General features: G+C 45.1%; 2 protein-coding genes across 2 annotated transcripts; both read left to right on the top strand.

Moving 5' to 3' along the window:
- The first annotated feature begins 22,257 nt into the window (after positions 1–22,257).
- LOC135375565 (uncharacterized) lies at positions 22,258–23,334 on the top strand. Its single transcript, XM_064608242.1, has one exon. It carries the CDS (start codon positions 22,258–22,260, stop codon positions 23,332–23,334), a length of 1,077 nt encoding a protein of 358 aa, XP_064464312.1.
- Positions 23,335–24,875: 1,541 nt separating this feature from the next.
- Positions 24,876–27,533, top strand: LOC135375566 (uncharacterized). The gene has a single exon (XM_064608243.1). The coding sequence runs from the start codon at positions 24,876–24,878 to the stop codon at positions 27,531–27,533; it is 2,658 nt and encodes an 885-aa protein (XP_064464313.1).
- The last annotated feature ends 44,556 nt before the right edge of the window (positions 27,534–72,089 follow it).

Below are 72,089 nucleotides of genomic sequence, written 5' to 3' on the forward strand. Positions count from 1 at the left end.
TCCTATACGATCCTTATACGAGAGGCGTTCAAGTCAAACCGGGACTTTTCATTTTTCGGAAAAGTAAAACGAACTTACAGGCGAGAAATTTGTTTTATTTTTCGACGTAACCTCCAGCTGCACTAATGCACTTGTCCCAGCGTTTCACGAGGGCTTGGATGCCAGAAGCGTAGAAATCCTTACCGGCGCGTAGCAGCCACGATCGGACCGCAGTCTTGACCTCGTCGTCGCAGCTGAAGTGGCGGCCCCCAAGGAACGCCTTCAGTGGACCGAAGCGATGGAAATGGCTGGGGGCGAGGTCTGGACTGTAAGGGGGATGTGGCAGCAACTCCCAGTCAAGTTGCAATGCGGGCGTGCATTGTCCTGTAGAAGGAGGGCTGCTTTGGTGATGAGGCCCGGCTTTCCGAAACTGGAGGTGCTCATGAATGATAGTGTTCAACGTTCCCACAGAAAGGTATGTCTTTCGAGCTAGTTCGAGACATGTTATCCGTCGGTCCTTGAGGATCAGGCGCTCAACAAGTTGGATGTTCTCAGGAACTCTGACACTGGGCTCTGAGCCGCCCCGGCCGGGACAGTCCTGCACTGATGTACGGCCGTCTCGGAACCGTTTGCACCTCGCAAACGCTTCGCTGCGGCTAAGTGTATCGTGGCCATACTGAGCCTGAAGTCTTCTGTGAATTTCAGATGACTTTACTCCTTCATTCACAAGAGCTTCATGACAATTCGCTGTTCCACGTGCGCGCTCACCTCGTTGTCGGCCATCTTGTTCAGCACGTGTCTTCTGTTTTGCACAAACTTTGGACCACCACCTGGTGAACGCGGAGGCCTGTCGCGTGTGAAAATGTCGAAAAAGAAGTAGCGCGAGCCCTTTGTACACTCAGGAGACAGAAAGTCCCGGTTTGACTTGAACATCAACAATAATTGGGCTAGTTGGTTATACTGATGCATCTTAAGGCGCATCACACACGGACAAGAGGGAGACACACACTCGCGGCGCGAGTGTGTGTCTCCCTCTTGTCCGTGTGTGTTGCGCCTTAAGATGCATTGACTTGAACATCCCTCGCAGGTTATGTAGGAACCTATATAACTTCTGTGTAAGTCATTATGTAGTCCTATACGAGCCCATGGAGGAGTCATCTAGGAGCCGTAAGGCCCAATATAACTTCTGTGTAGGTCATTATGCGATCGCATACGAGCCCATGGAGGTGTCATGTAGGGGACATAAGGTCCTATATAACTTCTGTGTAGGTCATTATGGAATTCTATACGAGCCTATGCAATGGTAATGTAAGGCCATGTAGGAGCCATAAGCTCCTATATTGAGGATGTAGGAGTTACATGGGGTCCTATATGTAGATCATGTAGGAGTCATATAGGGTCCTTTAAAAGCGATAAAAACCCCCGTGCCGGGGAAGAAGTCAAAAGACGACACAACACACAGGCACAGAATCGCTTTTAAAGTATGAATAAATCGCTTTATCGCTTTTAAAGTATGCTGCACCGAACAGCCCAATTTTTAACCATTTTCATATAGGGTCATGTTGGCCACATAGGAGTTATCCTGTGTCGACCAGCTATGAGTCCCTGAAAACGTGAAACAAGTATGAAAGCAGACTTATGCCCGTTACAAAAAAAAAAGGAACTAAATACGTTACTCGTTACCAACATACAAAAGTAACGAGTACTCGTTACTCACAGGTAACGAGTTACTTTTACGTTACCGCCGTATAGTTAAAGGAGCCAACAAACATGCCGTCACTTACCTTCAACTCTTTATTAATGAGTAATTGCACTTCAGAAAAACCTGATACTCGAAATTTACATCAGTGATCTTCGTTCTCTTTCGTGTAAACGGAAACAAAAGAAAAGACAGGGGCCTTAGTTTAAGACGATTCAGCACGTCAACAACATATCCAGTGATGGACTGCAATAATACTTTGAGTCCCACGTGGTCGTGGTCTGCACGCATGCCACACGGAGTGCCGAAATGTGCTCCCCCGCGCTGAAGAAAAGGAACGAGTAACGTCATTAACGAGTTACCAATTTTTGTAACTGATTCCGTTACTATTACGATTTTTTTAAAAAGTAACTGAATCGTTACTTCGTTACCTAAAAAAGTAACCGTTACCGTACCGTAACCGTTACCAGTTAGGCACAACTCTGTATGAAAGTGCAGCAACACATATCAGGCCTCCGAAAACACTGGTTGATGCCGGTGCTTGAGCCCATCGAGCGTCATCGCGGTGTCGCTCGATGGGTTTCCGCGTCTAATATCTCGGCCCGCTGCGGTCATATGGGGACGCGGTTTGTTGTGACGAATTCCACTTCCCTCCCCTTCGTCTGCATGCTCGCAGTTGCGAGAAATTTTGACGGTTGTCGAGATATATGGAAATTCTAGGCCTCCGTCGGTACTTCCGACATATTTAAAGTTCCGTAACTCCCACCCCGCTCGTCGGATTGAGACCACAATTTAGGTCCGAACGGACCTGGATAGCTCGTGGCGCTGAAAGACTGGACGGAGATACAACATACAGAAACGCGGTTTTATTTCTTCTGTACTTGCAGGCATAGCTGGGCGAACTCCCTCATGAGGGCCCTCATGAGTGCCCCTCACCCTCTCACCACACGCCTTTGAGGTGAGGGGGAGTGAGGGCAAGCCCGCGATCAGGCCACCCGTGAGTGCACTCATGAGATTCTTACCCTCATGAGGTCTCCTGTGAGTGCACTCATGAGGTCTAAGGGGGTCTGTGTGAGTGAAGTCACTGGTGAGGCCTGAGGGGTGAGGTCAGTATGAGTGCACTCAGAAATGAGGTCAAATGACGCTTACGAAACGTGGGCAAATTATGAAGGCACTAGTGATATGGTTCCGGCGACCCAACCGGCAGGTTGCACTTTAAAGGGCTGGTGTGCCCGTTTTTAGCAATTTCGTCTACGTCGCGCTGGGAACACAGCCAAGCGTCCTGAGCTGACGGATTAGTTGGTGATATGGTTCCAGCGACCCAACTACACGCAGTGTGCACTTTAAAGGGCTAGTGTGCCCATTTTTAGCACTTTCGTCTACGTCACGCTGGGAACACAGCCAAGCGTCCTGAGCTGACGGATTAGTTGGTGACATGGCTCCAGCGACCCATCTACCAGCAGGGTGCACTTTCAAGGACTGGTGTGCCCGTTTTTAGCAATTTCGTCTACGTCGCGCTGGGAACACAGCCAAGCGTCCTGAGCTGACGGATTAGTTGGTGGTTTACGTCACCGGTGTTCCGCAATGGCAAGCAATGCTGCGAGCCCGCTGTAGCTGGCGCCGTCCAGTCGCACATAGAAGGTCACAAGGTCTCTGGTCGCGACTGAGGGTTGAAGTTGAAGCATTACGTTTTCTTTGTTGGAGGCGTTCGGATAGCACGCTATAATGAACAGCTTTTTGCGTGTGAATCGTTTGCTACAGTTGAGCTGGCAAGTATGACATGTGAGCTGTACTTTTTCATCGGATGTATTCGTCCTCTGCCCTGTGGCCGTTCACAACAAGGAACTCAAGTACCTCCGTGGCTTTGAGAGTTTCGCTGACGAGTTACGTGGGCCTCTAGCGATTCACCGCAACGTGTATTGGTTGTATCGCCGTCACCAATGGAAAGTGTCTGGTGGTTGCTTGGCGTTGCAGTTATATTTACGTGTTGGCAATCTGACAACAAAGGAAGTGCGTTGTGAAGTGCGACTGTGATATTTGGAAGATGCTCCCTTTGTTGCTCGATTTGTTTGCACAAATTATCGTAAAAGACTGGGTGGTTTAATGTTCTGTTTTACTTTGTTTCAACTCGTGTTCTTCGTCATCATTACTGTTATTATTCAAAGCAGCTTCGCGCCTTCAGGCGATTTTGATTTACTCTGCATTTATTGTTCTACAGATGGCTGTATTTCCTTCCGTCGAAGGACTTCTTGTTTGCCTAAGATTGTTTCATGCAAGAATTTATTTATGAGCACGTCACGTATTCTGTATTCGATGTTGAGCATGTCGTAAATCTGAACATTTAGCATTGTCAACCACCATGCCTACAAAACGCAGCTGTAGCGCATTGTGTAAGAGTATTCTGCACATCGTCACTGCACATCTGATAAGTGTTTGTCGTTTAACAAATTTATTGTTCAACCAGGTTTCCGATACTGTGTAATACATCCCTAAGACTGGGGGACACAATATCACGACACCAGTTCGTCAGCTTCATGCCCTCTTATATTATTGTGTTACGTAAGCTTGAAGTCACCAGTTGAGGTAACTGGAAAGAAGCAAAAAACCCCAGTACTGACGTAGCATGCCCAATATTTTGCAATTAGAAAAACGACAAGTAATTGGTACAATTTCAAGTAAACTGCTTGTTGGTCTTCTGGCGGAAATCTGCTTCCTTTGTGAAATAACTGTTCCATTTGCCACTGGGACAGAGTCCTCGCTATGCAGGCTCCTCTGAGGGTGTGGGCACACTTTTATGTGCGTCAAGGACGAGGGCATCAGGCTCAAACAGCTGAAATGTCGACATTTAGCTCAAATAGCACAATAACTAAGACCTAACATCTACATATACACATTATATGCTATACATGCATAATTTTTATATTTAATAGAACACAGGATATGTTCTATTTTACATTGTCACACCTCATCTAGCAACTGTATTGACACCAGTGTTACGAGCAAATGAGGGCTGAAGTAGCTGCACGGCCTTGCAGGATGCCTAGAGCAAGTTGAACTGGTTGAACATAGCAGTACACCGGTATGATAATGGTTGGTAGGGTTATTTTTTGGTAATGTGAAACAAAGCACAGAGTTGTAGTAGGAACAAAATCTCATGAGGACATAGTGCATCAAAGGTAGGTTCCTTTAATTTAGAGGTGACCTGCAGAGCACTTGCTGGAGTTGTCCTGGCGTGTTACGCTGGTGAAAGACTTCAGCTGCCATACACATGGGCTGCCCTGATTTGAGACAAAAAAATAACACAGTATACAACTCCAGTTCCGGTGAATGCAAATGATGTAATCTAACTGAGCAATGATTATAAGATAAGAAGTGCAAGCAAGAAAATGTCCCCCTCAATATCATATTTGTGCACATGATAAAGCAAACTCTAAATCAAATGACAAAAAAGATTAAAAAAAACTTGTGAACAATATACAGTGCCTGAATGGTACGCAAGACACTGCATTAAAGAGGAATCTGGAAAGAGGGTGCACAGCATTTGTCTGCTCTGAATAGTGGGTTACAATGATCATGCTGACTCACCTAAGGGGTTTCAGGCTCCGCTGAGGAAATCACCTGTGAACATGAAAGCAGCTGAATTAAGAGAAAAGAACGGATACGTATGTTCAACATATTACATATTCTGTTGAAGTATGGCTTCTAAGGTTATGCTAAACGAAGTGTACTTTTATCAACAGTGCACCACCTGAGTTTAGGGACTAGATTCGGTAACTTCTATTTTCTTTTTTTTTACTCTCTTTGTGCTGTAAGCGGCGGCAAGGTTCAGAGTCACGCGGATGAGAATTCACCCATTCACGCAATCCTGAAATCGATGATAGCATTTGAACCACACGGAGTGAGAGACCTTTGTTAGCCCCAATAACGAAAAATACTCACACCTTTGCGCCGTTTAGGTGGATGTTCTTTCTCCGGTGTGGACAGGTTGCTACACCTTGATTCAGACGACACTGAGATCGTTATCCAGTACGTTGAAGAGATTCAGCGTACCCTTCGTAAGTTCGATCATGCAAATGTCCGCTAAAACACGAGCAGTCGATGGCACCACATCGTCTTTCCACTCCGGCGGTCCCATTGCTTCGTGGCATGAAAAGCTGTCCGTCTCGTCACTGGGAAGCATGAGACGTTGGATACCAGGCGAATATTGATGTAAATTGGGAAAACCACAGGATGCGACTGCGATAGACTGCGACCATCGCGCGGAAGCTGCCGTCATGGAGATTTCCACTCCCGATGAACGCATACGCGGGATCCTACGGCGCATGCTCCTGGCGGGCTCCGGCAGACTTTACAGATGAACGAATGTCGGTATAGTTCCCCTTGAAGTCAGCCCATGACACACACTAACCTCCCCACTCGGAGTTGCTGCTGTCCTCTGACCACAGCTGTATGATGTACACAGCCACAGTTGCTTCGCGTTGTTTACATGGAATCGTGCGTGTGCCACGTAGTTATGTGAAGGCATGCACCTTGGCCTAAACCATGAATCAAAAGTACTGGCTTATTATATGGCTCCTTCCGTGCAATCTCCTGGATATCAATGACGCTTCCAGTGGTTCCTCAATCAAGTCGACGTCAAAGTTGTCTTCGTTGGTCCCTTCCTGGTCATCCACTTCCTCATCCGATGGATCAGGAATATTGTATTTCTGGCAGATGTTACGCAAAATGCACATGCTGTTATGATGTTTGATGCCCGGTCTGGAGAGAAGTGCAGTGTTCTGTAGCGCTGGAGGCATCTGAACCTCATCTTCAGGACCCCAAAGCGTTGCTCCACACGGACCCTGGTCTTTCGGTGCACTTCATTGTACGCGTCTTCTTTCTGTGTTGCAGGGTTGTGGACAGGGGTCATCAGTCAAGGCTCGAACACTGGCTGTCCCCCTGCAACATCAAGAAAAGCCATCCATTCTTTCTTTGGTCCATATTCACTAACGTGTGCAGTGTCGCGTGCAACATTTTGTTTTATTGGCATCATGCTTGCCTGTTTAAGTGCCACCACAGACTATCTTCAGAATACTGCCAATTTTATGTCAATGCATGTGTTTCATACAGTATTATCCTAAAATAGTAGTTTCTAGCTTTCCGGTGTGAAGTGGAAGTAGCAGCAAATGATTTTCTATTTCTGAAGAGTACGATATCATGTGTTGGGCATATTACCCACGTTGCTCCTGGAAGGTCCGTTTCCATCGCCTGACGAGTTATTGGAAAAGCTCTAACACTCAGTAATAGTGGTTCAGACGCTTTGATAGATGTGGTTCACTATGTCACAGACGCGTTGTAATGCATGCAAGAACACACAGACAAAAAATGCTAAGTGTCATACTTTGCGAGATACAAGCCCTTTAACGCAGTCCCGAACAAAGGAACACTGCAGTTCTTTTTTTTTTCTCATTTATCTGGGATTACCTGGAGTGACATGTAACTCTAAGTAGCCCAAAGCTACAGAGAGCACTGTTGCTAAGAGAGGGGCGCTAGATGGTCGCCTGCTAACAGATAATTCCGGTCTGTGGAGCTTCTTTCAAAAATCAGTGCAAGTGCGTAATGCTCACTGACACCGTTTACATTTTGTGTATTGAGTCTGATAAAAGAAATATCATGGTGTAGTCTGTAGTGGTACTTTAAGTGTGGAGTCATTTATTCATTTAGTACGTTCTCATACTTTACTGTTTGTAATCCACATTCAGCTATGTTTTTCCTAATGCAGTGCCTTGTAAAGAATGTGGCAAAACAATAAGAGTTGTTTTGTTGTACCATGTCATACTTTATAGACATATACTGTGCACTTTCCTAGAAGCCATTCTCCATCACCAAACATCTGTGGAGCCTGACGGCGAGGATCACACTTCCCGGCAACTTCCCGGGTAACATGCATTCAGATAGAGGATTCGACGAGTTGCATCTGAAAAATAACTAAGGATTTCTGTATTCTACCCTACTCTTGCATGTACAGTTGTGGTAACTTATAAGGACAATATGTAGTAGTGCAAAGCAACAATGTATAGAGAGGTACATATTGCAAGCTGTCTCGGAACAAAAACGATTTCTTACCCCAAGCACATTGACGGCATGATACCCCTTGTGGCAGTAGTAATTCCCATCCACCAAACGGGGGTCCCTCGTGCTTGGAGCAATGATTGCGATTTTAGTTCCATCAATTGTACCTGAAATAAAAAAAATGTCCCCCTTAAGCATATCATTTTTGCATCGTGCCATTCAATCGTGTACCACCAATCTAAGCCTGCTTAACTTCTGACGTGGAAGGAATTTAGCTTTGCATTCACCGTTTTCACACTGTTTCTCTATCTTGCATCAACTGTTCACCTTTTGGGTGTGTTACGCATCTCTGCACACATATCATAGTCTGATGGAATCACGTAACACATCAGTACGATACTCATTCTAGTCATTGGTTGAAGTCGAGTGGAACCCCCTCTTTCAGTCATAAGCTGATATTACGAATTTCATAAAACTGTTTAAAATCATTATTGTTTGCATGTGCTTAGTGAATAACTTGTCGCGTATTCCAACAAAATCTATGTTTTATGTTCAGACCACATCATAAGATGCACCTATAAATTATGGACTGTGTCGAATATATGTGTTGTACATACATGCATAAAACATTCAACTCTGCTGATTACCCGTCTAATTACATTTATGGTTCCTTTCGTCCTGAATAACGAATACAGAAATTATTATGACATTGACGCACCAAGGCAGCCTGGCATTCCAGCAATTTCGTAGAAGTCCCGCTTGATCTTCAGTCTTTCTTCCGGTGACACAAGGAACGTGAGATATCGTGGTGCAAGATTCCGGATAATTGCGGTGCTCACAGAATGGATCGCCTCGGACACTGGGCGCTTGCTAGTGAGGAAATCATCTTCCTCCGCAATGTTGCCGAGAAATACACCAGTTCCATAAAACCTTAGTGCCATAAGCACCCTCTGCAGTACAGTGCAGCTGTAGCTTCCACAGTTTCGCCACCAAAACCATCGCCTCCTTGACCACGTGATCATCCGCAACGAATCAAGAAGAGCGAGCCGGAAAACGGCGCCAAAAAGCGCGCGCTGACTGATCGAACTGCGCATGTGCGCTGTGTGCCCTCTCCTATACCCTCTCACCCGGATTCTCCCCCCCCCCCCCTGTGTTCCCGGCGCTTCGCCAGGCCATCTGCTAATATTATCGGGAAGCAGAAAATGAAAATCCAGAAGACGAAGCAATTCACATGTACAAATTTATTGACACGGTAAACATATAAACAAGAAGCAACATTTGAATGTAAGTAAATCTGCACGATTATTACAGAATACTGCAGAATAAACAAAGAATAAATACTGCAAAACAACAGAAAGCGTAACCATCATATTATACAATATTATACAATCTTTAAGGAAACCTATTCGTTTTGGAGAAAGTAGATATTATGTACACATACATAGCACGTAATGAGGCGCAGGAGCTATTCGCTTCATCTTAGCACAACTGTAAAATTTTCAGGTGACATGGCCACATGCTCGGGGATCACAGGGCCACGAACCAGTTGTCGGTGTCTGAATGAAAAAAAAAAAAGAAGGAACCTGTTAATGATATGGTAAACCACAGCATAGGCAACGTTAATCGGCTAAATACGCTATGTAAGACATCCTATCGTTACGAGCCGACATGTTCACTAATGACAAAATTCGAGGAGCCCGGCGTACAGGATACATGCTGTTTTCCTTTTCATGCATGCATACCAGTGTATTACACATCAGACACATTCAAATAGCAGAACAAAACTCAACTAGTAAGGCCATACAGATTAGCACATGAACCATGTCATGACTGATAACCAGCAGAAAGTGACGTAATAGGGGACATGGCTTACTTCAGTTATGCACACTGTTAGGCGGCAGTATTAAGCATCTGATCACTGACATGCATCATGCGTTTGTCTCCTTACCTTTCATTCCGGCGTTCGTCAATGGCTCGAACATCTTCGAAACGAAATCACCGTCTGCCCGCGTAGACGGCAGCTGCACAACAGTCAGATGGGTCGGCGCCGGCGCCTCGGAGGAAACGAACGCGAGCGAATCCACCGGTTAAATGAGCCTCTGCCAATCATGATCGAGAAAGGTCACGTGGGGGACCGGAGCCAATTAAAAGTAAGTAGCAGGAATTTGGCGAGAAATGACAGCGGCGACACTGTTTTCGCGGCGGCGAAACCCGCTTACTGTGCCTCCCCTGCCCACTGTTCAACCGTGAGGGTAGCGCTACGCCATTGTTGTGCTGCAAATAGGCATAATATATAAATTTATGGTGATGTAGATTGACGTAGAAACTGAAATGCATGCAATGCAACCTCCTAACTTTAGCAACAATGAACCGCATTAGTCGTCAGATGTGTGCGGTTGCACCCGTTTAAAAAAATTGATTTTGTGCTCATGTTCAGGAAAGTAATCCACTTTTAATCACACGGTCGGTTGTACAACGAAGCTCTTACATATGCATGGGTAGTGCCTATAGCTATAGTGGCACCGAAGCAAGTGCATACATATAAGTGCGTATTTGTACAACGCACGAAACGCACTATACCGCTATCCTGCTGTCTAATACCTGCCTGTTACTGCCTCGGATGCTTGACACTAGCGACCACCTCTACAAGCTTCCGTGTAGCATACGTGCCATCTTCATTCGCACACTTCCATGACGCACTATTCAAACACCAGCCTGAGAACGGCCGTGTTTCGAAAATATGTCTCACGCGTAGGAAGCTCACGAGGAACATTCATTCTGCACATAGCTCGTTGAACCAAGCGGTACTTACGTTTCTGTAAATCTCTTGCAGCACCGCAGACTTCCCTCAGGGCGTCTTTGGAATGGAGGAACTTTGCACTTAATTGTTATTCGCTTAATGCACTGAAAGCATCACGATGGCGGTGAAACACACGAGACTTTCCTTCTCCGCATACCCCTTGATCAGCGAGGAACAAGTGTAAGTCAGCCATGTTTATGGCGACATCCGAGCTCCGTGACGAGAAATTGAATGCCGTCAAGCTGTCGCCGCTTCGTGATGACATCCTCTCCGCGCTGTGGCGGCGGCGGCGGCGTCAGTCCTCCTCAGGTACCCGTGGACGCGACTGTAGAGTATGTACCACTGCGCCCATACACGTGGTAGTGGTGGTGGTGATAGGGCTTGCCGTTGTCGGCCTCACGTATGTGGGCAACGTCACGACTCACGCCCTGGGGGAATGTGCGTCCTGGGCCGACTTCTAAGGGAACTGTGCCGACATATGTCTCAAAGCGTCTGAGGAAAACCCAGGAAAAACCCCAGACAGCACAGCCGGCACCGGGATTCGAACCCGGGTACCTCCCAGTCTCGACGTGACATGGCCAGCACGCTAACCACTGAGCCACGGGAGCTGGTGCGCCCATACACCATGTTGCAAGCCCATCGGCCGAGACTCTGCGCGCGCTCCCATTGGTCAAGAATATTTTGAAATCGCATCTTGTACGCCCTCATATGCGTGCAGCGTCTCGGCCGTCTCGGCCGTTTCAGCAGTTTCAGCATAGTTTCGCAATAGCACGCCGGCATGTCGTCCTCCTGTGTTCGGTGGTGTCAATCGACAGAACAGTTTTCAGAGATATGTTCGCGAGTTTATTCGTCCGTCATTGTGAGTCTACGCGTGTTGTGCTGTTTCTGAACATAACTATTATCCCACGAACAATCTACCAACTGCGGTACCGGAATGCTTCATGGGTTGGAGCGTGAAGAAGAAGTTCGGACGCCGTTGTAGTTCGAGCACTGTCAAGAAAGACAGGATTACGTGCCACACAAGCGCGTTTCACCTCGCTATAATGGATATCGTTTGACTTACAAACATATGCTACACGTGCAGCAAAACAGCTCCGGTTATTTTTTTCCTAGTATACTTCACTGGCTTTGCACTGGGGTTTCAGATGTGAGTTAGCTCACCCTGACGGGAGGGATTACGTGTTACGTGACCTTCTGACGCCATCCGCTCAAACGTTGTCTGCCTGTGTACTGCTCCCGATGGCCCAATAAAGCCGAAACAGCTGTCCAGTACTGGCATGGCGACGTTTGACTTACAAACATATGCTACACGTGCAGCAAAACAGCTCCGGTTATTTTTTCCTAGTATACTTCACTGGCTTTGCACTGGGGTTTCAGATGTGAGTTAGCTCACCCTGACGGGAGGGATTACGTGTTACGTGACCTTCTGACGCCATCCGCTCAAACGTTGTCTGCCTGTGTACTGCTCCCGATGGCCCAATAAGGCCGAAACAGCTGTCCAGTACTGGCATGGCGACGTTTGACTTACAAACATATGCTACACGTGCAGCAAAACAGCTCCGGTTATTTTTTTCCTAGTATACTTCACTGGCTTTGCACTGGGGTTTGAGGTGTGAGTTAGCTCACCCTGACGGGAGGGATTACGTGTTACGTGACCTTCTGACGCCATCCGCTCAAACGTTGTCTGCCTGTGTACTGCTCCCGATGGCCCAATAAAGCCGAAACAGCTGTCCAGTACTGGCATGGCGACGTTTGACTTACAAACATATGCTACACGTGCACCAAAACAGCTCCGGTTATTTTTTCCTAGTATACTTCACTGGCTTTGCACTGGGGTTTCAGATGTGAGTTAGCTCAACCTGACGGGAGGGATTACGTGTTACGTGACCTTCTCACGCCATCCGCTCAAACGTTGTCTGCCTGTGTACTGCTCCCGATGGCCCAATAAGGCCGAAACAGCTGTCCAGTACTGGCATGGCGACGTTTGACTTACAAACATATGCTACACGTGCAGCAAAACAGCTCCGGTTATTTTTTTCCTAGTATACTTCACTGGCTTTGCACTGGGGTTTCAGATGTGAGTTAGCTCACCCTGACGGGAGGGATTACGTGTTACGTGACCTTCTGACGCCATCCGCTCAAACGTTGTCTGCCTGTGTACTGCTCCCGATGGCCCAATAAAGCCGAAACAGCTGTCCAGTACTGGCATGGCAACGTTTGACTTACAAACATATGCTACACGTGCAGCAAAACAGCTCCGGTTATTTTTTCCTAGTATACTTCACTGGCTTTGCACTGGGGTTTCAGATGTGAGTTAGCTCACCCTGACGGGAGGGATTACGTGTTACGTGACCTTCTGACGCCATCCGCTCAAACGTTGTCTGCCTGTGTACTGCTCCCGATGGCCCAATAAGGCCGAAACAGCTGTCCAGTACTGGCATGGCGACGTTTGACTTACAAACATATGCTACACGTGCAGCAAAACAGCTCCGGTTATTTTTTTCCTAGTATACTTCACTGGCTTTGCACTGGGGTTTGAGGTGTGAGTTAGCTCACCCTGACGGGAGGGATTACGTGTTACGTGACCTTCTGACGCCATCCGCTCAAACGTTGTCTGCCTGTGTACTGCTCCCGATGGCCCAATAAAGCCGAAACAGCTGTCCAGTACTGGCATGGCGACGTTTGACTTACAAACATATGCTACACGTGCAGCAAAACAGCTCCGGTTATTTTTTTCCTAGTATACTTCACTGGCTTTGCACTGGGGTTTCAGATGTGAGTTAGCTCACCCTGACGGGAGGGATTACGTGTTACGTGACCTTCTGACGCCATCCGCTCAAACGTTGTCTGCCTGTGTACTGCTCCCGATGGCCCAATAAGGCCGAAACAGCTGTCCAGTACTGGCCTGGCAACGTTTGACTTACAAACATATGCTACACGTGCAGCAAAACAGCTCCGGTTATTTTTTTCCTAGTATACTTCACTGGCTTTGCACTGGGGTTTCAGTTGTGAGTTAGCTCACCCTGACGGGAGGGATTACGTGTTACGTGACCTTCTGACGCCATCTGCTCAAACGTTGTCTGCCTGTGTACTGCTCCCGATGGCCCAATAAGGCCGAAACAGCTGTCCAGTACTGGCATGGCGACGTTTGACTTACAAACATATGCTACACGTGCAGCAAAACAGCTCCGGTTATTTTTTTCCTAGTATACTTCACTGGCTTTGCACTGGGGTTTCAGTTGTGAGTTAGCTCACCCTGACGGGAGGGATTACGTGTTACGTGACCTTCTGACGCCATCCGCTCAAACGTTGTCTGCCTGTGTACTGCTCCCGATGGCCCAATAAGGCCGAAACAGCTGTCCAGTACTGGCATGGCGACGTTTGACTTACAAACATATGCTACACGTGCAGCAAAACAGCTCCGGTTATTTTTTTCCTAGTATACTTCACTGGCTTTGCACTGGGGTTTCAGTTGTGAGTTAGCTCACCCTGACGGGAGGGATTACGTGTTACGTGACCTTCTGACGCCATCCGCTCAAACGTTGTCTGCGTGTGTACTGCTCCCGATGGCCCAATAAGGCCGAAACAGCTGTCCAGTACTGCCATGGCGACGTTTGAGTTACAAACATATGCTATACGTGCAGCAAAACAGCTCCGGTTATTTTTTTCCTAGTATACTTCACTGGCTTTGCACTGGGGTTTCAGTTGTGAGTTAGCTCACCCTGACGGGAGGGATTACGTGTTACGTGACCTTCTGACGCCATCCGCTCAAACGTTGTCTGCCTGTGTACTGCTCCCGATGGCCCAATAAGGCCGAAACAGCTGTCCAGTACTGCCATGGCGACGTTTGAGTTACAAACATATGCTATACGTGCAGCAAAACAGCTCCGGCTATTTTTTTCCTAGTATACTTCACTGGCTTTGCACTGGGGTTTCAGTTGTGAGTTAGCTCACCCTGACGGCAGGGATTACGTGTTACGTGACCTTCTGACGCCATCCGCTCAAACGTTGTCTGCCTGTGTACTGCTCCCGATGGCCCAATAAGGCCGAAACAGCTGTCCAGTACTGCCATGGCGACGTTTGACTTACAAACATATGCTATACGTGCAGCCAAAGAGCTCCGGTTATTTTTTTCGTAGTATACTTCACTGGCTTTGCACTGGGGTTTCAGATGTGAGTTAGCTCACCCTGACGGGAGGGATTACGTGTTACGTGACCTTCTGACGCCATCCGCTCAAACGTTGTCTGCCTGTGTACTGCTCCCGATGGCCCAATAAGGCCGAAACAGCTGTCCAGTACTGCCATGGCGACGTTTGACTTACAAACATATGCTACACGTGCAGGAAAACAGCTCCGGTTATTTTTTTCCTAGTATACTTCACTGGCTTTGCACTGGGGTTTCAATTGTGAGTTAGCTCACCCTGGCGGGAGGGATTACGTGTTACGTGACCTTCTGACGCCATCCGCTCAAACGTTGTCTGCGTGTGTACTGCTGCCGATGGCCCAATAAGGCCGAAACAGCTGTCCAGTACTGCCATGGCGACGTTTGACTTACAAACATATGCTATACGTGCAGCAAAACAGCTCCGGTTATTTTTTTCCTAGTATACTTCACTGGCTTTGCACTGGGGTTTCAGTTGTGAGTTAGCTCACCCTGACGGGAGGGATTACGTGTTACGTGACCTTCTGACGCCATCCGCTCAAACGTTGTCTGCCTGTGTACTGCTCCCAATGGCCCAATAAGGCCGAAACAGCTGTCCAGTACTGCCATGGCGACGTTTGACTTACAAACATATGCTATACGTGCAGCAAAACAGCTCCGGTTATTTTTTTCCTAGTATACTTCACTGGCTTTGCACTGGGGTTTCAGTTGTGAGTTAGCTCACCCTGACGGGAGGGATTACGTGTTACGTGACCTTCTGACGCCATCCGCTCAAACGTTGTCTGCCTGTGTACTGCTCCCGATGGCCCAATAAGGCCGAAACAGCTGTCCAGTACTGCCATGGCGACGTTTGACTTACAAACATATGCTATACGTGCAGCCAAAGAGCTCCGGTTATTTTTTTCGTAGTATACTTCACTGGCTTTGCACTGGGGTTTCAGATGTGAGTTAGCTCACCCTGACGGGAGGGATTACGTGTTACGTGACCTTCTGACGCCATCCGCTCAAACGTTGTCTGCCTGTGTACTGCTCCCGATGGCCCAATAAGGCCGAAACAGCTGTCCAGTACTGCCATGGCGACGTTTGACTTACAAACATATGCTACACGTGCAGGAAAACAGCTCCGGTTATTTTTTTCCTAGTATACTTCACTGGCTTTGCACTGGGGTTTCAGTTGTGAGTTAGCTCACCCTGACGGGAGGGATTACGTGTTACGTGACCTTCTGACGCCATCCGCTCAAACGTTGTCTGCGTGTGTACTGCTGCCGATGGCCCAATAAGGCCGAAACAGCTGTCCAGTACTGCCATGGCGACGTTTGACTTACAAACATATGCTATACGTGCAGCCAAAGAGCTCCGGTTATTTTGTTCCTAGTATACTTCACTGGCTTTGCACTGGGGTTTCAGATGTGAGTTAGCTCACCCTGACGGGAGGGATTACGTGTTACGTGACCTTCTGATGCCATCCGCTCAAACGTTGTCTGCCTGTGTACTGCTCCCGATGGCCCAATAAGGCCGAAACAGCTGTCCAGTACTGCCATGGCGACGTTTGACTTACAAACATATGCTCCACGTGCAGGAAAACAGCTCCGGTTATTTTTTTCCTAGTATACTTCACTGGCTTTGCACTGGTGTTTCAGTTGTGAGTTAGCTCACCCTGACGGGAGGGATTACGTGTTACGTGACCTTCTGACGCCATCCGCTCAAACGTTGTCTGCGTGTGTACTGCTGCCGATGGCCCAATAAGGCCGAAACAGCTGTCCAGTACTGCCATGGCGACGTTTGACTTACAAACATATGCTATACGTGCAGCAAAACAGCTCCGGATATTTTTTTCCTAGTATACTTCACTGGCTTTGCACTGGGGTCTCAGTTGTGAGTTAGCTCACCCTGACGGGAGGGATTACGTGTTACGTGACCTTCTGACGCCATCCGCTCAAACGTTGTCTGCCTGTGTACTGCTCCCGATGGCCCAATAAGGCCGAAACAGCTGTCCAGTACTGGCATGGCGACGTTTGACTTACAAACATATGCTACACGTGCAGCAAAACAGCTCCGGTTATTTTTTTCCTAGTATACTTCACTGGCTTTGCACTGGGGTTTCAGTTGTGAGTTAGCTCACCCTGACGGGAGGGATTACGTGTTACGTGACCTTCTGACGCCATCCGCTCAAACGTTGTCTGCCTGTGTACTGCTCCCGATGGCCCAATAAGGCCGAAACAGCTGTCCAGTACTGCCATGGCGACGTTTGACTTACAAACATATGCTACACGTGCAGGAAAACAGCTCCGGTTATTTTTTTCCTAGTATACTTCACTGGCTTTGCACTGGGGTTTCAGTTGTGAGTTAGCTCACCCTGACGGGAGGGATTACGTGTTACGTGACCTTCTGACGCCATCCGCTCAAACGTTGTCTGCGTGTGGACTGCTCCCGATGGCCCAATAAGGCCGAAACAGCTGTCCAGTACTGCCATGGCGACGTTTGACTTACAAACATATGCTATACGTGCAGCCAAAGAGCTCCGGTTATTTTGTTCCTAGTATACTTCACTGGCTTTGCACTGGGGTTTCAGATGTGAGTTAGCTCACCCTGACGGGAGGGATTACGTGTTACGTGACCTTCTGACGCCATCCGCTCAAACGTTGTCTGCCTGTGTACTGCTCCCGATGGCCCAATAAGGCCGAAACAGCTGTCCAGTACTGCCATGGCGACGTTTGACTTACAAACATATGCTCCACGTGCAGGAAAACAGCTCCGGTTATTTTTTTCCTAGTATACTTCACTGGCTTTGCACTGGGGTTTCAGTTGTGAGTTAGCTCACCCTGACGGGAGGGATTACGTGTTACGTGACCTTCTGACGCCATCCGCTCAAACGTTGTCTGCGTGTGTACTGCTGCCGATGGCCCAATAAGGCCGAAACAGCTGTCCAGTACTGCCATGGCGACGTTTGACTTACAAACATATGCTATACGTGCAGCAAAACAGCTCCGGTTATTTTTTTCCTAGTATACTTCACTGGCTTTGCACTGGGGTTTCAGTTGTGAGTTAGCTCACCCTGACGGGAGGGATTACGTGTTACGTGACCTTCTGACGCCATCCGCTCAAACGTTGTCTGCCTGTGTACTGCTCCCGATGGCCCAATAAGGCCGAAACAGCTATCCAGTACTGCCATGGCGACGTTTGACTTACAAACATATGCTATACGTGCAGCCAAAGAGCCCCGGTTATTTTTTTCCTAGTATACTTCACTGGCTTTGCACTGGGGTTTCAGTTGTGAGTTAGCTCACCCTGACGGGAGGGATTACGTGTTACGTGACCTTCTGACGCCATCCGCTCAAACGTTGTCTGCCTGTGTACTGCTCCCGATGGCCCAATAAGGCCGAAACAGCTGTCCAGTACTGCCATGGCGACGTTTGACTTACAAACATATGCTATACGTGCAGCCAAAGAGCTCCGGTTATTTTTTTCCTAGTATACTTCACTGGCTTTGCACTGGGGTTTCAGATGTGAGTTAGCTCACCCTGACGGGAGGGATTACGTGTTACGTGACCTTCGGACGCCATCCGCTCAAACGTTGTCTGCCTGTGTACTGCTCCCGATGGCCCAATAAGGCCGAAACAGGTGTCCAGTACTGCCATGGCGACGTTTGACTTACAAACATATGCTACACGTGCAGGAAAACAGCTCCGGTTATTTTTTCCTAGTATACTTCACTGGCTTTGCACTGGGGTTTCAGTTGTGAGTTAGCTCACCCTGACGGGAGGGATTACGTGTTACGTGACCTTCTGATGCCATCCGCTCAAACGTTGTCTGCGTGTGTACTGCTGCCGATGGCCCAATAAGGCCGAAACAGCTGTCCAGTACTGCCATGGCGACGTTTGACTTACAAACATATGCTATACGTGCAGCAAAACAGCTCCGGTTATTTTTTTCCTAGTATACTTCACTGGCTTTGCACTGGGGTTTCAGTTGTGAGTTAGCTCACCCTGACGGGAGGGATTACGTGTTACGTGACCTTCTGACGCCATCCGCTCAAACGTTGTCTGCCTGTGTACTGCTCCCGATGGCCCAATAAGGCCGAAACAGCTGTCCAGTACTGCCATGGCGACGTTTGACTTACAAACATATGCTATACGTGCAGCCAAAGAGCTCCGGTTATTTTTTCCTAGTATACTTCACTGGCTTTGCACTGGGGTTTCAGATGTGAGTTAGCTCACCCTGACGGGAGGGATTACGTGTTACGTGACCTTCTGACGCCATCCGCTCGAACGTTGTCTGCCTGTGTACTGCTCCCGATGGCCCAATAAGGCCGAAACAGCTGTCCAGTACTGCCATGGCGACGTTTGACTTACAAACATATGCTATACGTGCAGCAAAACAGCTCCGGTTATTTTTTCCTAGTATACTTCACTGGCTTTGCACTGGGGTTTCAGTTGTGAGTTAGCTCACCCTGACGGGAGGAATTACGTGTTACGTGACCTTCTGACGCCATCCGCTCAAACGTTGTCTGCGTGTGTACTGCTCCCGATGGCACAATAAGGCCGAAACAGCTGTCCAGTACTGCCATGGCGACGTTTGAGTTACAAACATATGCTATATGTGCAGCACAACAGCTCCGGTTATTTTTTTCCTAGTATACTTCACTGGCTTTGCACTGGGGTTTCAATTGTGAGTTAGCTCACCCTGGCGGGAGGGATTACGTGTTACGTGACCTTCTGACGCCATCCGCTCAAACGTTGTCTCCCTGTGTACTGCTCCCGATGGCCCAATAAGGCTGAAACAGCTGTCCAGTACTGCCATGGCGACGTTTGACTTACAAACATATGCTATACGTGCAGCAAAACAGCTCCGGTTATTTTTTTCCTAGTATACTTCACTGGCTTTGCACTGGGGTTTCAGTTGTGAGTTAGCTCACCCTGACGGGAGGGATTACGTGTTACGTGACCTTCTGACGCCATCCGCTCAAACGTTGTCTGCCTGTGTACTGCTCCCGATGGCCCAATAAGGCCGAAACAGCTGTCCAGTACTGCCATGGCGACGTTTGACTTACAAACATATGCTACACGTGCAGGAAAACAGCTCCGGTTATTTTTTTCCTAGTATACTTCACTGGCTTTGCACTGGGGTTTCAGTTGTGAGTTAGCTCACCCTGACGGGAGGGATTACGTGTTACGTGACCTTCTGACGCCATCCGCTCAAACGTTGTCTGCCTGTGTACTGCCCCTGATGGCCCAATAAGGCCGAAACAGCTGTCCAGTACTGCCATGGCGACGTTTGACTTACAAACATATGCTATACGTGCAGCAAAACAGCTCCGGTTATATTTTTCCTAGTATACTTCACTGGCTTTGCACTGGGGTTTCAGTTGTGAGTTAGCTCACCCTGACGGGAGGGATTACGTGTTACGTGACCTTCTGACGCCATCCGCTCAAACGTTGTCTGCGTGTGTACTGCTCCCGATGGCCGAATAAGGCCGAAACAGCTGTCCAGTACTGGCATGGCGACGTTTGACTTACAAACATATGCTACACGTTCAGCAAAACAGCTCCGGTTATTTTTTCCTAGTATACTTCACTGGCTTTGCACTGGGGTTTCAGTTGTGAGTTAGCTCACCCTGACGGGAGGGATTACGTGTTACGTGACCTTCTGACGCCATCCGCTCAAACGTTGTCTGCCTGTGTACTGCTCCCGATGGCCCAATAAGGCCGAAACAGCTGTCCAGTACTGCCATGGCGACGTTTGACTTACAAACATATGCTATACGTGCAGCAAAACAGCTCCGGTTATTTTTTTCCTAGTATACTTCACTGGCTTTGCACTGGGGTTTCAGTTGTGAGTTAGCTCACCCTGACGGGAGGGATTACGTGTTACGTGACCTTCTGACGCCATCCGCTCAAACGTTGTCTGCGTGTGTACTGCTCCCGATGGCCGAATAAGGCCGAAACAGCTGTCCAGTACTGGCATGGCGACGTTTGACTTACAAACATATGCTATACGTGCAGCCAAAAAGCTCCGGCTATTTTTTTCCTAGTATACTTCACTGGCTTTCATTTCATTCCATTTCATTTATTATTATACCAGAAGCGGTACAGGGGCGGCCAAAAAGCAGCAACATGTGCTTTTTGACGAGGGCACAGCCCCAGTGAACACTCGGGGCAGCAGAGGCACAGCATACAATCGAGAAAAAAAGAAAAAAAGAATTACACAACACTATAAAATCACTAATTACATACAACTATTAGATGTGACAAAGTATCAATTTAAACTAACAGGTGAACTAACAAAAAGGTCCCTCAGTGAGACCCGGGACAACTGCACTAAATCAATACCTTTTCCCAAATGCTCATTTAAAGTTACAGCAATGTTAAAAGGTAACGATTGGTCGCCGTATCGAGTTCGTGACCTAGGAAGAACCCAGTAGGCTGTAGCGCGTGTCTTCAAATTCAGCTGTGGCTGTAGACCAAATTGTAATAATGTAGTGTTATTATGTCTGACTGCAGAGATGTATGTCCTCGAAAGAATATAACGATAGAAACTATCTATCCTTATAATCTGGAGATCTCTGAAAATGCCTGTTGTGTGGGATAGGTGTGGTGCACCTGCAATTAGTCTGACTGCACGCTTTTGTAGAGTCAATAAGCTTTGAAGGTTATTTTTGGAAGTGGTACCCCACACCAAATGGCAGTAGCTAAAGTGAGATTCAATTAGCGTTCTGTATATTATGATTTTGACGAATTTTGGTAGCATGCGCCTATAGACGCTGATTATTCTAATGCCTTTAGAAATTTTAGTTTTGAGTTACGCGACATGATTATCCCATGTTCGTTTTTCAGAAAAGATCACACCTAACACTTTTACTTGATTCACTATCTCAACTTGCTGACCATCTAAGTTAATCCTCAAAGGATAATTTACAGATTTGTTTTTCTGCCTGTACAAAATTCCATGAGTCTTATTTACATTAATGCTTAAGCGATTCCTGGCTGCCCAAGTTTTGATACCCTCAAGAACAACGTTAGTGTAATTAGCAACAGTAGGTAATGCATCTCCAGAAATAAAAAAAGTATACTTTTTTATTTCTGGAGATGCATTACCTACTCACACAAGTCTGGCTTTGCACTGAGCTTTCAGTGGTGACTTAACTCACCCTGACGGGAGGAATCACGTGCTACGTGACAGTCGACGCCATCCGCTCAAACGCTCAAATGTTGCCTGCCTGCGTACTGCTGATGAGGCCCAAGAAGGCCGAAACAGCTGTCCAGTATTGGCATACTGTATATAACGTATATTTGTTGATGTTACCTGCCACTAACACAACGCCCCCTGAGGGCGTATAAGGTGTTAAGGAAGACGACAGGATTGCAGGGACACGGGATCTCGTGAGCTTCCGCCCTCGATCTTCTCTTCCGCCATTACTGTCATTAAATGGTTTGCCACCGATCCTTACGGACGTCTCCTGCTTCCTTATACACTGGTGCCGAAACCCGGGACCCGCTGGGTCAGCTTACGACTAGGAAGCATTAAGGAGGCTATAAGGACGCACCGACTTTCATCGCTGGTAAGGAAATGGAGGATCTTGATCGCATAAGGAAATTTCGAAGTCAGGCCAGGTCGTCGATAACCCGAACGGTGAACGATCTGAAGACGCTTTTGACTACGACCCCTCTTCCCAGAGAGCAACTGAAGCAAACCTTGACGGTTCTGGAAACGAAGTGGGCTACCTTGAAAGAAAAGGACCGGGAGGTTCAGGGTCTGATACCGGAGGAATTGATAGAGAGCGAGTGTAATTCCTGCGATCAATACCTCGAGTCAGTCACTGCGATCAAGTTCCAAGTGTGTTCCGCACTAGACTCCACGACCGCATCCCGATCTTTGGCTCCCGCAAGTGACGGCGTTAATGCTACGGGACCTCGACGATCCTCCTCAGGAGATCGGAGTCCGGCTACCGGAGTCACTCTGCCGAAGCTACGGATCGACACCTTTAACGGCGACCTATCTAGATGGCAGGGGTTCTGGGACCAGTTCCGTGCGAGTATTCATGAAAACGAACGTCTCACTGATGTCAACAAGCTGAAGTACCTGGTTTCTCTCGTTTCGGGGCCAGCAGCCCGTGCCATTGAAGGTCTCTCAATTAGCGATGAGAACTACACGACTGCCGTGGACATACTTCAGAAGCGATTTGGGAAGGACGACCTTCTTGTGACCGAAAACATGGGGCGCCTTTTCGAGCTCAGGACTGTTCGGTCCAGCACCGACGTAAATGGGTTGCGTGAGCTCCACGAGACTGTTACAGTGCGCATCAGGAAGCTGGAGAGCCTAAATGTTACGACAGCACAATACGCAATTCCGCTTCGGCAGGTCATCTTGAAGAAGATTCCTAGAGACCTCGAAATGGACTTCTACCGAACCAAGGACAAAGGCAAAGACACCAACGGCGACTCTTTATCATCCCTACTAGATTTCCTGGGGAATGAGATTGAATGTCGGGAACGAGCCCGAAGGGAGGCAGATGACGTTCCCAAGCGCAGGGAGCCGACCCCAGCCTCTGCATCTTCGCTGACAGCAACCGCGTCGTCTGTCTCAGATCCAGCACCTGCAATGGCTGCCCCAAGCACTCCTACGTGTGTGCTTTGCAAGTCCTGACAGCATCGATTGGAGGGATGCACTGCTGGTTTGAGCCCTAATCAAGTACGAGTGATCCTGCGCCGGGAGGGCAGGTGTTTCCTTTGCGGACGACGGTCGCACATATCGAAGGATTGCAGGGTAAGGCGGGTCTTGCAGTGTGATCGCTGCCATAGACGTCATCTTACTCAGCTGTGCCCCGGAGTCAACTCGTCCAGCACTGAGCAGTCTCCGCAGTCGTCTCAGTCTACAGCACAAGAGCCGTCGACGGTGCATGCGTCTACGGGAACTGTTGTGACATCTCTTTCTTCATCCTCTGCCGTTTTGCCAGGCGCGGCGGTCCTTCTGCAAACAGCCAACGTGTGGATTGAAGGAACTGATGGCCGGAGAAGTCTCGCACGCATACTTCTGGATGGCGGCAGCCAACGCAGTTTTATTCGACAGGATGTGTCGACGAAGCTCGGATGTACACTGCTTCGATCCGAAGATTTGCATGTTGGGGCCCTTGGAAACACTGCGTCAAGCTGCACGAAGTATCGATGCGTGCGGGTTGTCTTGCGCAGCCAATTTTCGGCATCATGTATGGCAATCGAGGCGGTTGAATACCCCGACATCTGCTCCGATGGATTGCCTGTTCTCGATTCGCATTCAGCGCAACACGTCAAGAATATGGGTCTACAGCTTGCTGACGAGCCCTCATCTCCCACCGATATTTCATTATTGATTGGAGCGGACTTTTATTGGGGAGTTGTGACTGGAGCAACCGCCCGTTTATCAGATTACCTGGTGGCAGTTGAAACTCTGTTTGGGTGGACGATTCAAGGCTCAGGCAGGAATGCCAGCGGTGGTCACTGTCACATCCCGTCGGTTCATGTTCTCCATGTTGAGGTGCACCAGGAAGATACCAACGTCATCGACCAGCAACTCTCCGCCTTTTGGGAGTTAGAGCATTTGGGCATAATTGATCGCCACCAGTCCGACTCCGACGGTGACACTGTCCTGCGCAAGTTCCGGTCCACAGCGCAGTTGTTAAACGGTCGTTACACCGTGCGCTTGCCTTGGAAGTCGGAAGCGCCTGAAGCATTGGGTGACAACAAGAAGCTGGCGGTCCAGAGGCTGGATAGTTCATCAAACGATTACGGAGAGACCAAACGTTGCTGGAAGAATACGATTCCACCATACGTCAGTATTTGCGTCTTCAACACGCTGAACGGGTCCTACAACCGGAGTTGGTGGCCGGGCCTCTCTATTATACGCCGCACCACGCAGTCATCCGAAGGGACCGCGAGACAACAAAGGTTCGAATTGTGTTTGATGCCTCGTCGAAGGCTCAAGGTTCTCTCTCTCTCAACGAAGCTCTTCACGCCGGCCCTAACCTTAACCCTGACGTTCTGCAATTGCTGTTGCGGTTTCGAGCTTATCATGTGGCTCTCACAGCGGATATAGAGAAGGCGTTTTTACAGATCGTGCTGGACAGTGCTGACCGAGATTGTTTGCGTTTTCTGTGGTATGCCACGACGCCACGAGCAGGCGAACCGTTGCCCCCAGTAGAAATTTGGCGCATGACACGAGTGCCTTTTGGAGCCAAGTCCAGTCCCTTTCTTCTCGCTGCCACTATACGTCACCACCTGAGAGCAGCAGAAGAGACATACCCACGCACGGCGTCCTTACTTTCCAGCCATTTCTATGTGGACGACCTCGTTGTTGGTATGCCATCGCCGGAAGAGGCACTTACTGTTTACCACGAGTCGCGGCAAATCTTCCGCGACGCGGGCATGAAACTGGTTAAGTGGACGAGCAATGATGCTCATCTCCGGGCTACCTTTGACGCCGATGGGACAGGAAGTTCGACCACGTCGCCACTAAGGAAGGTCCTAGGAATCGTTTGGGATATCGAGACAGATGAAATTCGGTATCCGTTGAAGTCAATATCGGAGTTCCTGGAGCAACGGTCGAATACCAAACGGTATGTACTGCAAGCAGTGGCTCGCATTTATGATCCCTTGGGCTATGTGGCGCCTTTCGTGTTGACAGCCAAGATTTTGCTACAACGGATTTGGCTCTCCAAGATGAGTTGGGACGAAGAACTACCAGAAGACCTGATGGGAGTGTGGTCGTCTTGGTGCCAGCAGGTGCCTTTATTGTCTCACGTCTCGTTACCACGGCGGCTCGGCGGGAAGATGTCGGAGGGCAGCATCGCGCTGCATATGTTTTGCGACGCGAGTCCGCGAGCATACGGTGCGGCCGCATACCTGGTGACGCTCGACAGGGACGGTCATTACAGTGCGGATCTTCTTTTGGCAAAGTCTCGGGTGGCCCCGGTCAAAACGGTCTCCTTACCAAGACTCGAGTTAATGGGTGCCGTCATCGCGACCAGGCTTATGAGATTCTTACAGACGACGTTATCTCTGTCCACCGTACCCACGGTGTTATGGACGGACTCTGAGATAGCACTCTACTGGATTTACGGATCGACGAACGACTGGAAACCTTTTGTACAGAACCGGGTGTCGGAGATACGGGCTGGTACGGAGCCTAGTCAGTGGCGTCACTTCCCCGGCAAAGAAAATCTCGCGGATCTTCTCACGAGAGGCACTTCATGCCTCCAATTGCTGAACAACAGTGTATGGTGGCAGGGGCCCTCGTGGCTTATGGATCAAAAGTCTTGGCCTCCAGCATGGCGTACTCCGGATGAACCCTGCGTCGAGGTACGAAACGAAACAAAGGCCCAGACGGCGTGCTGCGTACCCATCTTGGCTACTACTACCCTAATGGATGTTGCCAAATACAGTTCACTCCACCGTCTGCTGAGAGTTACCGCTTGGGTGTCAAGATTCCTGCACAACTGTAGGCATACCACAGCCGAAAGCAGGGGACCATTGGCGGCCGCCGAGGTAGTTGCAGCGGAAACATACTGGGTCACAGCGGCACAGCGTCAAAATTTCGGTTCTCATCCCGCGGTGCACAAGTCCTTACAAAATGTGTCTGTCTTCCATGATGACGATGGTGTTCTCCGTTTGACGGGCCGCCTTCAATACAGCGATTTTGAAGAAACCCAGAGGCATCCCATCGTCATTCCCGCTGACCACCCGTTCACCGCTCTTTTAGTTTTCCGGGCTCATGTCAGGCTTCTGCATGCTGGAGTTCAGGAGACACTCGCCGCGCTTCGGGAAGAGTACTGGGTTCTCCGTGGTCGTCAGGCTGTGAAGAGGATCCTAAATGGATGTCGCACTTGCCGACGAGTAAAGGTTCAGGCGTGCACAGAAGTTACCGCTCCGCTACCACGAGACCGCTTGTCACAGTCCGCACCATTTGAAGTGACAGGCACCGATTTTGCGGGTCCACTGTACTACAAGTGTTCAAAAGGCGGCGGAAGAAAGTGCTACATCCTGATTTTTACCTGTGCCGTCACTAGGGCTGTTCACCTAGAGCTGACGAAGTCTATGACTACCGAGGATTTCCTAATGGCTCTTAGAAGGTTCGTATCAAGACGGGGCGTACCCGCCACTATATATTCAGACAATTTTCGGACATTCAAGCGAGCCAGTCGCGAACTCACCCCTGCCTGGTTGTCACAAAGCGCTCAGGTAAACGTATTCCTGACTGCACGACGGATCACCTGGAAATTCATAGTGGAGCGAGGAGCATGGTGGGGTGGGTTTTGGGAACGCCTGATTCGCAGTACCAAAACCTGCCTGCGTACAGTCCTGGGTCGAAGCGCCCTCCGCTACGAAGAACTCTCTACCGTTCTCACAGAGGTGGAGGCGGTGATGAACTCTCGGCCTCTGACGTATCTGTCCGAAGATCCAGACGACCTTTCTGCCGTCACGCCGTCACACTTTCTGATTGGGCAAAGGCTCACCGCGCTTCCGTGTCGCGAACCCGAAGCAGGAACAACATCTACAGCGCAACAGTTGAGACGCCGGTGGATGTATAGGGAAGAATTGACTCATCAATGCTGGAAGAAGTGGGTTAAAACGTACATCCTCCTCCTGAGATCGGCCAACGTCTGCAAGCCCGTACCATCACACAGCGTCGCCGTCGGGGACCTAGTACTCATTGCTGCAGAGGCAAGGCCGCGAACATCGTGGCCTCTAGGACGTGTGAGTCACGTAACACAGAGCCCAGATGGAAGGGTTAGATCCTGTAGAATCAACTTGCCAGGAGGGAAAACCGTAAGCCGGCCAGTACAACTTCTCTACAAATTGGAAGCTGATTGACTTGTACTTCCGCGCCGGGGAGTGTTAAGGAAGACGACAGGATTGCAGGGACACGGGATCTCGTGAGCTTCCGCCCTCGATCTTCTCTTCCGCCATTACTGTCATTAAATGGTTTGCCACCGATCCTTACGGACGTCTCCTGCTTCCTTATACATAAGGTATTGACATTGTAGCGGCACCTGCTGACAACGACGAGCCCTGCCTCTGCCCTGCTCGTGGTGACTGTTCGTGCGATAATTCGTTAGTTGAGATCCGGCACTCGCACAGTAAAGTGGTTGTTGCCTTTGTCTCATCTATTGTCGTGCCTTGACTTCGCGACAATCTGGTGACCCGAACACTGAATGCCGATGCCTGACAACAACATAACAAATAAATAAATACAGCATCTCAATTACACATTGTAAATGCAACCTTTCCTCGATGTACCTTGTGTAGCATTGCTCTTGCAACAGAATCACATTGTTAGCCCTACGCAAACTTTGAAATACAGGTAGACACATTGGTGAGTTTTAGTGTACCGTACGCTATGGCCTTTGCGTAAGTAACGCATAGCGTTGGTTGTTCTGCACACTGCGCGAAACTCCCTTTCTGTTATGGACGTGCCCAGAAGCATCAACGCTATCCCTTACGTATGCAAAGGCGATAGCGTACGGTACACTAAAACTCTCTATTGACACATAGTGCTGCAACGTTAAGATTAGGTTGCCGATGCAGTTTTTTGTGAGCAATCTCGCTGTAGCATTGCACTAAAATTGCTTGTCAAACACCACATCAGCAATGTACCTGCGACATTTGGTTAGTGTAGCACACCCAACAATGCTTCGGCAACACAATCACACTACTAGCTCTGCGCATCTTTTGAAATACAGCAAAAATATTGAAATAAAGATATTGAACCAACGCTGTATCTACGTTGCTAACTAAGCGTTCTAGAAGGAATGCAATTGCAACATAGCGTTGCCATTGCTTGAAAAACATTGCATCAACAATGTAAACGCCACACTACCTGAGTGTAACATATTCAACATTGCTTCAGTAACATCATCGCAATGTTAGCTTTACGCCTTCTTTGAAACATAGCATGCGCATTGAAACAAATATATTGCCACGACGATGAATGTGGGCAGGAAACATCGCTGCCAAACTTCGACGTTCAGGTAACACCGACGCAACTCATTGTCAACATCTTGTGCTGTCTGGAACGTTATCAGAGATGCATCAGCTTGTGCGTGTCAGAAAGGATGGTAGCTCAAAGGCAAAGTAACTGGACTGATGATGATGATGATGAGCATTTTTATGGCGCAGCAGCGACAAAGGCTTTAACTGAACTAATGTACTGTACCTTCTGTATCAGACAGTGAAGCTTATGCCATCCCATCCATAGGAGCCGCTGTTTGGGCAACAAAAGTGCTTGAACTGGCAGATAGCAGTTAATCGGAATGGTGGCCTTTGTTTTCCATCCTGAAAGCAGAGGTTGTAATGTTGAGGGCAGATTTAAGAGTGGTGCCAAGATGTCTGCATGAGAGCGCCCAGGAAAAGTGGAATGTAGGTGAATACTCACATTATAACTTCACATTGTCACACCTGTTGGTGGCAGCAGAGGGGCGAGTAGGACTTTAGCACACGGACACCGCTACTGTTGTAAAAACTAATTAACGAATTTTAGGTAATTAGTCGCCCGCCTGACCGCGTAGCTCGCCCGCAAAAATGGCACCAGTTCCGCTCTCACACATTTATTTTTAAATGTGTAACGGATAAATGAACACCCTGTATGTGCTTTCTACAGGTGGCTTTCTTTTTTCAAACACAATAGTCGTACAAGTGGTTACAGGAATATGCTCACTACACACGAAGGCCACACATCCTACATAGGCAGCTAGGAAATGCACCAATCGGGATTTCACCTTTATTTCTCTTTTGGCAGATGCAAAAGTCGCTGCTGCTGTTGGTAGGGCAATCACACACCTCGTGAGAACCTGCTGGAAACGCGTCTACCACATGATCCAAAATCCGAACATTCCACTTGCGTTGGACGTAAGTACAGAATCGCCTAGCTATTCGAAGGATGCAGAAATGACTGTTGTTGTGTTTTCACTTATCCAAGAAACTTGAGTGCAACATCCTACACGACATGAACGATCAGTGATAATTGTCTCAACAATGCACATGAGGTGAGAAATGTGGAGTAAATTGCGCTCTGACTTTTCTTTGTTTTATGCCTACGTGGTGTACTTCGTCACTGTATTTGTCACTACGCAGTTGTGCAGACATAACGTATCATGGAAGAAATTATGAAAGATGGAAGTCACTGAAAAGGTTAGCCAGCTGTAGGACCAGCTGACTTCCATCTTTCATCATTATTTCCTAGGCACTTGAGACTTTGTATGTATTTGTCCTTTCTCTGTGTTCCAGCCTCAGAACATCAATTGTCTCCTGTGTAACGTATCATTCATCCCTCAAAAGATTTGATAATGTTTTTGGAGATATGATTTTGTGAAGGAGTACCATCCAGCTTGCCCATCCAAACAATACCGATTGTACTATACACCATTGTCTGTCAAGGTGATACGAAAAACAAAACTTTTTTTGCATTCACAGTTTGACGTGAAGGCAGCTGTCAGTTATGAAGAATACAGAAACATGAGCGTGCGGCTACCACGCCGAAGAGGTAGTCGTGCCTAAATAGAAAAGATGCACGCTGTGGCTAATTTCGCGCAACGTTACCCAATTGAGAAAGATACTCGGCTGCTACAAGGCATTTCAAACAGTACCCTGGGTCTGCTTCCTGGTCCTAAAGAGATCGTGTCCTAGAAGGAAAAATTATTGGGCAAGCTGTCATCATCAGCTTCACTCGCGTGACAACGCTGGTTGAAGAGAAGGTCATCTTAAACAGATCGGGGCTGTTACACTCAAAAGCAGAAAGGAACGAAACACATTACGTCGAGAAGACTTTTTCTCGAACGGCATCAACATGATGCCACCCCGGAAGCACCAGTTCAGAACAGTATATCTAGAGGGAAATGTGGTTGTGTAACATTGCAGTAAAATATAGCACAATGATTTGCAGCTTCACACAAAGCGACGTATTTTGTGTATGTTTTCAGTTCATCCAATTTGCCTGCCTGAATGAAGACGTATGCAAAGAAAAATTTAAGGATCGCTCGGAGGTAACCTACCATATGACCCAATAGAGTGTTGATACAGCTTATATCGACTACGAGTTAAACTGAAACTTAAGTTTTGTCTCGTTTTCCTGCAGTTCGGGGAATGCACTACGGAACTTTTCCACACTCGCTGGGTAAGCCATGTATGCGATAACTTTTGTATTGTTATGTTTTTTGGGGAAAGTAGTGAAACGTTGTCATGGGTGTATGCTTCACTTTACATTTTAACTGGCCGACCAAAATGTATTTGTCGATTTACCGCACGTAATTACCGCAGAAGGTATACGAACATAACCGGAGAAGACAGACGCCATTGTTAACGCTCCCGTGCCAACTAATAAGCGCCACCTAAGATATCTCTTAGGGCTTATAAACTATTACAGGAAGTTTGTTCCGCAACTTGCTACCATTTTGCATCCCTTGAACAGTTTGCTTCGTTAAGATGTGCGATGGAAGTGGGATGTGCTTGTTCGTTAGCGTTCCAGAAAAGAAAGAAATTGATGTCGGAAGCACCCATATTGGTCCATTACGACCCTGCTCTATCGTTAAGAGGCCATACCAGTCGGGGAACAACTCCGATCACGATTTTCCCGATTCTAGATGGCGCCACGCTCGCCGTCCTTATTACGCCGTTCGCCTCCGGCTCGGAAAGAATCCCCATTTTGCATGGTTGACGTCGCGAGTTTAAGGCGGCACGAACCCTCTGCGCTGTTTGTCGAGAGGTAAAGTGTAGTACTTTGACACGAAAGGTCCGCAGTTCGATTCGAGACATTGACGTCTTTTAGCTTCTCTCCTATTGCTTAAGACCGAAAAACCAAAAGGGCTGCCAGGCACACGTACACAGAGAGAAAAAAAGGGGGGAACTGGTGTACCGAAGAGGGGAACAAAGAAGTGGGGGGTGACGTTTCGAGCGAAGGCTCTTCTTCAGACTAGATGGACGGAATGTGGATGTGACGTGGAGCCTTCGCTCGAAACGTCACCCCCCATTTCTTTGCTCCCCACTTCGGTACACCAGTTCCCCCCTTTTTTTCTCTCCTATTGCTTATATGAGTACTTCGTTATTTTTATTGTGTTATATATTTATGCTAGAATTATTGTTTTCACAAGTCACCTGCGTCTGTACTGACTGATTATGGAATTTTTAGTTGCTCTTCGTATTGTTTCACTATAATGCATACTTACTGTATGCCGACGTACAAGTGTGATCGGATAGTGCGGATGGCAATATGGGCAGTACACACACAGATGGCATTATAAACGAATGTTGCCAGCAGTGAGTCTGAGCACAAGGCGATTGCCAATTAAGAAATCAGGAAATGGCCAAGGAAAGGTAACTTCATATGCTATCAAAGCTCGCCCGAGATGTCGGTATCTCGGAGGCTCTCAACTGGATGTACCAGCGGTTGTAAATTAGGCTATAAACATCGCCTACACACAGCGCCACAATGTCATTGATAATAACAGTACTATTTATGGAAAAATGACATTTTGGTATGTATATTTTGTGTATGTATGCATTATCAAATATCTGAATTCATTTACAAGGCGTTGGTGCGAAATACTTTTCAAAATTTCCGTCGCAGAATAGACTTCCTATTATTCCCCGGAAACTTCAGTAACATATATGAAAGACTCGCCTTCCCCCATGTTCTCCCTTTTTCTTTCACATTACACCGGCTCAGAAAAATGATGTCAGTCGACAACCCCCAGTGACACGGGACTCCTTTAAACTCAGACAATGTCAAACTCAGACATGGACCTCTGGGCCCTCCCCTGAGCCCTCAGCGTATTTTCCCTGCGCGGCGCCTGTGCGGAGGGGTGTCCGCGCGCTTATCGGCGAGGAGAGGGCTGCGTGCGCGTTTGCCCTCTCACATTTTTCAGCCTGGGCCAACTTCTTTCGTCATTTTTCAATCTGCGCCGAATTTTTTCGCGACTTTTTCCCGTGCGCGACAGGCGGCGCTCGGGTGGAGGGCTGCTGCGGTGGGCGGAGCGTGGCCGGAGGGTTGCGTGAGCGCTTACTCGCTCACATTTTTCAGCCTGGGCCGACTTCTTTCATCATTTTTCAATCTGTGTCGACTTCAATCGCAATTTTTTTCCCGCTACAGCAGGTGTGCAGTAGGCGATTTATATGCAAAGGACAGCCATACACAAAAGTACAAGTGAAAATATATTTATTAAAGTCATTAGTGTCAGGAATTATGTTATGACTCCGTGTGAAGGAGAAAAACTCAGCCAAAAAATCTGATGCAATAGCATTGAAGGGCTATTTTATTAGTGATAATCACGCAAGTTTTCAATTAAGCAGAAGGAGTAGCACATTTCAATAAAAAGATATTTTTAATCAATATGATTACAATCAAAATTAAAAGTTTTATTATAAAAAGTCTAACATTATTATACGGGACCACCATAGTGGAGCTTTAATTACAAGTGTCGATAGATGTATGAGAACAGCAGAGAACCTGGAAGACCATGGGACACGAACACAACAGGAAATAAAATCTATAACACCACATTGGTTAATCAAAACAACAGAGGAGGAGAATAATCTATCATTTTAACTATCATAAAATCATCCTCGTGACTTAATCTAGTCGAACCCCATACAATTTTTATTCTAAGAGACAGTACAAACCTTACTTTGTTTTATGAATCCAACACAAAAAATATATTAAAAATGAACTTCACCGCATAGCACGCTCCTAGCCAACAATCAGCTCTAATAATATCTGCCATGATTTGTTGAAGACGGGAGGCGTACACCCGTTCTGACGCAGCTATGAACATTTTCGAGTGCAATAGGGAAGATTATTCCCACATTACACAATTAATCAATTTGTTATTAAGTAAACAGCATAGACATACGGAAATAATGAGAAATACGATCAACAGCTAATAGCGAACCAAACCCAATCACATAAACAACAGACACATGCAGGAAAATAAATGAAAAAGAATCTATCAAAACGATAAACATGCACGGATGAATAGCAGAGAAACACTTTGAACAGCACATGATGAATAATTTAATACAGCACAGAGCTAATGCTGAATAGCAGAGAAACACTCTAAACGGCGCATCTGCCAACGTGTAAACAACAGACAGGAAAATATTATTGAAACATGATCAAGAGCTAATAGAGAGCCAAAAATCCAACACGTAAACAAGAGGTACACAAAGGATAAATAGTTGAAGAACAATCTATCAAAACGATAAACATGTACGGATGAATACCAGAGAAACGCTTTGTACGATGCATATGCCAACATGTAAACAACACACAGGAAAATAATAGCCAAACAAACTATCAAACATTAATAAATTGAAATTAAAATAAAATATCTTTTGAACTATCATAAAATCAACCTTGCGACCTAATAATATAGAATTTTCATCCTACTCGGGCATTATAAACATTACCTTGACAGAGGTATCCAAACACGCAGCACAGCTAAGCTTTCCTTAGTACAACCAGACTGGAGTCCGGCGGGGTCACTCTCTCCCTCTATACAGCCCAAAGGGAAGAATCTGTTGTCAATCTATGAAGTGGGGAAACCCTCTCTCTTTTTCACATTCTTTCCTCCGAAAGGAAATATTCTTAGGACCGGTGTACAGAGACGAAATTTTTTATTGATTGCAAATAGACATTGCAATTATTCGATTCTCAAGAACACAATAAGAATTTTATCAAAAAAAAAACAATAGCACGCAAAAAATCTAAGAATAGACTTTTATGTCAGTGCTAACTGGTTTTAGAGAAACATTATCTAAGCAAACGAGAAATATTATCGGCGCAAACGATACCAAACGAGAAACGATGCATTTTAATGTATTTCAAATCTGACACAACTGTTATGCATATATTGTTCTCAACTCATAAAACATCCATCGAGTGAATATCTGAAGCGAAAAGAGAAAGTCAAATTTATTCAATGATAGATACAATACTCATTCGAAAACGAGAATCAAATTTAATTACATCGTTTTATGACAACTTTGCAACAGTAATTCCTACATGCAGAAGCCACAAACAACTCATCTGAAATGCAAATTATTGTGTTTGCTATAACGGAAATCAACGCACACAACGCAATAAGCTTTCGAAAAATATTAGTGATCCTCTTTTGTAAACAAAGATTGATGTAACATGCCTCTAAATTTCTATTAGCGATTCTTCTACAATTCTTTCCTTCGGGTGTCGGTGTTGTATAAAGGTTGACTGTGTAAAATATCTTTGATTGCCACCGCTGATTCCATGCGAAGATCCTTGTACATAGTGTCTCCTTAGCAATCTTCAATCTAATCAAAAGCTGTTTTCGTTGCGATGTGTAGAATACATTACAATGATGACAAAGAATACAATTATTATTTCAATTATACACTTGTTTATTTCGATAAATTACAATTCTATTCCAAACTCTGAAGTTTCCGTTTGTTGTCTTGATTGATGAATTCCGAAGACATCAAGTAGTTTATTCTGATTACTGGGCGCTTGAATCCAGCGTTGATTAACGCGGGTGATATGTTTTCGCCGTGTTTGTATTGCTTCAACAACTTGCACTTTATTGCGAAGAACTTGCACAGTCTCTTATTGATGTTTCCCTTCTTTGTACGAAGATTCTTGAATGGCGAACAAGAGTGTATTAGATGAAAATCGTCCGGTGGCCCACCACAATTGATATGTTTGTTGAGTTTCAATAAGTGACGATACATCAGACCTTGCACGACAATATTGAACTTCTGTTCATTCGACATCCTTGACTGGTAGAATACAATAAATGTGTAGAGGTTCTAGGGTGGAATATACCACGTGATAAGATTTTTTTATGTACTTTCCATTTCAACCGTTAGGTGTAAATTCAACAAATCCGTAATGAATCGTGCGATATAGACTGCTTGTATATGATAATTTGATCTGATTGCTTTCTTGATTAATGCAATGCCCATTGCAATGATTACAATTACGTTTGGTCTAGTGTATTTCAATTCTTCGTTAGCAAACCTCAAAAACTCCACCATCAATCCCAGTGCTCCTTCCGATGTTGGCGTGCAAATATTTTTATAACTATTGTAGATTCGGCATACAAGTTCTCGCATCTTGAATTCCATAATTTACACCATATCTCCGAATACGACCATGTCTAGGACGTATTGAAATGTAGCGATAATTGAATCGTTTCGAGGTTCCTCCTTTTCGAAGCAGCTTTTCATCAGGTCCTCCCATGACCTATGGTAGCGAGTACAAAATCCGTCCATCTCTTCAATGTATAGCAATTGTCTGTTCTGTTTTGTAGTGTGCCCCGACACTTAATTACATCATATCGGTGCTAATTTTATTTATTAAAAATTTATTACCACGTTTAGAATGTTCCACCTGCCGTGAGAATTATGAAATTCAATTTACAAAAAGATGTGATGTGTAAGGAAAAAACGTTTGCTTTCAGTGATTCTACGTACAAGACAGCGCTAGAGACCCTCCTTACCTAACTTGACTTGCGGGAGTCGGTTTATAGCGTTCAACTATACATTGTACACCAAGACCATTGTTGGATTCCCCTACTCCCTGCGGGCGTAACCTTAACGAAAGTGTACGGGAACTCAGCTTCCCTCTCTCACTTCGTTTCCACTAGTGGGCCCTGAATGGAAAAGACATGTTTCTGTGATGTATATTTGCGCTGCGTGGTTGCGAAAAAATGTTTACCTAAATTAATTACTGCTTTTGACTTTGTTTCAGATTATCACTCGACTGATATTAATAAAAATATTCTACTAGTTGGGAATGTATTTTTAAGTTGTGTGCGTTGATTTCCGTTATAGCAAACACAATAATTTGCATTTCAGATGAGTTGTTTGTGGCTTCTGCATGTAGGAATTACTATTGCAAAGTTATCCTAAAAAGATGTAATTAAATTTGATTCTCGTTTTCGAATGAGTATTGTTTCTACCACTTAGTAAACTTAACTTTCTCTCTTTGCTTCAGATGTTCACTCGATTGATATTTTGGGAGTTGAGAATAATGTATGCATAATAGTTGTGTCAGATTTGAAATACATTAAAATGCATCGTTTCTCGTTTGGTATTGTTTGCGCCGATAATATTTCTCGTTTGCTTAGATAATGTTTCTCTAAAACCAGTTTGCACTGACATAAAAGTATATTCTTAAATTTTTTGCGTGCTATTGTTTTTTTGATAGAATTCTTATTGTGTTCTTGAGAATCGAATAATTCCAATGTCTATTTGCAATCAATTAAATTTCGCCTCTGTACACCGGTCCTAAGAATATTTCCTTTTGGAGGAAAGAATGTGAAAAAGAGAGAGGGTTTCCGCACTTCCTAGATTGACAACAGATTCTTCGCTTTGGGCTGTATAGAGGGAGGGAGTGACCCCGCCATTTCCCCCTCTCACTTCGAATCCACTAGTGGGTCCTGAATGAAAAAGACGTGTTTCTGTGTTGTATTTGCGCGCGTGGTTAGGAAAATGTTTGCCTAAATTAATTACTGCTTTGACTTTGTTTCAGGTGATCACTCGATTGATATTAATAAAAAAATATTCTACTAGATTGGAATGTATTTTTGAGCTGTGTGCGTTGATTTTCACTGTAGCAAACTTTCACATTAATTTGCATTTCAGATGAGTTGTTTGCGGCTTCTGTGTGTAGAAATTACTGTTGCAAAGTTGTCATAAAACGATGTAATTAAATTTGATTTTCGTTTTCGAATGAGTATTGTTTATATCACTTAGTAAACTTAACTTTCTCTCTTTGCTTCAGATGTTCACTCGATTGATATTTTGTGAGTTGAGAATAATGTATGCATAATAGTTGTGTCAGATTCTCAGATTTTTTGCGTGCTATTGTTTTTTTTATAGAATTCTTATTGTGTTCTTGAGAATCGAATAATTCCAATGTCTATTTGCAATCGATAAAAAACTTCGTCTCTGTACACCGGTCCTAAGAATATTTCCTTTCGGAGGAAAGAATGTGAAAAAGAGAGAGGGTTTCCCCACTTCATAGATTGACAGCAGATTCTTCCCTTTGGGCTGTATAGAGGGAGAGAGTGACCCCGCTGGACTCCAGTCTGGTTGTACTAAGGAAAGCTTAGCTGTGCTGCGTGTTTGGATACCTCTGTCAAGGTAATGTTTATAATGCCCTAGTAGGATGAAAATTCTAGATTGTTAGGTCGCAAGGTTGATTTTATGATAGTTCAAAAGATATTTTATTTTAATTTCAATTTATTAATGTTTGATAGTTTGTTTCGCTATTATTTTCCTGTGTGTTGTTCACATGTTGGCATATGCATCGTACAAAGCGTTTCTCTGGTATTCATCTGTACATGTTTATCGTGTTGATAGATTGTTCTTCAACTATTTATCCTTTGTGTACCTCTTGTTTACGTGTTGGATTTTTGGCTCTCTATTAGCTGTTGATCATGTTTCAATAGTATTTTCCTGTCTGTTGTTTACACGTTGGCAGATGCGCCGTTTAGAGTGTTTCTCTGCTATATTTATACGTTAGCTCTGTGCTGTATTAAATTATTCATCATGTGCTGTTCAAAGTGTTTCTCTGCTATTCATCCCTGCGTGTTTATCGTTTTGATAGCTGCTTTTTCATTTATTTTCCTGCATGTGTCTGTTGTTTATGTGATTGGGTTTGGTTCTCTATTAGCTGTTGATCGTATTTCTCATTATTTCCGTATGTCTATGCTGTTTACTTAATAAGAAATTGATTAATTGTGTAATGTTGGAATAATCTTCCCTATTGCACTCGAAAATGTTCATAACTGCGTCAGAACGGGTGTACGCCTCCCGTCTTCAACAAATCATGGCAGATATTATTAGAGCTGATTGTTGGCTAGGAGCGTGCTATGCAGTGAAGTCCATTTTTAATATATTTTTCGTGTTGGATTCATAAAACAAAGTAAGGTTTGTAGTGTCTCTTAGAATAAAAATTGTATGGGGTTTGACTAGATTAAGTCACGAGGATGATTTTATGATAGTTAAATGATAGATTATTCTCCTCCTCTGTTGTTTTGATTAACCAATGTAGTGTTATAGATTTTATTTCCTCTTGTGTTCGTGTCCCATGGTCTTCCAGGTTCTCTGCTGTTCTCATACATCCATCGACACTTGTAATTAAAGCTCCACTATGGTGGTCCCGTATAATAATGTTAGACTTTTTATAATAAAACTTTTAATTTTGATTGTAATCATATTGATTAAAAATATATTCTTTGATTAAATGTATCATAATGGAATATTAGCTGTTGCGCATGAAGTTACGTACATCTGTCAGAACTTTGTAATTAAAACTCCGCTATGGTGGTCATGTTAGACTTTTTATAATGAAACTTTTAATTTTGATTGTAATCATATTGGTTTAAAATATCTTTTTATTAAAATGTGCTACTCCTTCTGCTTAATTGAAAACTTGCGTGATTATCACTAATAAAATAGCCCTTCAATGCTATTGCATCAGATTTTTTGGCTGAGTTTTTCTCCATCACAGGGAGTCATAACAGAATTCCTGACACTAATGACTTTAATAAATATATTTTCACTTGTACTTTTGTGTATGGCTATCCTTTGCATGTAAATCGCCTACTGCACACCTTCTGTAGCGGGAAACAAATTGCGATTGAAGTCGACACAGATTGAAAAATTATGAAAGAAGTCGGCCCAGGCTGAAAAATGTTAGCGAGTAAGCGCTCACGCAACCCTCCGGCCACGCTCCGCCCACCGCAGCAGCCCTCCACCCGAGCGCCGCCTGTCGCGCACGGGAAAAAGTCGCGAAAAAATTCGGCGCAGATTGAAAAATGACGAAAGAAGTTGGCCCAGGCTGAAAAATGTGAGAGGGCCAACGCGCACGCAGCCCTCCCCTCGCCAATAAGCGCGCGGACACCCCTCCGCACAGGTGCCGCGCAGGGAAAATACGCTGAGGGCTCAGGGGCAGGGCCCAGAGGTCCATGTCTGAGTTTGATATAATCTGAGTTTAACACCGTCCCTATACTACTGAAGGGCGATAAAGGCTTCGGGGCGACACACAGGAAACCAACCAAGGAAGATATGGAAAGGTTGAGCGGCGAGGCCTCGCAGCGGGAGTCGCGATATTCCCAACACACATTTTTTTTCCCTGGAGGCCAAGAGGAACGATTCGACAAAACACAAAAGGACACATAGTAGAAGAATAATAACAATGGTCACCTGACAACATAACAGGTTCTTGTTTGAGTGTTGCAAAAAGTGCAGTTCGGCCTCCTTATCATGTGGGACAGGAAAATTTTTGGGACAGGCTTTCTTTTCTTTTTTTAGAAGAACTTCTGAAGCGTAAATTTTTACTCCAGATTTCGCTGTGTTGGATGCTGAGGTCTCAGTTAGTTCCATCCAAACTTGAAAACGTGGAATTCGGTCGTGGAAAAGCTGAAGAACTGGACACAATGTGAGCCAAATTTATGCGTATTTTAGGAAAATCACTAGTCTTATAGCGCAACACAGATACAATTACAAAATAGGGGTTTCCAGAGATGAATATGAGAGCGAGTTGCCAAATGAAGGAATGATCAAGGAGAAGCCGTTTCATATAATCAAAGCTCACCCGAGATGCCGGATTTTCCTCCCTGGAAAAAATGTCCCCAGGAGAAATCGTCTCCGCAAGAACGAAAGCCGTTTGATCGAACGCGGGACATATCGTCGAAAGCCATTTGATCGAACATCGTTTGATCGAAATGGCAGCGGTGCTTTGATTGATTTTTTGATTGGTACGTTTCGAGCTGATGCATACTCTAAACAAGATTGAACTAGAGTTTTATATGGCTGTTAATACAATATCTTTATTTTATACTATGACGAAATTTCCTTCTTAGCATTCAGACTTCGAGTGCCTTTCTTGCACATATCACTATCCCATTTCGGATCTTTCACTTTGAATTCGTCGCCAGCAATGGAGAGCGTGCCCAGAAGAAGCACAGACTATTGGCTGCTCCCAACTTGAAGACATTTTGTTCGGTATGTGTCCTACTGGTTCGCAGGATACTGGAACAGGAACAAACAAACAAATGAAGAAAAAGGAGAGGACAGTGATTGCCTGCTCCATATGTTCGAGTCAAAAGTTACAGAAAAAGAGATGCTAAGGACACGCTGCGAGCTTCGAACTCCCTTCGAAAAAACATCTTTCGAAGAAACGGCGTCGGTCAGCCGGCTTTCGATCAACCGGCTTTCGATCAAACGGCGTTCGATCAAATGGGCGGACAGCGCTGGCTCACGCTAAAACGCTAAATCATGGTTAGGCTTAGGAAGGTAATGTTCCGTATGAAAGTTCATAGGCGACACGATGTTCTTTTCGGCGGAACATGCTGTTATGATGTTTCTACTCTTGTTTGTACTGTTATCAATTACTTTTCTTCAAATAACAGCTTATGACTTCCGAATATCCAGTTATAATGTGGATGAGGACGATGCGATGGACTGTGGATGGTGAACTGTCAAAAACAAACTAAACTAACCTAACCTCTGACCTAACCTAACCTAACCTAACCTAACTCACATAGGTTCTAACCTAGGTTCTCACCGGGGATGATTTTTCCGTATCCCGGAAATTACAGGAGCTCCGTCGTGAACAGCTGAGGAAACGGATCATAGCCGATCAAGTGCTATCAGATTATTTGTTTAAATTGCGAGACGGGAGTTTTAAATTAATATGCGTGTTAATGAATAGTGAAACCATTGAATGAGGAACATAAATGCGGTTACACCAGCTGCGCCGCTTGCATTGTGCCGACTGCTTCTGTTCTTTCTGTTCCTCTCTCGCAAAGTTTGCTGAGTACAACAGACAACGCGGTAAGATTGGGAAGCGATTCTCCAAAACAAATAAATCTTGACTATGACACGAGATGATTCCTCACTGGCGATTTTCCAAGGTCCTGCTAGCTTCTACGTATTTCTGGCAGATATGTTGGAAAAATGGCAGCCGCGTTCTTTTATAAAGGGGAGCACTACAGAATACTGAGCGCAATGGACAGTACCTTCTCCATTCGTACCAATGAAATGAAACGCATATGCCCACTATCCTGAGGCTCTGACTTCGCGCTCGCTGAACGTGGGTATCGTCGGACGTAGTTCCCATCTCAACCGGAATAATAGTATTTTCAGATATTGTTCTTTTTTGTTGGTGGTGGTGGTCAGACAATGATGTTGTAGTTGTTCTCTAATACTTTCTATGTTGATGAACCGTATTTTCAGCAGAAGCGGAGTTGTAAGGGCAATGAAACAACTGAATAAGTGGGTATAGAACTTTTATAACCCATAAACATCGGCACAGAAGAATATGTGTGTCTCTTTGGCCTTTCCATTTTCAGCCTTGTGATTTTCGGCGTTATGATTTTTTTTGTCTTTTGGCTTTCGGCCTTCTGATAGTTCGGCGTTATGATTTTCGGCCTTTTGATAGGCTCAATACTTACACTCAGTCATCCTAAATAAATGCATTGCATTTAGCAACAGCTACTCAAAAAGAAAAAAAAGGAGAAGAAAGAAGCTCCTAAAACTCCTTGAACTCCGTCTTTGTGTATAAATGAACACGATAATATGAAAGGAACTTGACGCGCGAGGAGGTCTCGGAGCATAAATTCCGTCTCATAATGTGCTGATTATTACTATATTTTCAGTACAAAATTTGAGACACTCCTTGGTTTTCACAGCGTACTTCACATTACACAAGACCTTTCGTTCAGCGTAGAGTCACTAGTTCAGCGTAGAATCCCCAGTTACCCGGAGCTTTTTCTTATCGTCCTTACAAGGCCTCCCCTTGTTCGCGGTGCAAAGACAGACGGGTACAGGTTTTGGGTCATCTAACGCGCAACCAGCAAGGAGTGTCGAAAGAATGGAAACGCCTTTTTTATGGCATTTATGAACAGGATAAGTGTCACAAAAAAGGGTAGGTTCTTGTAAGCCAAATTTCCTGAAATCCTCGAGTGACGGGGAACTAAAAAGGATGTCACCCTAGACAACTATAACTGATGAACCAAGAAATTTTATTGCGCACATGTTCCGCTTATATTATCTTGATATCATGTTGAAGTCCCGCCTTCTCAAAGTTGCCACTCCCCAGCCTATCTTTTTTCCCCGTGTCTTATATCCCCGTATTGCATGGCTGGGTGTGGCAGAAGGTAGGTTGGGAAGTGAAAACTTTGTAAAGAAGGTGGACTTCAGCATTATATCAACAGGGTACAAGCGGAAGTTGTGCACAATAAAACTTCTTAGTTCGTCAGTCGCTGTTGTATTTTCTGTCGTCTGTTTTAGCTCCTCGACACTGTGGGACTTTAGCGATTTTAAGATAAGAACTACCGAACTGCCCAGTTTTGTACCCTTTTCTTGCAAGATCCCAGCACGGCAAGAACAATGGACACGGAGGTCCGCGGATGCATATTAATTGTTGCGAGACACTGGAGGGCAGCCTTAGATTCTGCGACTCAGATTCTTCGGACTTACTGCAGCAGAAGGCAACGACAGAGAGGGTTGGGTTGGGACTTGGGCTGCGTCGGTCCCTCCGTCGGGGCGTTGCGTGTTTGCTGTTGCTCCTTCGGCTTGCTGCATCTTGGTGCAAGCTGGCGCATCACGTTAGGGTCACCAGTGTGGGAATGAGGCAAACGAGTCTGGAATTCTGAAAAGGCAGGAGCAGGGGGCTGTTTCTTGCATCGGCCGTCGGGCCCGAAAACTGAGATCGGAATGATCGAAGAATCTCAAGCTCACGCAGTGCGATGCCGGAGACGCGACAACTTCGTCGCCCGCCGAGAGGCGCTACAAGATGTACGGCGTCGTTGTTGTCCAAACAGGAATCATGTACCCACATGTTCCCGCGGGGTTGTGTGCTCCCGGTAGTCCACAGTTATCTGATAGGACTGTACGTTGACGACGTAAGCCCGCTTCGAAGGGCAATCACATCCCACTATTTTTGCGTGGTAGCTGCACCCTCGGTACACTGAATACGGTTAAAAGTCGATGTGAGTATCAGAGTGAGTGATCATAAGAACCGTTTCCGACAGTGTACGCGGAATTCGCGAAAATCCCCTTATATAATGATGGTCCCCTTTATAATGATGTTGTGCTTTTCTTTTTCATTTATGAAGCGGCCTTATCGGCCTATACATACCCCACTGCAGCACACTGGAATCGTGTAGACTATGTCATATTTGTCACTGGATATAGGGGTTCCCATATTTTATGGGACGAACACAACAGAACATCGCAGTTTTCAATTTACCTAAGGTATATCACATCACCAACACATTCCTATTGCTGGATTACCCCAGAAGTTTGCAAAACAAAGGTAACAATAGCCACATAGTACGGATGACTACCGTGAGGGATCATTTACGGATGACGGTTGATCCGTCACGTTGCCCGCGTTTATGTGACGTTTTTCCTGCTATTGAGATTTGTAGTATTCTGGCATATTTGCTGACAAGGTGCATTACAATGAAACCTCGCAATCTTCTTCCCAAAACAACCCATATGTCAGTAACAGTGCAATAAAAATCGTGTGAACAGCGTTTCTAGCAACGAAGCGACCATACTCTATAGCGTTTCCATAACAGCTTTCAGATAAATGCCTTCTATTTATTTATTTATTCAGAGAGCTCTGCAGCGCCGTGAGGCATTACAGCAGAGGAGTGAGGAAGTACAATGGTGATGCTACTTGCATCATTCTCAGGAAAACACACCAATATTGTACACTGACTACACACATTATTACATGGTAGAAACGAAAAAAAAAAAAGAAGAGTAACAACAAAAACAAAGAATCAGTGCATAAGACACCTAATCTTAGCCATAAATAATGTATTATTGTCAGCATTAACGGCTTCTTGGGGCAGAGAATTCCACTCTGGGATGGTGGAACAAAAGAAAGATTGCTTTAAAACACTCTTTGAAAAACGCAGTGGATCAATTTTTTTAGAGTGATCCATCCTGGACGATACATACACAGGTGGTAGAAGAAATTCATCCTTATTTAGACCAGTGTTTCCGCTATGAATATCGTACAGCAATTTCAATCGATTATGTCGCCTTCTATTCTTTAAATTGTCCCACCCTAAATCGGCAATGAGTTCATGAGAGCGGATAAGAAAAGAATAATTACCCGACACGAACCTCGCTGCCATATCCTGAACTCCCTGAATCCTTTTCTGTGGGATCCTGCTGGGGATCCCACACCACCGAAGCATACTCTAATATGGGGAGAACGTATGATTTGAAAACAGTTTCCCTTACATTACGCGGCGCCCGCTTCAAGTTGCGTCTAAGAAAAAACAAAGTACGACTTGCCCTGGACACAACTTGATTGATGTGACTCTCCCAGTGTAAGTTAGACTGGAATAAAACACCCAAGTATTTGTATTCATTTGTCAGCGCGAGAGGGACAGATCCTATTACATACGAATGTATTCTTGTGCGACTAGTGCGGTTAAAATGAAGAACTTTACATTTACTAGTATTCAGGGTCATGCCCCATGTAGCACACCAGGCAGCAATAGCGTCAAGGTCTCTCTGAAGTAAGAGAACGTCATTCGCTCCTGATACCTTGCGATACACAACGCAGTCATCTGCGAATAATCGGATGTTCGACTGAATATTCGTTGTAATGTCGTTAACATACATTAAAAAGAGCAAGGGCCCCAGAACGGACCCCTGAGGGACACCCGAGGTCACGAAGGATCGACACGAATTAGCACCATTAACTACAACACGTTGTGACCTATTCATCATGTAATCTAATAACCACCTAAAGACAATTGAATCTAATGTTAGCATTTGCAGCTTATAACATAGCAAACCATGAGGCACAGAATCAAACGCCTTCCGAAAATCAAGAAAAACACAATCAGTTTGGATACCCTCATCCCACGCCAAGGCTATATCATGGTGAAAGGAAATCAACTGAGTAACGCATGAATAGCCTGGCCGAAAGCCGTGTTGAAAAGGTGACAGGAAGTTATTACAGTCGACCCGCGTTTATCCGGACTTCGTTTATCCGGATCCTGCGCTATCCGGACAAAATAGCATGGGGACGGATTTCTCGCCATGTATTTCGCCCTCGTTTATCCGGACTTCAGCTTCCGGACTCGGAGGAGAATTCCAGGGAACAGAAGTGACTAATACCCAATAATCGGCTTCAGTTATCCGGTTATTGTCCAGGAATGACACTTGGCTCACACCTAGCCAAGCGAGGTCGAGGACCCTGGTTGTGGCCTCCTTTTTACTGACACAAAAACGGTGTTGCTATGAAGAATTTTCTCCCTTTCCGACTTTGCACGTTAATCCACTCAGCTGACTGGTCATTTCAGACTGAGAAGGTCCGCAACGAGGACTCCTGCGCTGTAATCGCAGATGACGACATCGTCAGTGTCGTCGCTTCCGATAGTGTTCAAAAAGAATCCGATGATGAATGCGGGGATGCACCAGCTATGACGGTAGAATATCCGCGTGCGGCACTGATACAGCGCTAGTATTTTCCGAGCAACAAAAACAATATTTCGCAAGTTAACGCTGTTAGCAAAGGTTTGCAAGAACTGGATGCGTGTATTAGAATGAAACAGATGACAATGGATAGTTTTCTCTGTAATGCTCAATAAAGATGTCCTTTTAGGATAACTCTGGATTTTCGTGTTTCAGTTATCCTGTTCCCCCGCTATCCGGACATTTTCACAGGAAACGAGGCCGTCCGGGTAAACGCGGGTCGACTGTATTAGTTAAATGTTTAGCAACGTTGGAGTAAACAATGTGCTCAAGGATCTTTGAAACGATACACAGGAGAGACACAGGTCTATAATTTTCGACGCAACGTCGATCACCTGACTTAAATATTGGAGCCACGTTTGCATGTTTCCACTCATCAGGAAGCGATGATGTCTTTAACGACAGGTCAAATAACTGGAACAAATACTCGGAGACAGAAGAACTACAGCGTTGAAGAATAATAGCAGGTATCATGTCAGGGCCAGGACACTTTCTTACAGCCAGATTATTGCATAATTTCATAATGCCGTTAACTGAAAGAACAAGCGGGGCCATGGGCACTTCCACGTTAGCCACAAACTCAGGGTTGGCAACTTGGACTCGAGGAGTACTGAACACAGAACTGAAATAACAACTGAAAGCAGTCGCCATATCAACGTTGTCATTTAGATTTAGGTTATCATAGACTATGTTAGATATTCCGACTTGTGTTTTGCCATTACATCTAATGTGCTTCCACAGATCACGGCTACTGCTAACACGGTCATTAAGAGTTTGAAAATATCTAATTTTAGGTTGCTTTAGTTCGACTCTTAACTGACCTGATACCGCTGATAGTCTGGCTCTTGTTATTTCACTTCTGCTAGCTTTATACAGGCAGTACAAGCGACTTCTTTTACGTATGACCTTTCTAATGGTTGACGATACGTATGGTTTGTTGCATCTTTTCCTTGATCTAAGTATACTAAATGGTATATACTTGTCAATCAAGCGAGTTAAAAAACTTCGAAACACCACCCACTGACTAGAGACGTCCCCCGTATGACACGTCTCAGCAAAACGGGGCAAGTTCGCATGCAACTCTCTTGAAATACCAAGATAATCACCCCTGTCATACAAATACACTTTTAACGAGAAACGTTTGGATAAAGAAACCTGTAACAGAAGCTCGGGTAAAACAGCCATGTACTGCCATGTACTGCCATGTACCGAAATCCTGAGACCATGATTTGAGTACATTTCGATATACTGGTTGGTACCTGTGCAAAACATACTCGAGAACTTTCCTCTTACGCTTCATAAAAGCGCTACAACTGGTTCCGTGGTCCGGTCTTTACATTGTGGATATTGGTTCTAACGAAAAACAATTCGAGTCGTAGTTCCTCTCCATCATACAGTGTCGCATAATCTAAAAGGGGTGGGCAAAAATTTAATGTGCAAACTGTCTTCTCCAACGAATTGGACGGCTTCACACCTTTCAATGGGCAACAACCTAGTTGCAACAGTCAACGCCTTTCCTTACATGGCAAAAAAAAGAAAAAGAAAGAAAGAAAAATTATGATTTCTCATAGCATGCGGTTTCAGATACATACGACAAACTCCACCTTGCGCGAATGATAGGCTATCAATGTAAAAATGTCTGTTCCCCATACAGAAATTAAAAGGCACCTGCCCCCCCCCCCCTCCTCGAATGTAAGAATCACCCTTTTCTACAATGTAGGTCTTCAGCTTTCGATCTGAGGCTTATCACTCTAATTTCACCGTATTAACAGAGTAATAGGGTATCCTGTTCCGGTGAAACACTCCAATAATAGTAATAATGATAATAATAATAATAATAAAAGTGTGATATATGCCATAGAATTTTGAATATCATGGGCTACGCTTATGGAGCGATAGGGCTTAGTTCATGGCACTGCTGCACTTTTGGTGCTGCACTTTTTTCTTGGGTCTGGTTCTTGTGTCTCGTCAGGGATAAGATTGTTTTTTCCGTCAGCGATCTTGCCCTGTGATAACTGTATGGGGGTGACTCCTTTGTATTTAAATTGACACTCGAAATGAAGAATTCTTTTTGGGTTCTAGCACGGACGCTGTGTAGTCGAAGGAATTTCTCGGGTTGATCAAACATTGGCGTCAGAGGATGGGATAGCACCATGCCGAAGCTTCATGTATTCAGGCCCGAGGATGAAACTTTCGAGGTCCAGATTTACGTTAGCGTCAACGTTCTTAAGACAGGAAGCATAGCGGCAACCGTTCTGAACTGCACGTGTACAACAAAATAGAAACCACTGAAGAATTTGTTGGTGTCAAACCTTCCAACAAGTCAGACATTTGGCAATTAGCGACGGTTCTGAAGAAACATTGTTCACCGTCCATGCCTCTCATAGCTGAACGTACAATGTTCCACCGGAGGTACCATGAAGAATGTGAAACTTTGTGCGGAGTTCGCTGTCGCTTTGCTTGGCGCTGAAGCTTGCGATTACCTGCGATTTTCGGTTGTTTCTCGACGAGTCTCTTCGAGACACCTTTGTCGTCGGATGTCGACTTAATTATATTCAGCAGCCCTCGCTTGAACTCGATGGCAGTTGCAAGTTTGAAGACGTGCACAGGGTGGCCCTCCCGATGGAACTTTCTATCTAACAGTAAACTGCTTCATCGTCAGACTGACTCTGGTACAGACGGTGTGCATCGACTGTGCAGCTCTCGTCAGGACTTTCGTCAGACAGAAGACGTCGTCAGACAGCGAACACACGCGGTAGGACATTGTTCTCGTTGCGGTTCTTCTGCTCATGAACACCAGAAATGTCACTTTTTCTACGCTGTGTTTTAAATGCGGAAAAGCAGGTCACATAAAGAGTCAGTGCGCCACGGGGCGTGCGCGCTTTGGGTTCTGGCACGGATTCTGTGCTGTCGAAGGGATTTCTCGATGGATCAAACAGGTCTATCCATTTCTGCTTCTTGTTTACAATGATTTCAGCTGCACCCATCCAACGCTTGACCTGCAGCATCATCTTTCCTGTGCCACTTCTTTCTAGTGCGCGATACGTAATAAATGAATATTCGGCTTTCCGACGGCTTTCTCCTTCGTATTTTGTTGCTTGTGCGGTCTTATACGCTCTGTAAGCGCGCGGGGTCACCGCGCATAACGCGTCATGTACACAATGCTTCATGTGCACACTACTAATGTAATGTACTAATGCGTCATGTACACAATGCTTCAGCGACTGAGATATTCGGGACATTCACATCCCTCTTGGGAAGGTGTAGCGTACAGTGCCTAGTATGGTTTGGGGGCACGCAGGAGGCGATGTGAGGTCCTGAATGGTATGCGTGTAAACTACCCAGACCCTATCACAGGATAGAAGTTCGGCGCCGAAATGTGACTTCAAAGTATATAGAAAATAATTAGTTACTTTTAAAAGTCCTGAAGAGGGTGTCCTGGTACTGCGACGTCAAAGTAACGACTACAAACAACTCTGGTGTCTGTAGCTTGCCAGTAGCGTCTGTTGATTGCCTTCTCCCACCGCCGACGTTCCCGTTTGCCTTTTGGAACACGAAAGACAGGTACTCCATCCAAGTGTCCATAACACGTATTTAGCATAACACGTACTCCACAACACGTATTTACCATTTCGCCGCTTAAAAACGACGTAAAACACGGGAAACTCACAGCGTGAAAGCGACCGATCCAGCTTGTTTACCTTTTTCGCTGCTTGCACGTGGTGCACTGGGCTTCTCCACGAATAGGAGCACGCCACATCACCGCGCACGTCACTCCACTCTCTCCTCCTCCTTTTGTGCGCAGAAACTCACTTACAAAGCGTATACCACCACTCTTTTCTGTACTTGCAGCCAAGAAACAACGAACTGCCGGAACAAGACAAGAAGGCTTTCACCGACGCTGTAGTAAGCCTGACCTATTTCTTGAGTATGATACTTGAAATATATTTTTACTACTGCATGCTCGCCACGACGTTCCTGGTGTACAGCATGGTAAAACAATATCGCAGCAAAATGTTGGTAACGGACACATACTTGGCGTCTTTGTAACCTATGTCCACCCCCCAGCCTCCCGTCCTTAATCTGTGGCTATACGTAGATGTCCAACTTCCAAATGAATGCTGTAGGAACTCGTCTGGGTCATCCTTCCATAACCTCAAGATATGAAGGCGCGCATACAGGGCGCCTCACCTAACATGTTCAAGATTGCTTTTAAAAATCTATTTGTCCGAGGGTTATCAACGATGCGAACTTTTGCTACCTTGCTCAATTTTCAGTCGCCAAAATTTGAATTTTCGGAATTGAACTCCGGCTCTCTCTGAATTGCCTAGTGAAGCTTGTCGTGGCACCTTCGGCTTTCATTTGCTTCTGACTCGCCTTTGCCGCTCCTTCGGCAGTACGTACCTCAGGGTCTTGACGCTGAGTCCGCCTTGTATCTGGGCTTTCGCGTCTACGTTGTTTCGCCTCAGCTTTGGCACGTTGGGATCCTGACGTCGCACTCTCTTGTTTGTAGCCTCGACTGATCGACGAGCTGGGTCATTGGAGACGAAGACGAAGCAGTTTGATTATCTTCGTTTATGGTGCGCTGGAGCGTCCTACGGAATCGAAAAAAAAGTTACGTTAGCTTTGCAAAATTTGGAGTTCATTTCAGAAACTTTTATTTACTACGGCAAAAAATTGACCAAACTAGTCGTACGTCCTGGGAAAAGGTCGCCTCAGGTAGCTGCCGTTTACTATGTTCCCGAGAAGTGTATTTTTACAAAATTTTACCATGTTAGGTGAGGTTAGGTGACATGTATTGATGAAACTGAAATATGGGGCGTCCTACACTTGTACACGCTTTAGTAACCAGAGCCCTAGCATCAAATTACTTGACCCTCACATCCCTGATAGGGTCTGTTCACACTGCGCAAATTTTCCTGCAACTGTTCGTCAGCAAGGGTTTCGCGGTTGCAACTAGCAGAGCTGCTGCAGCGCTGTTGTGTGCAAATGAAGTTGCACCAAATGGGTTCCTTTCCGAACACACGCAAGTAAAGTGCGTGAGTGTATCACGTCAATGCTGCTACACCATTGTGTTTGTCGAAGAATGAAGAAATAACTCTTCTGTCAATGCGATTTTTCCACAAGAAAATCTTTCCGAAACACATCCACGCCACATCTTCCCGAAATATTGCTGATTATTTGATTTCTCTGAGTTTCTGTACGAATTGTGTACGCACCGACTACCTAGTGATGGCCATAGTAAGCAATGCACAGAAGTTCACTGCACCTGCCGTATCATTTCACTTGTCCAGCTGATCTGAAACAGTCAACAATTGCCATAAGGTGTGTACTGAGGGAATTGCTAAGTTCTCCGACTCCTTACATCGCATGCTCGCAAAAGTGGTGCTGGCCGGTAGCTGTGCAAGATTCCTATAGCATTTTACGTGGGCGATGAAAACAAGCCCTATGGCGGGCAATCTCCACGTAACGTGCTACGTATTTGAATTGATTGGGTGTTTCCGAGAGCACAGACGAATGATTGACAGGCTACGTCAGGTTGTTTGTGAGAAGAATGAACCTAGTTCTGACCGTCTATGCTGCCGTCCTGTACCTATGATCGTGATGGTGGCACAGAACATTCCTCTGCACTCAGCAAGTGGTGTTTGATAGAGTCATCCGGCCTTTCTCTGCGCGCCGCCTATATGGAAATAGGACGAGCAGGATCGCGCCAATCCCCAGCAGCTCCCTATAGAGTCCATAGTTTGAGATAATTCACAGAACACTGAGCACACGACCAATGAAATCCCGGCATTAGCCTCAATAGGTATACCAGTCGACGAATCAGGAGATTTCGTGTATGGCTCGCCTTTCGGCCGGTCGTGGATTTCACGCCTGACATCTACTAAATAACTACAGCAAATTTTAGATAAGAGAGACATTTATTTGACGCATCGTATTGGTTCAAGTACCTGATATATCCGTTAGCTGTGCATGTGTTCACAGTGTTGTGCCTGCTGACACACTGTAAGGGTTCGAACTTGTAATACAAACACATGGTTCGATTTCTAATAACGAACGAGTCTCATGAGTGGCGTACGATTTCATCATGAGCATCTCCATTCGCTGCTTGCAGTGCATACATTACATCGAAACGCAAAGCGCTTGTGTCACACATCAACCTGTTTTTTTTGTCACTCTGTTCGAAATGTGACGGCGGTCGAATGTAATCTTCAGATTCCGACCCCCGACAGCATTCCACTTCGGCACTTGACGTTTCGTAGGATAATACTTGTGCCGAGAAACAGCACAACACCCGTATAAGCCTGCAAACACATTTCTACAAACAGCCTCCACCGCCACCAGAACAGGGAGTGTCAACCGACGCCACCAGAACACGGCAAGCAGCTGGACGAAACTCCCTGAATAACCTACATCATACCTGAATCCGGGCACTATCGGGCTGTTTCCGGCGGAGTCCGGCACTGTTCAGGCACTATTATGACATTCCGGCGTAGGTCCAGTCGGACTCCAGACGCCGCTTTACTGAAATCCGCCTGAATATCGCCTGAACCAAACCGAAAGGACGTGCCTGATAGTTGGCCGCCAAACGGGGTTCCTTGGACAATTTTTGAAAATATTTCAATTGTGCAATAGATATTACGTAACATGATTGCAGAGATCCTCGATCACATTGCCCTCGAAGGCTCGAATTATTAAATTAGCTGTAGCGTATCTACGACCGCTATCGACAGAGGCCCGCAAAACATTTTTTCCCGATTATAGCAGCGGCAGAAACAGAAATACATTCAAGCAGTTCTCCGGTGAGCAAATACTCGGGACCCCCTGAGAACATCTGTTCCTTTCGGTGACCTGATATCATAGCCGTTTTCAGAACAAAAATCTGCTCGGTAGATCGTCCGCAAAAATTTGAGAAGGAACCCCTTTTTTTTTCTTTTTTTTGTTCATTGCACATCTTCGGAGACCCGTCTTTCCTTTTCCCCCCAATGTGAGAGGGTCAAAGAGCACACTGTCGCCTCCTGCGTCCTGGGAAAAGATTAACAGGAAATGCAACACAAGGTAAGGGAAGTTCCGATAGCGTCACCCGATGCATGCGTTTTTGTTTTGTTTCGGCAAGTTAAAGCTCATCTTCGACACATGAGGCGGCACTGTGGAGGAATCTTCGACGCATGAGGCTCCTTCACCATCGCACATTGGGGGTGAAGGAAAGACGCGTCTCCGAAGATGCGCAACGAACAAAAAAAAAAAAGCTGTTCCTTCACGAATTTCTTGCGGACGATCTACCGAACGGGTTTTTGTTCTGAAAACAGCTACGACATCAGGTCACCGAAGTATCGTAAGTTTAATTATGTAAATATTTGGGAACTCAGCTCGGAAATTTGCCAAGTAAAGGTCACTTTTTTACCCCACCAATATGAAGAGTGTGCTGAATTCACTCAAATTCATGATAATTGACAGTGGTATTCACGAGCTATCCCATTGGAAAAAATTGCCGAACATCATGCTCTTCGGCAAATAATAATTACCAGGAGTATGGGTGTCACAAGACACCCTGTATATATACAGGGTGTCTGCTCTAACGTGTCCAGAAATTTTATTTAAAGCGTGCGATAAAAGAGAAACGAGTTCTACTTCTCAGCTACTTGATTAAGAAACAGTTGCTACTAGTGAAGCAGTACCTGTTTCTTACTCAAGTAGCAAAAAAGTACCACTTGCTTTTCCTTTATATCTCGCTTTAAATATAAGACACAATATAAATTCTGGACACGATAGAGCAAACACACTGTATACAGTAGAAATATAGAAATTGCGGATATACTTGTAGTATAGTTGACACTCACCGCAATTCTTGCGCATAATGAATGTCCTGCATTTTTTTTGTAGAGATGCATGACTCCTGTAATTCCAAACTGGGAGGTCGCCAAGCACATATATGCCTACGTCGAGAAGCTTGCTGGGAGAGCATGAAGAGCGAATCCAACTTCAATAAAGATGAAACTCGTCATTGACGTCATGTAAACATTATTAGTAAATATTGTCAATGTTCGCGATAACTGCTAGTGATGACCTTGGTGAGGATGATCACGACGATGATGCGATTACAGAAGCATGCGGTCAGCCATCGTTTATTCATCTTGTGCTTTCCCAACCGACACGAGACTTTATACCACCATCCTGCCACGTTCTACGAGTATGGGGCCCCTCCTCCACTTCCATACAAACAAGGTTATATTACGAACATACTACACTCAAATAATAATGCGACTGAATTGTTCAACGATGCTGAGTAGTCCGCAGTTCATGTTTTGTAGCGGTTAAGTTGAAATTGTGAAATTTTACAGCAGTTTAAATTCTCTCGCTATAATGTTCAGTTACAAATATTTATATTCTTATACAGGGTGTCCACGCTAAGTGTGAACAGATTTTTAAAAAAAAATATATAACACGTTTTCCAAGATGAAATCAATTGCAATATAGCATGTGCGAAAGGGCACTCCCTAGCAGGGCATTAGCAAAGTCCAAAGGCAATGTCTTAATTAACTTTCAAAAATTAACTTTTTAATTATAAAAGCTACAAAGTTGTCCCAATGAGAACATCTGTTCCTTTCGGTCACCTGATATCGTAGCCGTTTTCAGAACAAAAATCCGTTCGATAGATCGCCCGCAAAAAAATCGTGAAGGAACGCCATTTTTTTCTTTATTTTGTTCATTGCGCTTCTTAGAAGACGCGTCTTTCTTTCACCCCCAATGTGAGAGGGAGTGCCATTCGATAGGACGTGGAAAGAGCTTCCGTGCTGTATAGAGTTCATTTTTCTCAGCCCAGTAGTTTCTGTGTTATGAGCTTGAGAATCGCACATGGTAGGCGAAAATTGCCAATGTTGCATCTCAATTTTCTCAAAAATGCCATCTTCGATTTCCTTGATTATTTTTGAAAAGGTGGCGCAATGTGTCTAATTTAGACGCCAAGTGAGAAAATCTTTTATTTTTGCCTGAGAGACGGGCAGCGATTTTTTTTTATCAGGCACGGTGCACGAGGCTGCGGCCTTGCGCGCGCTACCCACGAGCACGCGACCTTCAACCTCTTCTTTGCTACAGGTGTCCCGCTGACGGAGAAATCAATGACCACACTGCGTGAGCTTGCTGAAGTGTCCCCAGAGCATCACTTTACGTTTACCCAATGGTCTCAAGTTCCGTCAGGCTCATTCAAACCGTGGGAGAGTACATGAGTTGCCTGTACGCCCTTGACGAGAAGCCCAAATTCGACGAACATACCGACAAAGCAGTGAGAAGAAACGAAGCGCTTCGTAAAGATCTTTACCCACTGGTAACATCGTAGCTTTTGTTTCAGGTTGCCGCCAGTCCCCCAGGCAGTGTGATAGTCGCATCCTTTTCATTGATAAAAGTCCGAAAAACGAAACGAGAGGATAGAGAGGTAGCAAGCGAGCTGGGGAGCTATTCTCGATAAAACTAATGCGTGCATTACTTGCACGTCACGGGCTCTTGGGTGGAGTCCACGCGACACGCTCCGCCCGAACGCTCCGCCCATTTCTAGGGACATCTGTCCCTAGCGAAGTCATTTCCAGGTACATTCTTTGCAGTGGCATGATCTGTTGTAATATAATGTAACGAGGTGGCGCTACGTACAAGATGTAATAAATGTGGGACCAAAACTCAAGCGAAATCGTAATGCGGCAGTAGAAACGTTTTGTCATTATGAGACAGTTTGTCTTCATCACATATTTTGTCTTCATGAGAAAGCCGTTCATGAGAATATCTTATTTCCAACTTTACAGTTTCCGAAAAAACATTGCAGAAAGTCCTTCATGTAAACATGCATGTGAAGATTTCCAAAGCGATACAGTGGCGCCACACCCTACGCTTTGACTTTTACAACATTACACTGAGGAGATGTCCCTACACGTGCCCTAGCCGGCAGACACAAGCTAACATCGCGTTAGGCCGTACGTCATTTTGACGTAGGCAATGACGTACGGCATCACTTTTAACGCAGAAAAGTAAGGCAGCGTAGGGGGTGCATTACTTTGATCAAGGACGGCCGTATGATCGACAGAGCGTACATACTTTGGGTTATGGTGTTTTATCATGTTCGGCAACTGTTTTCGCGATTCAACGGTGGCGTACACTGCATTTGTTTGGTTTAATGATGACCGATGTCTGTCGTTGTTGGTTCGTACTTCACCACATAGCACCGCACGTCCGATGTACTTCACCACACAGCATCTCCATTGAGCCGTTTCTCCAATGTAACGTCGTGCAAGCAAAGGGATGGTCTCAGTAGTTTACACAGAATTTCTTCCTCCGGGGGGGGGGGGGGGGTACTTTTACACGCTTTTGACGAAGTATTGTGCAATGTCACAAAATTGTAGAGGGGTCTCTTCCAGGTTTTGGGGGTATTAGGGTGTGGGTGGGTGGGTGGGCGGGCGGGGGACGGATGTCCTCCCATTCGGAGAACTTGGCAAACACTGATTCTCAAGGGAAATAAAAAAAAGACGTCGGCAATGCGAGCTATGGATGGTCACTGTCGATGGCCCGAGCTCGCGAGGATTCGACTGCATCATATGTTCCATGCACGCGACGATGCCCGCACATAGCGAATAACTATTGTGTATTTGTCAAACGAGGAGATTAGAGGAATGTCCTCAAAAATTTTGGTGAAAACTGCGACGGTGTTCACAAGACAAGAACTAGCAATCGCTCCAACGGCCATTATACTCTTGCACAAATTTTGTTCCCGCCACTCGGTTTGTTCAAAATTGCAGCGAAATTTCATGCGCGAGCGCCACCATACTGTCAGCAACTTCGTAATGCAATGCGCTCACGTTCACATATTTTCTTCTCTTGAGCTCTTACAAGTCCGAGCAAATTGTCTCGTCGCAACTAAGTTGCATATTGCTACACTCTTACACATTCCCACAAATCTTTCCTTCGCATTGTGCTCTTCCGTGTCCGGCAACGGAATGCAAGGGCGGTCTCGCGAGGCGGTAGCCCAGTGCAACAATGCAATTGCATGCTTAATTGCTTTAGCATTGGTTGCGTGCGCGTGAGGTATCTTCACGCCTTCTTCGCTCGGCGACCAATGACAGCTTGCAAACGATGTAATGCACGCATTACTTCATCGAGAATTGCTCCCCTGGTGGTATACTGCAAACGTATTTTTATTCGCGATGTATTAATTTTCGCGAATCGTAGTTGGGAATTTATTCGTGGGTATTTAATTTCGCGATTCCTGGTCTGTTTCCTTCCGCGGGATCAATGTCAAGCTCTGTTCGCGAGTACAATCTTTCGCGATTTGTTAGCGGTCGCGAAATTCGCGAAAATTTATACATCGCGAATAAAAATACGTTTGCAGTAGATTCATAACTTAAAAACCCGAGACTAGGGGGCATAAAAACGACAGCACAGACAAGGTCTCAACCTTGAGACATTTGCGACATTGTCTGTGTTGTCGTTTTTCTGTCCCCTAGTCTCGGGTTTTTAAGTTAGGGAAAAACGAAAGTTTCGAAAAACGTAAAATGTGCCCATTGCGAGACCCCTGCAGGTGATGGCTGCCATCATTGGATTAGCATCATCTGATAGCTTTAGACATGACCTTTCACGTGATATAAAGTGACTGGGTTCTAGCGCTTTGATGCCAAAACGATTAGTGAAAACCACACCGATGGTTTAAGGTACCTTCGGCTACAGGAAACGAGAGATTTTAGTTGTGCGTTGCTCTGTCGGAAATTTTGATTCCCACGGTGGCACTGACACATCTCGTGGATGGCGAACGTGTTATACTTGAGAGCAGCGGCATACTGTCATCACGGCGGTCTTACGGGTTTTGTACCACTTTTGGTTTTTGTGGTTCCGAAATAACGCTACTGAGCATAAAACTAATTAAATAGAGCATCCACAGCTTTCCCTACACCCCCCTGCATTTTTGCACCCCCCCCCCCCCGAAATTTCTCAAGTGACCCCAACCAGCTGGCCACGAACACGTTCTGGTAGTGAGTCCGGCGCAGCGAATTACATCCTGTACTGTCAAACTTGAGCTGTAGGACCACAGACATGCAGATGATCGTACCATGCATTTGTCCAAAATAATTCCGAAATAATTTGAAAGGCTGTTCAATGCATATATTGCGCGGATATACGAGCAAAAATGCGTGCGTGCACGCAAACTCAATGTGGATCATCAAGAACCATTTGCGCCCAACTCAATCAAGCGAGGTATTCTGCTTTTTTCGTCTAAGGTTTTCACCGTTGGTTGCTAGGTATTCATTGAACTTCGTGAGACAAGGCGCTAGTCTTTTTTTCTTTGTCGGTCGCGTGATTATGCATCTTAATGTTGAAATGCCGTTCATAATGAATCTGTATTCTAATGTACAGTGTTCTAACGTACATGTACAAATAAAACGGGAAAGCTGTCCAGATATGTCAGCATTGTGCCACGATTATTTCCGTGTCTAAGAAAAATTCCGCAAGTGGTACCTTCATCAAGCATACCCCCCTTCCCCCCCTTGAAAGCTCGGCACCCCCCCCCAGCAGTGAATTTCTTGGGAAATCACTGTTCTCAGGTGTTGTAACTTTCTGTCCCCTGTGGCCGTAGTTATGCCTTACTAATATTAACTCGCATGACAGCTTCATAGCGTACGTATGTGCATTGCCTCAAGCACGTGTGCGGGAGAATAGTCAATATGCGCACGTGCATACGCACACGTCCTGCGTGCGACTCCTATGAAAGTGTGTAATAGCTAGTTCAAGTCGCCCACGAAAGTGTTGCCCTGCGTCTCCAAAGGAAAAAATAAACATATATACCATAAGTGCAAAATAAGTACATAATGCAACATCCGGCCAATAAATTATAAAACAAAGACTACGAAGCAAAACGCGCTCGTAAACATACGAAGAGCGCCTTTGTGTGGAAAAATCAATCCACGGAAAGGTAGCCCTGCCTCTCAATCAAAAAGAGAACAGGTACCTTACCAGCAGCGCAAAGTACCGGCATAATTCTGCCCCTGTGGAATAAATCGTGAAAAATGTTCCGGATTTCTAGAAATAATTAAGATCGAACATGCAAAATTTTCACGTACCACTCGTGGTTTTGCGATACTAGGCGGACAAAGAATGCGCTTGAGGTCATGTCTAAAGCTATCGGATTATGCTAATCCAATGGTGGCAGCCATCACCTGTAGGGGTCTCAATGGGCACATTAAGGTTTTTCGAAACTTTCGTTTCGTTTTTCGTACTCTTACCAATGGAAAGGATGTGACTATCACACTGCCTGGGGGACTGGCGGCATCCTGAAACAAAAGCTACGACGTTACCAGTGGATAAAGATCTTAACGAAGCGCTTCGTTTCTTCTCACTGCTTTGTCGGTATGTTCGTCGAACTGGGGCTTCTCGTCAAGAGCGTACAGGCAACCCATGTACTCTCCCACGGTTTGAATGAGCCTGACGGAACTGGGAGACCATTGGGTAAACGTAAAGTGATGCTCTGGGGACACTACAGCAGGCTCACGCAGTGTGGTCATTGATTTCTCCGTCAGCGGGACACCTGTAGCAAAGAAGAGGTTGAAGGTCGCGTGCTCGTGGGTAGGGCGCGCAAGGCCGCAGCCTCGTGCACCGTGCCTGATAAAAAAAATCGCTGCGCGTATATAATAATAATATAAGTAATATTAACCTATTTGATCTATATATATATATAGAACAAATAGGTTAATATATCAGACGGCTACGAAGTTGAATAAAAGTGAAATAATAAGACTTGGACTACAGATTACAGGAACGTTAACAAAAACTAATTTATTTAATGCGCAATTTAACACATAAATTAAAAAAAAAGGTCGACGTTTCGACAGTGGCACTGTCGAAACGTCGACCTTTTTCTTTAATCTATGTGTTAAATTGCGCATTAAATAAATTAGTTTTTGTTAACGTTCCTGTAATCTGTAGTCCAAGTCTTATTATTTCACTTTTATATATATATATATATAGTTGAAATAAATGGGAGACAGGAGACGAAAGTAGGGGAAGTAACAAAAAAGGGGTTTATTAAAACTTAAAAATCATAAAAGTTAGGGAGGATGTCTACGTTACGGCGGAAGCTCCGCCTTCTTCGGGACAAAAAGAGCACATTTAGCTCTTTTGTCCCGAAGAAGGCGGAGCTTCCGCCGTAACGTAGACATCCTCCCTAACTTTTATGATTTTTAAGTTTTAATAAACCCCTTTTTTGTTACTTCCCCTACTTTCGTCTCCTGTCTCCCATTTATTTCAACTATAATTACGTAGCCGTCCGATCCAACTCCAACTTTTCAAGATATATATATATATATATATATATACATGGTGTCCCAGAAAATGTGTCATTGAATTATAATTTAAAAAACTACGCCCCGTAGAATCATGCGGTCAAGGGCATTTGTTCTTCTTAGGTTTTTGCCACCTCCTGAAGTGAATCTCATGTATCGTAAGTTTAACTATGTAAATATTTGGGAATTCACCTCGGAAATTTGACAAGTAAGGTCACTTTTTTACCCCACCAATATGAAGAGTGTGCTGAATTCACTCAAATTCATGATAATTGACAGTTATATTCACGAGCTATCCCATTGGAAAAAATTGCCGAACATCATGCTCTTCGGAGCAGCGGACCATAACGTGCGATGAATTTTTTAGCGCAATCGCGCTCAGTCCAACGAAAGGAGGTTCCAAAGCCAGCCCACAGAGTGATAGTACACTCTTAGAAATGAACTTCACCACATAGCACGCTCCTAGCCAACCATCATCCCGAATGACAACGTTCTCGCCCCTGGTTTGCTGAAAACGGGAGGAGGAGCCTATTTTGTGTCCATTATGCACGGCACTAAATAGGCTCCTCCTCCCGTTTTCAACAAATCAGGGGCGAGAACGTTGTCGTTCGGGATGATGGTTGGCTAGGAGAGTGCTATGTGGTGAAGTTCATTTTTAAGAGTGTACAAGAAGTAACAGTTCCTAAAATTGGGAGAGGGAAAGCATTATCCCAGCGAAAGTCAGACGCGAAAAGTCATGCCTGTGTTATCTCTTTCTGCGATTCCAGGGTGGGCTGGGTTTCTAACCTCCTTTCGTCGGACTGACAAAGATTGCGCTGAAAAATTCATCGTGCGCTATTCTGTAGGAGCTCCGTACAGCACGATGTTCGGCTATTTTCTCCGATGGGATAGCTCCTGAATATGCCTGTCAATGATCATTAATTTGAGTAAATTAGACACACTCTTCACATTCGTGGGGTAAACAATGACCTTTACTTGGCAAATTTCCGCCTTAAGCGCGCAAAAATTTACATAATTAAACTTACGTTACACGACATTCACATCAGGAGATGGCAAAAACCTAGTAAAGGCAAATGTCGTTGACCGCATGACTCTAGGTGGTGTAGTACTTTATTATAATTCAATTACACGTTTTCTGGGACACCCTGTATATACCGGGCGTTTCAGTTAAATCCCCAGGCTAAGTAATTCGCGTACCGGTGCACCAATCGAATAACTTTCTTTTTTACAAGTATCTGTCCAATACCGCCTACAAGATGCGCACCGCGTGAATGAGCGGGAGGCGCTCATTATTTAAATAAAAATTCACATGAGTTTCGTGAAAAAAGCTAACTTCTAAACCAGGGCGCCGTCGGCATTAAAATGGGTACTACCCCTTTTGGGACCTTCAGTGGACACCTTTTAGAGAAAAATCTGCCACCGAAGCGTGTCATTTGTTGCAGTAATTAATTGGTTTCGGTTTACCAATTTTCGTCGCGGCTGGTCGCGGCGAAGCGCAAAAGGACGTAATTCATTGGTGGGTAAGGGAGTAGAGCGTCCTTTTGCGCTTCAAGGTATTAAGGTATGTATTAAGGTATAATTGCGTCTGATAAAATGCGTTTATACATCTTCAGCATATTCTCCGTTATTTCTTATTAAAAACGAATTACAACTCAAAGTGTTCCAAAAAAGCGACTGCGTTGCCCACTTGCCATAAGGGCTACCATGTACCGACAACAGCAGGACGCCATATTTTTCAAATTAATTTAAGTAGCTCCTTCTCCCCACCATATTCTCCGTTATGTCTTATTAAAAACGAAATACTCACAAAATATTTCAAAAAGCGACTGCGTCGAGCAGTTTTCATAAAGGCTACCAGCTAATAACGACAAGAACTACAAGAAGAAGACAAAGAAGGAGGAGGAGGAGAAGAAGGCGACGACGAAGAAGAAGCACAAGAAGCACACGAACACGACGACGAGGAGAAGAAGAAAAAGAAGAAAAAGAAATACCATAGATAAAGAAGAAGAATGCGACCCCACTCTTCTTCGACAATCCCGTTTTGAATTTTGTGTCATTCTCCTCCTTGTTTTTGGTGATTCAGTCGTTCGCCATGTTGACGCATGGAAGCCTTGAAATAGGAAATACGAGTATGGAGGTATAATTGTGTCTGGTAAAATGCGTTTATACATCTCCAGCACATTCTGTGTTATTTCTTATTAAAAACGAATTACAACTCAAAGTATTCCAAAAAGCGCCTGCGTCGCCCACTTGCCATAAGGGCTACCAAGTACCGACAACAACAGGAATCCATATTTTTCAAATTAATTAAGGTGAGTCCTTCTCTCCACCATATTCTCCGTTATGTCTTATTAAAAAAGGAACTACTACCCAAAATATTCCAAAAAGCGACTGCGTCGACCAGTTGTCATAAAAGCCACCGGGTAACAACGAAAACAAGAAGAAGAAGAAGAAGCAGGAGGAGGAGGAGAAGAAGAAGGCGACGACGAAGGAGAAGCACAAGAAGCACACGAAGACGACGACGAAGAAAAGAAGAAGATAAAGAAGTAAAAGAAATTGGAAAGAAAAAGAGAAAAAGAATGAGAACGCGACCCCACGCTTCTTCGACAATCCCGTTTTACAACAACTTTATTTTCGACCTTGGAGAGTGGGGAGTTTCATTGCCACAGGCGATACTCTACCCCATTGCTGGATGGAATGGGGGGAATAAAATAACGAGCCCCTTCACATAAGTTGACACGTTGACACAATGACACAATGACCGTTTTACATTTTGTGTCATTCTCATTGTTTTTGGTGATGCGGCAGTTCGCCTTTCGACGCACGGAAGCCTTCAAATAGGAAATACCAGTATGGAGGCATTGCGTCGGGCAAAATGCGTATATACATCTTCAGCATATTCTCCGTTATTTCTTATTAACAACGAATTACAACTCAAAGTATTCCAAAAAGCGCCTGCGTCGCCCACTTGCCATAAGGGCTACCAAGTACCGACAACAACAGGACGCCATATTTTTCAAATTAATTTAGGTGAGTCCTTCTCCCCATCATATTCTCCGTTATGTCTTATTAAAAAAGGAACTACTACCCAAAATATTCCAAAAGACGACTACGTCGCCCAGTTGTCATAAAGGGTACCGGGTAACAACTACAACAAGAAGAAGAAGACGAAGAAGGAGGAGGAGGAGAAGAAGAGACGACGAAGCAGAAGAAGAAGAACAAGAAGCACACGAAGACGACGACGAAGAGAAGAAGAAGAAAAAGAACCCTACTGGAAATTTGTGATATCGAATCCGCATGTATCATACCTGCCATACTGAATTCTAGGGCAGATATCCATACCAGTGGTACCAGCAAGTTGGTCTGCCTGATACAGATACCTGCCATACTGGTACTGTAGCGATACATGGCTGATAAAGATGTAATATCATACCAGACCAGCAGATATACGACCATTCATACTGATATCCCTGCATATCCATCATACTCTGGCAGGTACGCGCACACTGATACGAATGTATGTACACTGAGAAGTATTAAAGGGTCTCTGACGAGAACCTGGTCAATGTCTTAGCTGAGCTTGTCTGAGCTAAGCTAACACGCCTCTCCAGTGACTTCCAAGGGTGCGGATGTACCCTAGGAATAGGTTTATGGGCAGGAGAACATTAGTCTCTGTTATTATACAGGCATAGCTCTCTGTCCAGTATGATCACCGCAGAGCACATTTACAGGAGCTCACAGGCACAAAATTTGCATAATAAATATGTAATAGCCTCAAACAGCTGTTATATATAATAACTGGGACATGGAACTGCAATAGCAGATGGTCTGGCAGTACAACACAGGTAATCTTGCCATCACTATATTTTTCCCAAAATGCTGAAAATAAATCGATAGAATTACTGCAGTGAACTGCGCAATTTTTCACCTCAGATATATTTTTAGCACTCTGTCTTTCACCTTTCAATATATACATGCATCGAACCTGCAGCAGCTTGTGAGTGTAAGTAGAGTCACACATCTCATGTGCAACAGGCAGGTCTAAGTTGTACCGAGATATGTCAAGTCCTTACGCGTGCTCACCACCTGTAGATTCCTTTAAAGGAAACCAAAAACTTTTTGTTAGTAGCAACTTCACGTTATATACCACACTTATAAAAGAAATTGGTCGCGTACGTGACGGACAACTGTCATGACCATTGCCAGATGTCTTCCTCTCCTGTTCCTTCCACTTCCATGAAGTGATCACCCTAGCATTGTTAGAAAAAGCCATATAAATTTATGAGGATCCCATTTCATAGAAAATAAATTAAATGAGGCTACCAGGCACGAAAGGCAGGCCTGATGAGGTGCCTAGCACAAGTACAGTGTGCGATCACTGAAATATTACCACTACAAGCATACAGGCAATCACAACCACATAAATAAAATACACAATTGCACCGAGCTGTGCACATTTTCATACACGCACACGAAAATTCATAACAGAGTGGCCTGTCTCTAATAAGACTTCAACAAATTTGTGTAGCTCTGTTTTGAAACTGGATACAGGAAGGCCATTTCGAATCAGCTGAAAAAATTTGTTCGGAAAAGGAACGGTTTCTGCTGATTTCCGTAGTTGGTCTGTAGCAGTGGAACCTTGTAAGGTGTTACAGTGATGGATTTCATACCGTAATGGCAAGTGGTTGGGATGGCGCTAAAAGATCCTGAATTTGCAATGCAATTTTGCGTAAATGTCTGATTTCCAAGTGAACACTTTGTCTACTGTATTTGGCATGTCTTGAAGGAGCGGAGCTTGAAGATCTGAGGGGCTGGATGGATGGATTGTAGTGGCACCCCTGGTGGGCCTCTTTGCAACGAGGGTCCAGCACATTGCACCTGTAGACATGGTTGTCGTACACCAGGCTTTCTTTCTTTTTTTGTGCACTGCAATTTTATCGTAGTTGCCCTCTGTGGTGTTTCCCCAGATTAGACAACAATACTACAGCTTGGAGTAAACTAAGGATTTCAACTGTGTTGGTTTAGAATCCAGAGCCCTTCTTTACTATATGCAGCATGCTGCATATTATAAGGAAAACAAATAGAAGAAAACTTGTACCTAATCCCTGCCTTGTACTTCCAACATTTGGTTGCACATCTTGTCCAAGGGAGTCATGAACTATTTGGTGCACACTGCTGTGACAATTAAAATGTTACACCTAGATTCGGAATACACAGCTTCATTTTACGTACTGTGGATGTTGCTTACTGCATTGGCATGGCTGCATTCTGAACAACACTCGGAATTGTACAGTATATCTTTTGATTTAGTGCGTAAACTTCAATTTTCGTTAATCCTTATTTTTCTTTGTTGCGTAAATGGTCTCCTAACATTTGCATGCCACAACGTAATTCTCACAAGGAGAGTATAATCACTGTATAAATTATACAGAAGACACAAACCTCGTCACGTCCAGATGCAACAGTCTTTGGAAGATAGATTCAAGGAAAGCACTGCGGACTGCTGTAGGTGGAGGTTCTTTGTACTCAGCCTGAGGGGTCCATCTCATAGTCTACATTCTTCAAACAAGATTGGCAAAATATGCTGCCAACCATACCTGCCGCTGCGGTTGAACGCGCAGTATCGTACGGAACTGAACGCCCGCCGAGAAATCTTGCTTTGACGACACAACCGAACCAAATGAAGTCTGTGTACCTCGATAAATTGGTCGTTGTTCCAAAAGATATAAATAAAGACAAGTTGGAAATACACACACTACACTAACGGTGTGGAACAGCGCACTGGATCCCGAAAGTCGTCGTAGGTCGTAGCCTCGTACCGAGTTCCTCTTTCCACGGAAGTCGCTAATTGGATTATCGCAGTTATAAAAGAGGTCGCAGATTTCGAAGTACATATATACATACTTTTTATTTCCAGACATTGTGACAACAGTATATCGGCATAAAACTGTTGGTTCTTGCTGAAAGTTGTTGTTGTACTGCTCGATCACGTGACAGCATTCTGCGCGCTGATTGCATGGGCGATTGACGTCATTCCAGTGGGATGACCAGATGAGTTTTCTATATATGCGTACGTAAATGGGTGTCTTTTTCTCAGTTTATTGGCGTGCGCTACGGTTTCTTGCAGTTACAGCTAGTGGGGAACAAATGCCGTGTAATTTTGCGCGGTTCATTTCTTCTTTCGCTGCTTTTACTCAGAATGTAGGTGAGGGGGAAAAGTCAGCATCCAGGTAGAGCAGGAGAAAGCCGCTGGGCAGAGGAGAGTTCATGAGAATGGAATTTGTTTGTTTTTTGTTATATGTATATGTATATGTATGTATGTATGTTGTTTTGTATGTATGTAGTTATAAGTATTTGCGCAGAAATGCTGGTATGTGAGCGTGGAGGAGAAATTACAATATAGCACCTCTCCTTGTGCATTCCTGAGCTGATGACTGTGTGTGCGTGCTTTGAGGCTTGTTTAGCAGTGTTGCAATTTTATCCGCCGCTATTATGTTGTTGTTATCTTGGGTTAGCCGCGTAGCGATGTGTCGTGACTCTGCGATTATTCCTGACGTCTTAAGCCTTTCCCCTGCTCGCTTAAAGGAATTTGTGTGCCCTTGTCCTGTGCTTTCTTTGCGAGAATGCGGCTGTGTATGTAGCTTTGGGACAATGCGGCTGTGCATGTAGCATTATGCAAGAATTATCTGATACCAGAAATGGGTGTCTTTTTCTTAGTTTATTAGCATATGCTTCAGTTTTTTGAAGTCACGCACAAGTGCGCGCAATTTTTGCTGCTCTTTCCTCAAATCACTGCTTTTGCGCAGAAGAAAGTCGCATGGTACAGCCGAGAAGTGGGTTTCTCTGCTTGCTTGTGAGATGTTGTTAGGACCTCGGTATGTTGAAGAAGTACGCTGTTATAGGGGGGTATTTGTGCGGAAACGCTTGCATCTGAGCGCAGGATAGGAATTCCTGAAGCACGGCACCCTCAGTGTAAATTAATTATTTTGGATGTGAGTCTGCTTCACTGCATAACAAGGCTGAAATTGGAAGAGAGAAAAAATTGGAACGCTTCATTAATGGTGATCCAAGTAATAGGACAATTATAGTTTCCATAGAAAGTAGAATTTTAATAGGCTCCTAAAATTATAGTTTTGTAGTAGCTTTTCTAAACTGCAATGCAATAATCATTAATATAGTATAGGAATGCCATCGTGTTCCCGTAAAGGCGTTCTGTCTAGTCCTCCGTCGAGCGCGAATAGAACTTTGCCCCCCGGCGTTCGCGCCTTTTTGATCGCAGGTGTAGCCTCAGACAACGAATGTATGAGCATAGAAAGGGTCATGTATTACATAAGCCTGGTGATGATGTTGAGTGGTCTCACTTATTATTTTAAAAGAGCAGTGGTAGTTTACTGGTGATGTGATTCTAATGACCATGATAAGCCTTTGGGGGTGAAAATCGTTAACATGCACGGTGCTTTTTGTTGAATTTAATGTAAGAATGAATATAATTAAGAATCGGACAAAGGAAATACTCTTGCGATTCAATAATTAATAGGAGTTTTTGCCGCTGTCTTCTTCAGACAGGATGTGATGACGTCACGCAGTATGTAGCAATGCGTTGACCGTTACTGGAAAAAAAGTGTAGCAATAGAAAAATGGTGTGTATTGCCCTGTACGGATTTATGATGAGCACTGTTTTTGAATAAGAGGAGTGCGTGTGCTTAGAAATACTTTGATGCTGGTTTTCTTCTTTGTTCAAGTGTTTCTTTTCGCTTTTTCCCCCCTTGTTGTCTGACAAACATGCGCTGACATGCCTGGGCTTGTTCTGACATGCTTTCCTTCTAAACGTAGTTTTTTTCTTTTTGAAAAGAAACATTCTTGACGATGTCGATAGTGCTGCAATGAATGGGAATAGTGCTAGAACAATTCATAATAATTTTGCGATTCATTTAGTTCAGAGAGTAACCGCGTGTGTGCGGACAGGTGTGTGACTTTATTCTGGAGGAACAAAGCGTCATTATTCAGTTAGCAGCCTGGCTCTCGGATGTCTTGCTGAACCATTATTTTTTTCCTGTACAGTAAGGCTTTGGGATTGAAATGCTTAATTCCTACAATCTCCTCTCATGTATGGTGTATGGTGTCATGTATGGTTCCCTAAGCATTATAGCAGAATAAAGGAAATAACCTTAGGATAGTGATTCAATAAATAACAGGTCCCCTGTCTAGAGCGTAGGCGTCCTTGAGCGACGCACCTGCATGATGACGTCATACCGAAAGACTATTGTTTCAGGATGACCTTGTCTAGAGGAGCATTAGTTGAAAAAAGAGTGTAGCCCTGAGACAATGGGATGACGTCACGACCAATGAGAACGGCCTGCAGGGGGCTCAAGGATTCACTTCTCTCTTGGACACTGACGGGTGTGGACACGCTAATTCTGCTCCTGGCAATTGCGTTGGCCGTCAGTGGAAGAGCGTAGCTTCGGTGGGGTTCTGTCTGCCTCTGATGGGGTGCGGATGTGTGGTTCATCACTGGTGAATGGTGTTCGACGATGTAGGTGGATTTTGTGACTAACGAATTTACAATGAGGGAATGCTGTGAACGTGAAAAATGATGGTGAGTGTCTTTTTCACTCTGTTCAAGTGTCTCTCTGTTTGTTTTCCTCTGTTGCCCAGCAGTAGTACGATTTGTCCTGACGTGTCCTGACATGCCCCGACATGCATGCTTTCCTTTGTTGACGCTTTGTATTTTTTCTTTTTTTGACAAGGAACATTCTTGTCTTGACGATGGCAATAGTGAATGGGAATAGTGCTATTCTTAATAATTTCACGATTAAATTAGTTCAGAAATCAACCGCAAGAGGGACAGATGCAGGACTTTATAGAGGAGAAAAAGCATTATGACTCAGTTCCGTGCCTGGCTGTCGAATGGAGTAGATGCATTGTTCTGCGCTCCTTGTTACCTGTACTCTGTGTTGATTGTTGAGTGCCTAGTCGTCTTATTAGCCGATGATGGAGTTACGTGTTAGGATATTTTGTACTTTTGCAAGTCTCATTTAGTAAGACTTTGGAATTCCTACGATCAGCCTTCATACATGGTGCTCTTCTGCAATAGCTTCCTATGCAATCGTTATAGAAGAATAAAGGAAATAATCTTGGGATAGTGATTCAATAAAATAGGGCCTCCTTTCTAGAGTGTCGTGTCCTTGAGCCACGCAGGCGCATGATGACGTCATATCGTGGCACTATTGTTTGAGGTGGACCTTGCCCAAAGGAGCATTAGTGGAAAAAAACAGTGTAGCCCTTAGACAATAGGATAACGTCACGACCAATGAGAACGGCCTGCAGGGGGCGCAAGGGTTCACTTCTCTCTAGGACACTGACGGGTGTGGACACGCGAATTCTGCTCCTGGCAATTGTGTTGGTTGTCAGTGGAAGAGCGTAGCTTTTGTGGCGTTCTGTGTGCCTCTGATGGGGTGCGGATGCGTGCTTCGTCACTGGTGAATGGTGTTCGACGATGCAGGTGAAGGAGGTACGGAAGGAGAACAGCCACTCGCGTCTGTCCGGTCAAAACACCTGTAAGTGATACGTCTAGAGGACGGTTATTTGACTCCTCACAAAATCCTGGCTTGCTAGCGAAGGCTATATCCGTGTATTCCTCTGACTCCAGCCATTTGTAATATCATGCTTTTGACTGAGTCTTGTTCTTGTATTCCTTTCGTCGTCTTTGCACACACATAGCTTTGTATTGTACTGTAGGATGGGACACACATAGCTTCGTCACTGAAATTTACATCGTGCGTCCGTTTTATCCATACAAATAAACACATGGCGTGGGATCACAACTTATTGCCTGAACTTGTACTGCAGATCTTCCAGTATCTTCAGATGCAATAACGCTAAAGAGATCCTCAAAGAAGAAAGTATATGAGTTTTTACCTATGCTACCGCCGTAGGCTTGCGGGACGACAGCTGTGAAATGGTCGGTGAGTAAATACTAAACCTTTTGGACGACGTAGAACTTCTGTTCTCACTGTGAGACTCGTCATGCCCGGAGCAATATCGGCTCTGGGCACTGGCGATGAAACACCTCAATCACTATCTCGAAATAGGTTGCCGTTTGGTCGGTGCGTTTGACGGTGATATCCAGCGGCGTTTCACCGTCACGAAAGTGGCAACTGTAAATCATTGATGATTTTGCAGGTCCTCATTCAGATTCATTGAAACTAGAACAAAAGAAATAGAATATATTCGCTCATGTTGTGCACGGCTCATGCAATGGCCAAACGCGCGTCACATACGCTATTCTCTCCGAGTCCTCCGTGGTATTGGAAGCGTAGAAATCACGAGAAATTAAGCATCTGGTCCCTAATGAAGAGTTCTTTTAGGTGCTGGCGCAGTTAGCGATGCTGTGGCAAAAAAAGATGCCCGCACTACACATGTAAACAAAGCTGGCTACCCGGCGGCTATCACGCAAAGTACTTTCTCCGGAGGCCGCATCGCGGCGCCACCAGTTTGTCGCACAGTCCCTATAGTACATCATCGTGACGGTTGATGTGCCGTTTGGGCAAGGTACTGCTATACAGGGTGTCCCACCGAAAAAGGGCCAGGGGCTAAAAAAAAGACTGAGTGCTGGACAGAAATGGAACCAATTGTACGTGTTTAGCAGTTGTGTGGTCTATCTAAAAATATTTTTTTCATCGCCCCTTGTTAATTAATTAGCGGTAATTAATTTTCTAACTTTTCAATTATAAAAGCTACGAAGTTGTCTCAATGAGAACATCTGATATCTTCGGTCGCCTGATACCAAAGCCGTTTTCAGAACAAAAATCCGTTCGATAGATCGTTCACAAAAAATTCGTGAAGGAACACCATTTTTTTCTTTATTTTGTTCATTGCGCATCCTCGAAGACGCGTATTTCCTTCATTCCCAATGTGAGAGAGTGAAAGAGCACAGTGCCGCCTCATGCGTCGAAGATGAGTTTTAACTTGCGGAAACAAAACAAAAAGAAATGTATGGAGTGGCTCTATCGCAACTGCCCTTATCTTGGGTTGCTATTTCTGTTTTCTTTTAATCTTTTTCCACGACGCAAGAGGCGATAGTGTGCTCTTTCACTCTCTCACATTGCGAATAAAGGAAATACGCACCTCTAGAGATGCGCAACGAACAAAATAAAGAAAAAAATGGTGTTCCTTCACAAATTTTTTTTGAACGATCTATCGAACGGATTTTTGTTCTGAAAACGGCTTTGGTATCAGGCGACCGAAGAGATCAGATGTTCTCATTGAGACAACTTCGTTGTTTTTATAATTGAAAAGTTAGAAAATTAATTACCGCTAATTAATAAACAAGGGGCGATGAAAAAATATTTTTGGATAGACCACACAACTGCTAAACACGTACAATTGGTTCCATTTGTGTCCAGCACTCCGTCTTTTTTTTTAGCCCCTGGCCCTTTTTCGGTGGGACACCCTGTATATCAGTAAGTATAGGAAACTGTACTCGTGATGTGCCTCTTCATTACGGCAGCAATTCACTAACTATAATGACAGGGCCCTGTGCAGTAATGAAACGATGATTCCGCTTTAAAACAGG

The sequence above is a fragment of the Ornithodoros turicata genome, unplaced genomic scaffold (genome assembly GCF_037126465.1).
Source record: "Ornithodoros turicata isolate Travis unplaced genomic scaffold, ASM3712646v1 ctg00000895.1, whole genome shotgun sequence".
In the NCBI taxonomy this organism is placed as follows: domain Eukaryota; kingdom Metazoa; phylum Arthropoda; class Arachnida; order Ixodida; family Argasidae; genus Ornithodoros; species Ornithodoros turicata.

Coding starts and splice junctions, on each gene's coding strand:
- LOC135375566 (XM_064608243.1), top strand. CDS start 24,876: ATGACACGAGTGCCTTTTGGAGCCAAGTCCAGTCCCTTTCTTCTCGCT.
- LOC135375565 (XM_064608242.1), top strand. CDS start 22,258: ATGGAGGATCTTGATCGCATAAGGAAATTTCGAAGTCAGGCCAGGTCG.